Source organism: Mustela nivalis (assembly GCF_964662115.1).
Source record: "Mustela nivalis genome assembly, contig: HAP1_SCAFFOLD_2185, whole genome shotgun sequence".
Classification (NCBI taxonomy): domain Eukaryota; kingdom Metazoa; phylum Chordata; class Mammalia; order Carnivora; family Mustelidae; genus Mustela; species Mustela nivalis.
This window is the reverse complement of record NW_028134480.1, coordinates 6,781-74,476: the sequence shown is the minus strand read 5'-3', so window position 1 is coordinate 74,476 and position 67,696 is coordinate 6,781. Positions and strand designations below refer to the sequence as shown.

Here is a 67,696-nt window from a genome sequence, read left to right as displayed (position 1 = left end):
ACTAGATTCAATTCTCTTTGGTATAAAACCTTTCCTGGAGCTGCCAACTCTTAACAACATTTGACAGAATTCAGTTTAACCTTCTCTTTCTTTCCTTGCCATTCTTCTGGTGGGAGTTATTATTGAGAGGAATAAAATAGTGGCCAGAGCAAAAGGCTGGCAACATTTCAGGGTTGACATGCCAAGTGTTCTCTGACTATATTGCTTCTAGAAAAAGGAGAGAGAAATAACTCACTTGAAAGTTCTTTCTGTTCCTTTGCTGTAGATCCCAGCACATTACTGAGTAAAGCAGTAAAAGTAAATCAAATGGCTGTTTTTGTTTTCACTCATTTATTCTTTTATTCACTTATTCATTCTTTCATTCTTATGTGCATACACTCAATAAATATGTATTGAGTTTCTACAACTCTCCTGACAAAATTCTAAACATTGGGGATACACAAACAATTGACAACAGTTTTCTTTGTCATTGAGTGAATCTGGTGGAGTATATAGACATATAAACTGACAACAGAATATAAATGAGGTACTACGAAAATGTATCACAGGGGAATAGCCAGAATTTAAGACATCATTATGTGGCATTCCATTAAGTAACTACAGCAAAGCAATTATCAGTCAACACCATAACTAGAAATTCCCAAATTATGTGCTGTGGAGTATTCAGCAAAATGCTTGTATGTGTTATGAATAAATGAGTTTTCTGGCAATGCAAGTGTGGAAAATAGAAAATATATAAAACTTAGTGGATACCTTACTGCATAGCTTTACTATGCGGATGTGTATAATATGAGATTACTTTACACATGCGCATAGGATTCTCAAAGCTTTTGATTTTAGTATCTTTTTTTATTAATTTTTTATTTTTTTATATATCTTAAAAAGGAATACACTAGGAAGAGTTGTGTAGCTGTCTTGTTAAAAAAAAATTGTTTTCACTTAATTCGAAAAGTGTTTACTTTTCTATGTTTACAGCAACATTATTTGTAATATCCAAGGTATGGAAGCAGCCCAAGTGTTCATCAGCAGATGAATGGTTAAAGAAGAGATGCTTTCTATATATACAATGGAATACCAATCAGCCATAGGAAAGAATGGAAGCTTACCATTTGCAGTAACATGGTTGGATTCAGAGGGTATAATGCTACGTGAAGTCAGTCAGTCAGAGAAAGACAGATACCATATGATTTCACTCATATGTGGAATTTAAGAAACAAAACAAATGAACAACGGAAAAAAAATACAAACAAAAAATAGACCTAACTATAGAGAATAACTGGCGGTTGCCAGAGAAGAGTTGGGTGAGGGATGGGTGAAATAGATCGTGGGGATTAAAGTACCCATCTAGTGATGCACATTGAGTAATGTGTGGGCTCGTTGAATCATGATTTTGTGCTCCTGAAACTAATATGTCAGTGTATATTAATTACACTAGAATTAAAATATAAATAAAGGAGAATGAAGGACATTGTTTTCCATGAAATATTTAGGGGGATTCTCGTTGCATAGAAGGTACTTTGAGTGACGGTACTTTAAAAACTACTTTAGCTTTAATTTAAAGTTAAACCAAAAAAAAGTGCAGAATAGAATTTTGGGAATAAAAAGTATGGCTGTGCCTTGAAAAGAATACCAGTGAGTGACTTTCTTTATTTCATTTATTGGTTTGCCTAGGAAGGACTATTTTCACATAAACTCTGTTTTCCTTTGGGAGACATCATGGCATAGTTACTTAAAACATGAGCTTTGAAGTCAGATGCATCTGAATTCCAAATATTATTGATATTGTTCATAAATCGTGTAACATTTTCTCCTGTCTTTCATCTCTATTTATCTCAATTCTCTCTTCTCTCTCTCTCTCTCTTTCACATGTGTGTATGTGTGTGTGTACTAAGTTCTATACAGATTCATAACCATGTAGGTTTATATACGCACCACCTTTACAATACTAAACAGAGACAATACCACCAAGATCTCTCATATTGCCCTTTTGTGACCACATTCATATTTCTCCTGATCCCTCATGTTCCTGTCCCTAACCTATGGCAACCACCACTCAGCTCTTCTCCACTTCTAAAATATTATTTAAAAATATGATATAAATGGACACAAAAAGCATTTAACATTCTGAGATTGATTTTTCTCACTCAGTATAATTCCATGGAGACTCATTCAAGTTGTTGTTTGTATCAGTAGTTTGTTTCTTTATACTGCTGAATAGTATTCCATAGTACTTTTGCACCACAGTTTGCTTAACCATTCACCAATGAAAGTCATCTAGGCTGATTCAAGTTTCAGGGCTATTAAAAAAATAAAACTGCTATAAGAGGCGCCTGGGTGTCTCAGTGGGTTATAAGCCTCTGCCTTCAGCTCAGGTCATGGTCCCAGGGTCCTGGGATGGAGCCCTGAGTCGGACTCTCTGCTCAGCAGGGAGCCTGCTTCCCCCCTCTCTCTGCCTGCCTCTCTGCCTACTTGTGATTTCTTTCTCTGTCAAATAAATAAATAAAATCTTGAAACTGCTATGAACATGCACGTTTTATGAACATGTTTTTATTTACTTGGAACCAGTGTCGAAGAATGAACATGCTACATTGTATAACAATTTCATGTTTAGCTTTATAAGAAATTGCTTGTTTTACTGTACTATTTTACATTCCCATGAACAATGTATGAGCAATCCAGTTTCTCCACATCCTCACCAACATTTGCTGTTGTCACATACACACACAAATTAATGCATTTCAGATAGGTGTGTAATGTTATCCCATTATGGTTTTAATTTGAGTTTCTCTAATATTAATGACATTCAACATCTTTTCATGTGTTCACTAGCTATCTGTGATGGCTACCCAGGTGCCCTTCAGTTTTGTTTTTTTTTTTTAATTTAATGTTTTGGCTCTCAATACTGTTATTATAATATGTCTAGGCATGGATCTTTGTTACACATTAATTAAGTTTAGTGGGCATTTTGGATTTACTCATCAGTCTTTTTCATTAAATTTAGCAAAATCTTGATAACTTATTTAAATATGATGCTTCTCATTCTGTTCTCTCTTCTTCTCTTTTGGGGCTTTCATTACATAAGTGCCAATATACTTGATTTTGTTCTAGAGGTCTCTGCAGCTCTGTCATTTTTTTTTATTCAATCTTCATGTTTCTTCTTATTAATCTATTCTCATAAATTTAGTGAATTTTTCTCTGTTCATTTTTACTTTTATCACCATATGATTATATGATGTAATAAACATAATTTATAGTATTGTTTTATTTATTTTTAAAGATTATTTATTTATGTTTAAAGTATAGCTTTGTTGTTTAACAAAAGTCTTCATTTTCCCTATATTATGTGTTCGCAATCTTTACATAAACGAATGAATGTTAACTCTTGTTCAATGATGTATAGTCTGAATATAACATGTTTTACTCATTCTTACTGAGGGCATGTATATTGTTTCTAATGTTTGCCGAGCAGTGTTGGAGATAACATCTTGACATACATATTTCTAATCACATGTGACAATCCTAGTCAAAAAGATAATAATTTGCCATGTATTGCTAGATAGCTCCCCACATTTGGCTGCTAGTATACACTCCCACCAACAACATAGAAGAGGCCCTGTTCCCTATAGCCCTTCTAGAATTTGATTACATATCTGCCTACTTTTCTCCTAATAAAACACACATTTAAATGTATGAAGATTTATTCTATATTAATTATAACTAATTAAAATCAGAATGGAAAAGTATCATCAAAGAGCTTGAGATGCCCAGCAACCCACTGAGCCATCTTTACTGGGAACTGTTAGTTGTATACCAGATAGACTATTAGCTGTGTAACACACAAAAGAATAAATGGATGTCACAGACAATTACCTCCTGTAATTATGAATATAATTTTATCATAACAAGAGTCCTGTTTGCTCATCTACAAATAGATATGAAAATATCAAATAACATCTAAGATTATTAGGCTATGGCGATTCACAGACCTGTAACCCTGGGGATAAACATATATGTTTATAAAAAATAAAAAAATTAAAATAAATAAATAAATAAATAAAAAGATTATTGGGCTAAAAATTATGTATTTCTATGTCATAACTAGACTTACCTGTTATCTATACTTACTCTATTTATGTTTCCAATTACCAGACTATATTGGTAAAGGGGACTGTGTTGTTAAGCAGAGGAAAATGGCAGTTAATAATTTGTTTTAATTTTAAGGTTAAAATCATACTACAAAATTAATTTCACTGTTCCCATTTACGGTTACTAACCTAAGAAAGAAACAATTTCTTGAGAGAGAGGAAACAATATATGAAGATAAGAAAAAAATATAGGCAGAAGATCCAAGTAGGAAGAATGAAAGATTTATCTTCCTTACTGTTTCAATTCTACTAATGCTGTAAAGATTTCATATTTGCCTAGAGTTCTTAGAAAAATATATTTTCATAGTTATTCTCAAATCACAAATTAATAAAATTCAATAAAAATATTGAGATTGAATTGATAGGTAAAAATAATTTCTATAATGTTAGTCATCACTATCTTTTTTTTTTGTAAGATTTATTTATTTATTTATTTGACAGACAGATCCCAAGTAGGCAGAGGGAAGCAGAGAGAGAGAGGAGGAAGCAGGCTCCCTTCTGAGCAGAGAGTCCGATGTGGGGCTCGATCTCAGGACCCTGGGATCATGACCTGAACCGAAGGCAGAGGCTTTAACCCACTGAGCCACTCAGGCACCCCAGGCATCACTATCTTTAAATAGTGTTCCCTGTAATAAAGCTCCACAGTCTAATGTAGGTCAAAATTAAATTTTACACTAAACTAATGATCCAAAACATGGAAAGTAAACACTGAAATTTTGAAATTGTCATTTTTAGAAGTATCGCTAAACATTTTAAATGCCCATGTTTTACTCGAAGAGCTGTTGTTTTGTTGAGATCCCTGTCTTGGCCAGACAAGGCTCAGCAAATGCAGAGGAGGGATTTGCCACAGATCTATGGCTGTGCCTTCGTTTAGTTCTATATCAAAGAAAGTAGCACTGGGATTCTGAAAAATAAAACCACTCCCTAGGAAGTACCAGCTCCTGACATGACAACATGCTAAATGTAGATGGCCTCCATTTCTACAGAGTTCATTAATACAGCTGTGGGAAGTGGATGAAGTAGACTTCAGTCCATATTATGGCAATACAGTCACATAAACTTGAATAAGCTCAGAGCTCCAATGTGACTGTTTCCCAACAAAAAGGATGGAAATTTATGTTGAATAGCCACTGATTTCATGAACATGATTAATGTGAAATATGGAATTGATTTATGGGCACTGTTGTCACGGCCTACACTGCAAGTGCAATAGTATCTATTGAAAAATGAGACCAGAATAATGACTAGAGAGCACAGACAACATTGTATTTTCTGATATATCTTATAGGCTGGATTAATAATCCAGAGTTGCAAATGGTTTACTGAATTTCTTTTTCTTGCCAGAATAGAAAGGGTATAATTGTATCTGTTTTGCCTGAAATATCAAATACACCAGAAGTTAATATACTTTATTTTCATTAAATTGAATTCCAAGTAAAATGGGTTGTTTTTTTTTCCTCATTTACTGTAACTTTCATATTGCTTTGAAAAGAAAGCTTCCTCACAGAATTTGTAGCTATCTCTGAGAGGATAGTATTTATATTAAAGAGAGTAGTAATGTCACTCTGAAATTTTAAGTGTTATTGAGAAGATATGTATTTAAATAACACTGGGAGGGGGCACCTGGGTGGCTCAGTGGGTTAAAGCCTCTGCCTTCAGCTCAGGTAATAATCCCAGTGTCCTAGGATCTAGCCCCCACATCGGGCTCTCTGCTCAGTGGGGAGCCTGCTTCATCCTCTCTCTCTGCCTGCCTCTCTACCTACTTGTGATCTGTCAAATAAATAAATAAAATCTTAAAAAAATAAATAAAATAAAATAAAATAAATCTTTAAAAAAAATAACACTGGGAGGATCATTGCTAATATCTCACACTGACTGTCAGGAAGGAATTCTTCACAGGGTATGTGTGTGCGCATGTGTACACATGTGTGTGCGCACATGTGTCCACTGCGAAATCCTGAAACCTAGAAATGTATGACTTCTTAGACTTTAAAATGTTCATGGTAAATATGTACTCTTGCTTAAGTAAGTATGGAATTGAGATCAGAATCATTTCTTTAGAAAGATAGAAACTCATAGACTATGTAAACTTTTATTATATAAACTTTTTTATAGTACATGAAAGATTATTAATATTCCAACAGTTTACATGTTATCAAATGTTGGGTTGACCAGCTCTTGGTATTTGACATTATAGAAAATATACAGTGGTAAGCTTCTTAAGCTACTTATACTGTCCTGATATACAGTATAACTGAAATGGAACTTAACTAGATCAGTGATTTATAAATCTATTTGTTTTTAGCTGCTTCTTTTAAAATTACTGACAAGCTATCATATTTAATGGGACTGCCTTTCGATAAAATACTAATGAGCTCATTTAAGATTTTAAATCAATTTATTCATTTGTTAATTCCAGGAGTACTTATCCACTTAGCTCATGCCACCTTTTAAATTACTGACCATTTGATAAATTTGAATTGGTTTTCCTAAGTGAATTTTTCAAGGGAGAAAGCCAGATTTTAAAACGTGTAGTATTGATGACATATTTTATAATTTTATGTGAAACTATTTTTATGCCTTCTTAAACATTGAATAACAATAAATGTATAAAGAGTTGTGATGTATACATTTTCTTTTTTGTTTTTAGATCATGTTCATCACACTATTTAGTAGGATATTCCGGTTTTGCTAAAATCATGAACCTCTCTGTGAATGTTTCACTGATATGGTTCTTTTGATTTCCCCTACTTCTTAACAAGTAGAAGAAAGAATTTATTATTTTCTTTCTTCTCATCTATTCTTTTCTTTTTCAAAAAAAAGTATTTCAATATTAAAGAAAAAACTATGAAATTTTTTTAGGGGAAAAATCTCCTTTCTGATATTCATATTTAGTGTTGTAAGCAGATGCTCAATTGCCTATGGTTCCCTGTGAAACTATTCATATAGACTTGAAAGTTTAATTTATGTCTTTTTCGAGTATTTTTATTTCATAAATTGAATTTGAGCCCATGTAATTGACTTCACCTTTATTCATACACAGAAAATTAATTGAGTTATCTCTAGTAATATTTCTGCATCATACTCATGAATTTTAAAGATGTTTTAAGCAACTCAAATGCCTAATCCTCATATTATTGAGAAAATGGAACAAGATTGTTGGTTCAAATTATTTTTGTTGAAAGTTGATAGATTTTGTCATATTTACTTTACTAAAGAACCATAGCTATTAGAAAGATTGAATTTCTGAAGTAGATAACTCATGCTTGTTCTCTGTCTGTCAAATAAGTAAAAACAAAAAACAAAAATTAAAAAAATGTAAGAAAAAGAAAGGGAAAACTTCTTAATTTTATGTAAGCATAGTAGTTTTATAAAATGTTATAGAGACGAGCATTAGTATTGTTTATCATGCATCTGGGGAAAACAAGAAAATAAGCAATTCAGTTATCTTTATTTGACTGTATTTTACCTAATTTTAATCAGTATAGCAACATAGAAAAAAATGACACAAACTAATGAAAATCTTTGCTGTCTTTGAAATACACGAATTTTTATATTGTGTTTCTTTTTTTTTATTATTTTTTGAGATTTTATTTATTTGGGGCACCTGGGTGGCTCAGTGGGTTAAAACCTCTGCCTTCAGCTCAGGTCATCATTCTGGGGTCCTGGGATGGAGCCCCACATCAGGCTCTCTGCTCAGGGGTAATCCTGCCTCTCCCCTTCTCTCTGCCTGCCTCTCTGCCTACTTGTACTCTCTGTGTGTCAAATAAATAAAGAATTTATTTATTTATTTGAGAGAGGGAGAGCACAAGCAGAGGGAGTGGCAGAGAGAGAGGGAGAAGCAGGCTCCCTGTTGAGCAGGGAGCCCAATGCAGCACCATTATGACCTGAGTCAAAGGCAGACCTTTAACAAGCTCAGCTACCCAGGCACCCCTATATTGTATTTCATCTGATTTTTGCATATCAAGCTTCCAAAATTCTAGACTTTAGGTAAACATATTAGGAGGCAATAATTGGAAAGATACACACACGTATACTCACATGCTGCAGATCATAGTAAATGACATTTAATAGTATTTTAAATATAATAGGAAACCTGGAATTAATTTCTTTTTGGAGCCTTTCAAAATGTATTATACAAAATACTATGATATTAAATCACAAATATGAGGTAATTATCCCTACTCAAAGAATCACTTATGTTGTATACAAGGTCTTGCTACAAAGTTATGCTTTGCGCATGTCAGAGTAAAACTGAAAGCAAGTGATTCTTAGCTATATTTTTATATCACTCTGCTAAGCAAAATACCTAAAAAAGTCACAATGTTGTTTGACTGAAATGTGAAATATAGTGCTGCTAGCTCATATGCTATATTCTGAGCTTTTAATTTGTACAGAGTAGTGAAGAAGATTAGTGGGTAAAAAATGAAAAAAGTATATTTTTTAAAAATATTTTTATTTATTTGACAGAGATCACAAGTAGGCAGAGAGAGAGGAGGAAGCAGGCTCCCTGCTGAGCACAGCGGGGGTGGGGGGTGGGGGGGGCTCCATCCCAGGACCCTGAGATCAAACCTGAACCGAAGGCAGAGGCTTTAACCCACAGAGCCACCCAGGTGCCCCGAAAAGATTATTTTAAACGTGGTCAAAATAACACTTAAACTAAGCTATAAATTAAAATTACTAAAATCTATGTTAATGCAATTTAGTTCTATAGGTTAATACACAAAACTGAACTCCAAGTAATTGTATGGATTAGTGAACAAAAGAAAATATCTTAAATGCTTCCAGCTTTTTATTGAAGATTAATTTTCCAAAAAACCCCATGAATTTTTAAACTCTAAATTTTAAATTTATAAAATTTAGACAATTTGCACAACAAAGTTTATCTTTGTGTGAACAAACACAAAACACAAATCATACAATTATTTATTTACCATGTTTGAATTATTGCATATTTTGAATTAGCAGATCTCTGGACTAAAGAGGAATGTGTATATATTTGGTATTAATTCATTCGTATAATATATTGCCCTGTGGTGTCAGACTCTGAGATACAGTAGAGAATAAGGCAACCATGTGTGTACTCCCATATCTATATTTCCGACTCTGTGTGTGTGTGATGTGTGTGTACTTAGAGAAACAGAGATGGGAGGGAGGGAGGAAAAGAGAAAAGAAGGAAAGAAGGAAGGAATTCGTGAGGAAAGAAGCAAGGAAATAGAGAGATAAAGAAAAAAGGTTTACAGCTAGATGATGGCGAGAAAATGTGAATTTCCTTTTGACAGAGTTGGTTAGCAATTGATGGCAGTCAATCAAGGAATCCCACACACAAATACACTATCAAGGACAGAGATGTGCCAACAAGAAGACAGAGGAAGACACAGGCAGATGGAATGCTCAGATGGAAAGAGTTGTCCTCTGTGAGCTTGGGAAAATCTTTCCTTCTGTCTGGTCTTCAATTTCCTCATTTCTAATATGAATGATAAAGCCAGACCTTTGAAGACCCCTTCTAATATTTTCTATGGGGCCTTTAATGACTAGAATAGAGTCTTTGAGTTATGGATGGTTCTGGTTTGGGTAGGAAAAGTTAGTAACCCTAACTTTTGGATGTTTTTCATGATTCACACATGGATATGACAATAAGTCCATTTTGTTTGTCACTGCTCTGATGAATGTGACTGGCTTGCAGTGCCTGGTGAGGCATTGAATTTGAATACAACTTAAGAACTTTCAGTGCCCAGCAGGAAAAGGAGCAAGCCTAAGCATCTGGGGAAGAAATGAAGTGAGCCCAAGCGGACTGTGTAAAACCAGTTCTTTAATCTTAAAGATAAAAGAGTAAGGAGGAAAGCAACAGGGAAAAGCATGGGCTCAGAGGGTGAGCCTTCAGGAGATGCTAGACTTGAAGAAAAGAGAATACCAACCATATTGCATTCAGTGACCACAATTCCAAAATGCCCAGGCACTTTGCTTATGATAATCAAGGAACAGCAAATACTTTATTAAGCCATGGGGTCATAGAAAATCCTACAAAATTGAACTAAGAAGATTACGTTTTCTATCTGTGCCTTCATTAAACTGCTATCATTCCCTTGACATGACGTTTGCAAGAGTGTCTAAGGATATACCTGCCACATTCTTGAGTTCTTGGTGTTACTTTCTTTTCATCCCGCTGTTTCTTCTTCGTCAGTATGATCATTAACTGAGGAAGGCAAGATGTCCACTTTGTATTAAAAAGGAAGTGAACTTGGAAGAATTCAGAGTTGTAGTTCAACTAGTCAATCCAAAATAAATGAAATTTTTTGTCCATGTCTTAACGTATTTGTCTACATGGTAGCAGTTATTCATAGGAAATGTGTATGCATTCCCCAGTTGATTCTCTGAATGGCTTATGGCTATAATTATTTAAATTAAAGTATTTCTGTTCACTCATTAAAAATGGAAAATGTGAGCCTTCATTTATATTTTGGACACTTGAAAAGAAAAATAAATAAAATTTCACCATGATACATTCTAACTTCAAAGAAAATTATAGTTTTTCTTGTCTTAATTGAGAATATTCAGAGAAGTAAGATGTTTATGCACATGCTTTGAAATTATGACCTGAAGCAGTAACTATTAAGCTGTCTTGTCGAGTGCTGCTTGGCTTGCATTTTTAATAATATTTGTGGTACCTTGGACTTTATACAGACAACGACTATGAATTGCTTGCCTTATAATCTCCTTAGAAGATGCTGTTGCTCTGATTCCTTTAACTTCTCCAATTCCTTTCACTTGCTAGCACTGTACTATTGGAATTACGATGCAGAGATAGTTTTTATTTTATAAATGATCTAAGGTCAAGGATTTGAAGTCTGTTTGTGTTTTGTATTGGAAGACTTATAAAATAAAACAGAGATAATGTAGAATTTTTATTTTCCTTTTTTAGAGAAGACATTTTTTGATGCTGTTTCCATGTTATTAATTCAAAAATATATATTTAACTTAAGTTGATCAGTTGTATGATTTTCGGTTAGGTGAGGTATTATTTTGCATGAAATGTTAATAATGGCATTCAGTAACCATTTATAATAAAAAGATTGAGAGCTGGATCACTTCAGGAAGACGATGTGAATAGTTTAGTGACAGACCGCTGAGAGAAAGCTGTTTTGGAAACCTGAAGCTACGTAGAGTTTATGTACATTTTGAGAGAAGACAAAACTGAGATTAAATGAAAGAACTAAGGCTTCACATAACACCATGATGTGAAAGTGGTTAAGATAAAATCTTGATGTCTCTCTCTTGTGAATTTAAGGAACTCAGCAGTTTTCCCTCATTAGCACCTTTTACTTATGTCTGTCTGACGGTAGCTAGAATTTTGAGAGGGACCATCTGAGGTACACGATTTATGTGCATTCCTTGTGACTCCACATTTTTCACATCTGTGTCAGTTGAACAGAATCAAGAAATAATGCTCTACTTAATTTCATGTCTAAAAAGATGAAGTTCTATGAAGTTTATTATAGATAATAAACTCCAATAAACCGCATGCTGGATTTATTGGAAGTCAGTATGATTTCATTGATTCCTGTGTTTTAGGGTCATTTTAAAAGACTTAAAACTATGTATACTTTCGTACACATAGGTTCTTTATGAATCTTTAAATAACTTCTTAAATTATAATAATAATGTCTTTATGGAGAATAAAAATTTGTTTCTATACTTTCAGAAAGTGATTATGGTACATCAGAAGTCTTAAAACTGGAATACTTTATTGGAAAAGAGCTAAGCCTAGCTCTCTCTGACCAAATATTTTGGAAGTTATATAAACCATACTTAATTTTTTTCTGTACCTTGTTTATATTCAGAACTTGTAAGGTCACTCTGTGTGAAATAATGGGTTGGTAAAAATAATTAATGCATTCCCAAAAGCTCAGGACTCAAATGCCAAAGCTATTCATATATAATTTTAATCTCTATTTTATATCGTTCTCTAGGTATATGTTTTATAGATACACTTATGAATAAACATTTAGCAATCCAATTTGCAAAAGAATCCCAAACAGATTGGGTCAGTGAAATAAGCATCTACTATTGCTTTTAAACTAATGAATTTTCTTGCAAGTATTATTACATTGATGTGTTATTTATAACATGCCAGAATTAAGTAAATGTGAATTCACATTTTACATTTTTTCTCCCTTCTTTTTCATATTTACTGCTTTTTTCTGCTGTTGTCTTTTAAAAAATGGACTTCTTTTTTTCTATCACACTTTATCTACTCTGTTAGTATACATACTTAACTTTCTTCCAAATATAGCTAATTTCCTCTCACTGCTCCTTTGTGTTAACCGCACCCACATTCAATTTACTTCTACCTTTTCTCTGAAATACATGCATTTTTTTTTTAACATCAAATTCATTTGTGTTAACTTTTGAGTTAGTGGAGGCAAAGAATAATGTTCTATTAATTTACTTAATTTAAAAAGGTATTTAAAAAAATTCTCATTGTAGAGCTCCTTTTCCCAATACCATAGATTAAGGCTGCAGAAATTTTTATATATAAAATAGTTTTCTATGATAATTTTTGTTAGTTATTTTCTAAATACTATATAATTGTCTTTCTATTTATACAGTGGGAAGAGATTGGTGAAGTTGATGAAAATTATGCCCCTATCCACACATACCAAGTATGCAAAGTTATGGAACAGAATCAGAATAACTGGCTTTTGACCAGTTGGATTTCCAACGAAGGTGCTTCCAGAATCTTTATAGAACTCAAGTTTACACTGCGGGACTGCAACAGTCTTCCTGGAGGACTGGGAACCTGTAAGGAAACGTTTAACATGTATTACTTCGAATCGGATGATGAGAACGGGAGAAACATCAAGGAAAACCAGTACATCAAAATTGATACTATCGCAGCCGATGAAAGCTTTACAGAGCTTGATCTTGGTGACCGGGTTATGAAACTGAATACAGAGGTCAGAGATGTAGGACCTCTAACCAAAAAGGGATTTTATCTTGCGTTTCAAGATGTGGGTGCTTGCATTGCTCTGGTGTCTGTGCGTGTGTACTATAAAAAATGCCCTTCGGTGGTAAGACACTTGGCTGTGTTCCCCGACACAATCACTGGAGCTGATTCTTCGCAATTGCTTGAAGTGTCGGGCTCCTGTGTCAACCACTCTGTGACAGACGAACCACCCAAAATGCACTGCAGTGCCGAAGGGGAGTGGCTGGTGCCCATCGGGAAATGCATGTGCAAGGCAGGATATGAAGAGAAAAATGGCACCTGTCAAGGTAAGAATTTGCCTGCAGACGTGCAGGAGCTGTCCACTTCAGTTGGATCATGTGTGTCTATTTCCTCCAGTGATTATGGACAGGTGACCTTTTGCTTTGCTAATTTATGGAGATTATTTCTCCTCAAGTTTGATTTCTCTCCGAATTTTAAAATTTCTGGCAACGGTCAAAGATTTAATGTAATATTTTGATGGATATACATAATTAATGTTCAGAGAGTGTCTTACTTGCAGTGCAGTATTTTATATTCATTTAGCTTTCGGGAGTTTTATTTTTGAGAAACTCAAACCAAAGGAATTTTTTCTTTGTATGAAGAAAAAAAACTGTCTGCTGCTCTAGTGCTATTTTCTCTCCATAAAGAGAAAATAGTGTACCCTTACCTTGCTATATAAAATTCAAATGCAAATGTTAGATGAGACTTGTTTGGTATGCTTTTGACTGCCTTTAAAAAAATTCTTCAGAAATAAGTTCGACCATATGAACTCCGTATGAAAATGCTTGTCAGCTGACAGTACTTAGCTTACTGTGTTGTTTACCTATAATTGCTATTACATGTTTGCTTTTTAAAACTTACATGGCAATATTGAATGCATAATAAGTAGTACCCAAGAAAATAGCTTTGGAGATAGAGCCAATACAAAAAACAAAACAAAAACAAAAACAAAAACAAAAAAAAACCCATGTTATTTCAAAGCAATTTATACATTTATACTTGGGGATTTTTTTTTTCTGTTTTAATTTTTGTTTCAAATTGAAACTTGATCATTTGTATTTCCCTTTTCATTTGAAAATACCCTCATTTTGCCCACAGCATAGTAAGTTAAACTTAGATATTTAACAGTGGTTTTTTGGAATAGGTTAATGCTTTATGTCAAAATGAAGAACCACATATGAAGAAGAAAATATTTTTACTTAAAAAAAAATCATTCATCCTTATGAACCTGAGCTTGTTTTCACCATGCTGTGCACATGCTAAATAGGCAAGGAGAGTTACTGTTCACTGAAGAGAAAACTAAATGCGGAGAAGTCCGTAATACCACCTGGTAGCTTCAGGTGCATTTTTTTTTTTTTCTGAATCCGTTATATTATATGAATCAACTTGCTCATGTTCATTCAGGCCTACTATAGATTGATTATAGATTCAGGGAATCAAAACTAGGAAAATGATCAGTAAATAATATTGACTTTACTTAATTATTTCTCCCTAGACATATATTGCACCATCTTTAAAATTATTTTTCAGCATCAGCTTTTATTTTATATTCCTTCAATATCATCTACAATTAAATTTATGGTCATCTTTTCATTTAGTCTACAACTCTCTATATTTTTGTATATGTATATACACATATATAAAGTTCTATTAAGTCAAAATTATGTTTTGTCAATTATTTTAAACTTTTCAGGGAAGTGAATTATTTTTCATTTCGGACTGGATTTAAAGAAAAATTCTAACATTATCTTAACTTTTCTTCTTGAACAGTGCCTTTTAGTGTAAGGTGAAGATATATGTAATTGTAGAATTAGAAGCAGAAGATTAACTATAATCTGTTGAACACATTTCATTATTTCATCTAAAATATTTACAATATAAATCTTACTATTTCTAAAGTTTTGTTTACCAGCATTATAAAGCAAATGCTCTATTTGATTATTTATGTCATTTAAGAGATTGGTATGTGGTCACTTTAGGTCAAAACAAAGTGAAATTTGTCTTTATCCAAATGGACAGAGGGTATGAAAGATCTCTGCATTTATAGAACACAATTTTTTATTGTTGCGGGGATTAAAAGGTTCTGTGCATTCTTATCATGAGAGCATCTTGGGGAAGTAGTGTTCTGACAGAATGTGTCTTAGTCCAGATACTCAGTTGCTTACCTTTCTCTTCTCATACTTTTAATAACTGAGGAGTGGAAACCTAACTGAGAGGCAGTGGGGTGTTCCACACAATGCAGTCTATATAAATGGTATCTCCCTACCTCCAAATACAGAAACTTTGCTTTAAATATAATGAATGACTTTATATAATAATATGTTGATTTTTGAGTCATGTGAACATATGCCTTTACAGAAATGCAAATCTTGTTGTTACACACACCATCCTTCTCGGCCTCCACTTCACCCCCACCACAAACTTTAAATACTTCAGTGGTTTCCTTTAAGATAAATTTTTACAATAGCTTAAGATTTTGCTTGATTTTGCTCTAGACACATCTTAAGCTTTGCTTCCTCCTCTTCCTGTGCACTAGTCACGCTGGCTTTCTTTCTCTTTCTCAAAAGCTCACTTTTGTGATTCTGTTTCCTTGCCCTGAAACATTCTTCTACCAATTCATGCCTGATTAACTCATACTAATCCTTCAAATTTATCATCCAACAACTCTTCTTCAGGGAAGCTATCCCTGAGTCTTTAAGATCAGACCTTTCTATTATTTACCTGCAAGATATATAAGTAAATAATAATAGAGAGCCCTTTAGAGTTATGATTTTGCATCTTTTTGTTGATTTATTGTTTGATTAATGACTCTCTTCACCCCCAATCGATCACATGGTCCTTGATGACAGCGGTGGTGAATGTTATCTTAAGGAATGAGCGGGAAATCAAAAGGCAAGAAGTAGAAAAATGAATCAAAAGAGAGAGTAGAATGGGCAAAAGTGTAAAAGAATATTGTGCTTTAATTTCGCAGTAGTCCTTCCTTATCTGAGGGGGTTACGTTACAAGATCCCCAGGGATGCCTGAAATTGCACATACTACCAAACCCTATAAACACTATGCTTGTTCTTATGCAACGGTCTAATGTATAAATGAGGCACAGTAAGAGATCAAGAATAAATAATAAAATGTAACTACTCTACACTATAATAAAAGTTATGTGAATGAGGTCTCTCACTCTCTGTCAAAATGTCCTGTATTGTGCTTACCTTTCTTGGGATGATGGGAGACGATAGCATGCCTATAGGTTGAGGTGAAGTGAGGGTACTGACGTAGGCACGGTGACCTATCATTTGGCTACTGTTAACCGTCTGAGGATATGGCAGGAGGTTCTTCTGTTTCTCTTCTGGAGTTGACAGCAGGTAACTGAAACTGCCAGAAACTAAAGCGTAGATAAGGGGAAACTACTGTATTCATGTGTTTTTTAACTTTAAAATCATCTGTAGAAAGTCTCTTTGGTCACAGAATTGACAAACGTGCCTCTGAAACCAGTCACTTCTTAGTCCTAAGATTCTCAGGCTGAATTTTCAAGTTCTTTGTGTTAAATCATACATGGTTGGTGTATGATATATTAACTGTTACGGAGACCGTCTTCGTGATCTAGACTTCAGAACAGCACGTCCTGAAATGTTTTTATAATATACTCTTATTATATATTGACATTTAATGACCGTTTCTTTGATAATCAAAATATGTTGGGGTTTCATTAAAGGTAGGATTGTATAAAGAAGTTGAAATTTGAGTAAATCCATTGTAATGATTATCACATGTTCATATTTACTTTATTAGGATTTGGCCAGGTAGTTGCTGTCAGATCATGCTCAAGTGACCTGATACACGTTCATCATTGAGTTGACCCAAGGTCTTTTAGAGACTAAACATTCAGGATACAGAAAGCTGGGCTGCTCATTAACATATGGTTTCAACCCAGAAGACAATCAAGAAGTGATTCAGAAGTCCTTATCCATTTAGCAATTCATCATCTATCATCTTTGCTTCATGTCCCCTTATTTTACTTCCTTTAAGAGAAATTGACTATCCTGTAATAACCTGGTTTTAATGAGGTAGTGGAATACTCTGGTTTCTGTTACATTGACTTAAATTATAGAATGCATTTATTTTTCTATGGCTTATTTATATGCCCAAATTTTCAATAATAAACTGTTTTAAGTATACAAATTTATTTCTTTGAAATCTTTTTATTTTCAGAAACTAATAATGTATTAAATCCATTTCTACAAATATGTTTTCCTACTTGTTATTTATTATTATTTCTGATGAAATTCATGCTGTTTTTTTCCCTTAAGAGTCATATGATTTTTTTTTTCTTTTTGAGTACGAAATTATTAGCAAAAACACATTTTGGAAGTTTTTGCTTTTTATTGAAGTGAATGTGTTTGACAGAAGTAATTGAGTTCGCATGAATCAAATGTTGCCTGCTGAGTTCTCTTGTGATTATGTTGCTGACTTACTCAGATGCAAGGCAAGACCACTAATCTTCATCAGTTGCTAGTGGAATGAAGTAGTAATTTGAAATTACCCCTAGATAATTATAGTTTCACTTATATCAAATGGAGGAAAGAGATTTAGATTGTGGGTCACTGCCAAAACCAGTCAGAGTGAAGAAGGTATATAGTGCATGCTAAAATACAGGGTAAGCGAGGTTACATGCCAAGGGCTGTGGAAAAAAGCACTTATTAATTGTCCAACTGGGAGATGATTGCCTAGCAAGGAAAATGTAGTGAAAATACTGAGCTCAAGAAAAACCTTGATTCAGAAATAGTACAGATACTGCAGGGAGTAGTATGTCGATCATTCATACTTCTGGTGCATATTTATGATTGAGACAAAATTGACTGGAAATATAGTGTATTAGGTACTTGTGTAATTATGCATTGGAGAGCCTAGTTATTTTTAATTAGGCACATTACCAAAGAACATCAAAGGGGTTGAACTTTTGGTTCTATTTGGTATGCTCTTTTATGCAACAAAAGGAAACTAATTTTAATTTCAAATTTTAACAAAAGTTAGTAATTATGAAAGTACAGGGTGTCAGTGGTGCATGTGTGTGTGTCTCCTGCTTCGGAGAACCATCACCAAGACAATTAAGTGGTTAAATCACTTCATCCATTTGCAGGTATTATGCATGAAAGTCATAAAATAGATTTTTTTCTTTTAACTCCTCCTTAATGTTTTGGATTAGTTCTGTTGCAGTTTTAAAGCATACCTTGCATTCATTTTTGCTTTTGCTTTTTTTTTTTCCCCCTAAATCAAGGTTTCTTAACACTGGTACTTTTAATATATTTTGTTGGGCAATGGGGTGATCATGAAACCTGATTGATTTAACTTGGATATCGTGGGGAATATGCTACTTTTGAGAGGCATCATAATTTAGTGGTTTGAGCACAAATCTATATTCTGGCCAGAATGCCTGGATTCCAATCCTGCCTCTTGACATTTATCAACTCTACATCCCTGTGTTAATTATTGAATTATTGAATCTCCCAATACCTTTCTTTCTCCATCTCTAACTAAGTCATAGCAATGCCATGAGACGATATATGGAAATTGCTTACTGCCTAACGCACTGTATTTATTCAATGAACATTAGCTACTCCTTATATCGCTCTTTAAAATAAAATGTATTTACAGGAGTATGTGTCTATCTATTATAAAATACAGGGTGGTTTTGGGTTAAAAAATCCTCTTTTTTTCAGATAGATATCATCTTCTTGAGCTGTATCATTTATCAAAGGATAATCCTACATTTGTATTTATGGGGGTAATCAAAACTAAGCAAATATACTAGAACTGCCTTTATAAAGAAGACTTGCTCTCCCAGGAGGTATTATCACTCCTTCTTTAAGGTCTGATTATACTGGGCACTGTATCCACGTATATAATTCCTGTATCCCAGAAATGCAGACACATAGGTATACAAACATACATATAGATCTACACTAACAAATTATGAGAGCTGCTTATAGCAGTACGAGTGTGCCAGTTTAGATAGGACAGGAAGAAAATATTTCTCTGAAAAGGTGATGTTTAACATAGATATAGAAGGGGAAAAAAGCCATGTTAAGCGATTAAGGAACAGCTTTTAACACAGAGGAAGCTTTCAGTGCAGAGATCTATTATATTATATTAATCAATTTTGTGTATATCTCTTTACTTTCTAAAATTCTATTTTAAAACGTATTTGCATAGTAAAATTAGGGTAATAAAAGAGCTTCAATTCCTGAAATTACCTGCTAAGTCTATACATACACATATTACTCTATCTTAAGGATACAGAATTCCTAATAATATCTGTGTTCAAACACAGGCATATCAAACGTAAAACCATTATTTTGGAGTAGTATTGTGGGTGGCTTCTTGTAAGTTATTACACTCATTGAAAGATGAAAGGTTTTTCTTTTTTAAAAATTTAGTGTTTCTTTGGGGGTGCCTGTGTGGCTCAGTGGGTAAAGCTTCTGCCTTCAGCTCAGGTCATGATCTCAGGGTCATGGGATGGAGCCCCCGCACTGGGCTCTCTGCTCAGCGGGGAGCCTGCTTCCTCCTCTCTCTCTGCCTGCCTCTCTGCCTACATGTGATCTCTGTCTGTCAAATAAATAAATAAAATCTTAAAAAAAAAATTTAGTATTTCTTCGATCCAACAGTGACTGAATCTTCACATAGGTGACCACAGTCACACCTTTATGAAATGGAAGACTGAGATTCGAACTGAGGCCTGCATCATCTTTTTTTGTTTGTTTTTTAAGATTTTATTTATCTATTTGACAGACAAAGATCACAAGTAGGTAGAGAGGCAGGCGGAGAGAGAGGAGGAAGCAAGCTCTCCGCCAAGCAGAGCCCAATGTGGGGCTCGATCCCAGGACCCCGGGATCATGACCTGAGCTGAAGACAGAGGCTTTAACCCACTGAGCCACCCAGGCGCCCCGAGGCCTGAATCATCTTAAATCCTTAATTTACTACACACAAAAACAGGTGATTTTACAGTTCACTTTTAAGATTTTAGTTTACTTAAGGATTTTATGAAAGGGTTGGCGACTTCGTTTCTTACCAATTGCATTCATTTTTTTTTTTTTTTTTTTTTTTTTTTTACTTTTTACTCTTGAAAGTCTGAGAGCAGACACAGAGATGTTTGCTGAATTACATTCTGTGAGTTTTAAACATCAAATTTCTCTGTACACACAACTTTTCCTATGAAAGCCATACTGATTTGTGTTATCAGACTTCCTTCTTTTATGAGTGAGAAAATAGGAGTGCAAATCAAGATTCAAACTTTGTCCAGTGAAGCAAAATATTTATCCTCATCACTTGGGGTATTTGTCAAGGTATTTCACTATTTATGCCATTTTAGAATGATTACACATTGATTATATCTTTATCTCCTCCTCCAGATGTTCCTTAATATTGTTTTTGATGTAGATTATAGTTCTATAACTTTTGACAGTATTAAATCTAATGATAACATTTTCTTTTTTTTTTTTTAAACTTCTTCTAATTACATCATCTTAGGAATCCCATACTTACTGTTTTTTTCTACTGCTATAATAAATAGGCAATATTGGAAAATTAGGGGAAAAATCAAACCACAAAAAAGTAGAGAAAAAAGTATAAATGGTACCCATGTCCTAATCACTCCAGTTTATGAATTACCTATTCATTTTGGGGTTGCTTCTCTTTTTTCATTGACTTGGAGGAGTTCCTCACATGACTTAGCATTTCCTCTCAGGAAGTTTTATTGGGACCAAGTTTTATCTAAGTCTGCTATTCTCAACGACTGTAGTGCAATGCAATAATATAAATCATAGACTTGCGGGGCGCTGCAACAGTAGATTCTGATCCATTGTGGGGTACTGGCCCGGATGTCACCTTTTTTATTTTATTTTTTCTTCCTTTTTTTGTTTTTTGTTTTTGTTTTTGTTTTTTTAAACCCCCTGGGTCATGGTAATGTGCAGCCAGGATTGAGAAAGATTGTGATATTTAGCATTAAGATGGTTTGGGGTGGCTGATGTAGATTTACACACCAAAAGTTTACCCGGGGAAGGCCACAGATTTCTATTCTTGATAATTAATTTCTTCTCCCCATCAAGAGGTCGTGCACACAGAAGCCTCTTCAGCGGTCCTTGTGCACATGCGCAGTGTTTTACCCCTGTGATCTTTTGAGAGTGTCCAGCTAGCGCTTCAAGGTTTCAGGCTTCCTGAAGGGGTCCCCGCTTAACAAAAGGCTGTGGCTCTTTTTCTTGGACCCTGGAGCATTAAAATCCAAGTCTCTGGGTTTTGCACACCCCACCTCAGGCCACCTGGCCTGCAGAGCAGCAGGATCCGCTTGAGCTCAGCAAATCATGCTTTAGCTCCCTTTTGTTTGCATGCCTTGTGGTCTGCTTGTCCCAGACTTTGAAAAACATATAATACTTTTTTTTTTTTATCATTCCCCTACTTTAAAACAAAACATTCAAAAATTTACCCCAGTCTTTGTTCCGTTTAATTAGGCATTTCTAGGTATTTGTAGCTCGATCATTTTTCAGGTTTTCCTTTCCCTTTTCACAGTTTAGACTGCGGGTTAGAATTGAATATTTAACTTTAGATTCTTCATTCTAATACTGTACTTTGTACAGTATATAAACATGTTTAATTAGAATAATTGATTTGTAGTTTGTTGAAAGACCCGCGGATCCCCTTACCCAAGAATCCAACACTGCCACTGGATGCAATCAGCAAGAGGTTCTTTATTGTTACGCAGGCGCCTGCGGGTGGTCAGCAGCTCCTGCTAGCTGAGCACACCTGGCTGGGGTGGTGCAGGATTTTTATAGACAGGTGCAAACAAGTTTTGGGTGGGGCGCAACTGATTGGTGGACAGTTAGAACTTTTGAAAAAGGCATACGTGGAGTTTGCTGATTGGCTTTGGGGACCCGCTCCCGCGGAAGAGAGAGGCGGGAAGGGGGAACAAGAAGGGGGAAGGTAGGAATGCCATCATGGCATCTTCTATTATTTCTATAAGCGAAACAGTTACAGAAGGGCAAAAGAGCAATTAGTCACGCAATTAATAACCTAATCTACGCCTAAAAGCCAGCGGTTCACAGAAAAGCAAACAAGCGGTTAGTTATCCTATCTATCTTCCAGGGGAGGGGACTTTCCAGGGCAGGGGTCTTTCATTGTAATCACATACGACATCAATGATCCCAAATTAAAAGGATGATTTCTTTTTAGGACCGTATTTCTATTACAATAATATGTTAAATGTTTTGTGCCCTAGCTGTATAAATTTATTTAGTGCACCTTCTTATGAATCTGCCTTGAAAAATCTACTTCACCATTTTTAAGGGTTTTGCATAGAACACGAACTCTCTAGGTAACTAAGAGGAAGCTTACCCTGTAGCTATCAATCTATCTAATTGATGTATTCATGTATATCTAGTTTCTGCTCCTTACAGGGGAAAACACAAGGAGGCTGTTTACCCAAACTGTATAATGTATTGCCTTTCAGTTTCACTTATACATTAGTCTAGAAGGACATGGCAATTATTATAAAGCAGGAAGGCATGGAGCAACTAGCCCTGGCATAGTTTTTTCTACAAAGTGTATCATCCACTAATTGTAATGGTAAAAATCTGAATTCTAAGCTATCCATGATATCATGACTGGTTTTTATTACATGAAAAATTCTTTTGTATCCTTTATCATTTCTGGTTATGGATATGGGTCACATCTTGCCTTCTAGTATTTTATTCTCTTTGGTGTTTAAATGTTTTGTCTGCGTTTAAGGCTGGCCAGTAGGAATTGCTGTGGAAGAACAGAAGTGATCTGTTGATATGTTTTGATCTTTTCTGAGCTTGAAGATACCCTGCTCATTTGAGTGCTGTTAAGGTATAGTTTAAAAAAGAAAAGGAAAAAAAGGAAGGAAGAGCCACAGTTTGGGGGAAGCAACAATTAGAGCAAATGATAATTTGACTGATGGATAACTCCATCTCTTTGATGGAATTGTTAGCAGGAATCAGACTTGGAGAATGAATGCTTCCAAAGTTCCTGCTGTGTGATTGTGAAGGAGAATAACACACTACTCCATATGCATAAGGGCTTTGCCTCTGATGAATTCAAAGCACTTTGAAAGGATTCCATTAGGACATTTCCTAAATTATGGGTGGGACTATCAGATTTTTTTTTTCCATTTTATGGATCGGAAAGTGATGTGATGTGATCACACCAAGGGTTTCCAGTGTTCTCCTCGTGCCTCCCTTCCCCAAACTCTACTTCTAGTTTTACACCATACATTAAAAAGCAACGTTAATTTCTTTCTCCTATGAAGGTTTTCTGTTACTCACTTACTCCCGGTATCTTTCAATGCTAAAAGCTTCTTTTTTTAGAACCAGACTGACCTGTATTATTTATTTATTTAAAATTCGCTTTAGAAGGTTTTGTGTGTCATCGGTTGTTGCTCTCTTGGTTCAAGCATGATTTAATATGTCAACCCTGGTTTGCTTAACTGTGCTTGATTGTCTTCCATACTTTACATAGAACTAGGCGGTCTCCTTTCAAGCATGTTGCTGCCCAGATAAATGAAATGTCACAACAGTGAGTCCTCCTCGCTTTGTGACAGCAGCAGCTTTCTTTGACACAGCCAGCGGTTGCAAAGAGGGCCTGGTGGAGGAATTTAGAAAGTAATCATAGGGCCAACTTAACTCAGGTCAGTTCCTGTTCAGACCCACATAGACAGGAGTAATAATAGATAATGCCCTTAAACTTGGGGGGAACTTCACTCCTCAGGTGAAAATGAAGTTAAAACCAAAATAGGAAAATTTTCCCACAACAGACACAAGGAAAACATCTATTAGCAGTTTTTCAAAATAATACTCAGGGAGAGCACTTTGTTTTTAGAGGTTCATTTCTCTCCTGCTTTGTTGTCCGGCCAGAGATGTTACTATTCTCGGTATATATTTGAAACTAATCCACAGGAAAAAAAAAATTTTTTTCTTCACCATCTCCTACAATAAAAGTATGTTTATGATTTCAAAACCCAGATTAGATTTTAAAGATTGGAGGCTCATGAAGCTTAGTATCTGGCAAACAGAAAATCCTCAAGACATGCTGTTTAGCTTTAAAAGTAAAAAGCAATTTCAATGAGAGATAACCTTAGACAAAGGTTCTGGAGTTTGCTTTTGTTTTTGTCATTTGTTCTAACATGTATTGGTGTTGCTACCACTGCCCAGGGATGGTGACCTACCCTCCTAGGACATATGGACTATTGAGAAGTGAGGGTTCGGTCTGCAACGGGTCCACAACTCAGGTCAGGGCCTTAAAGACTGAGGAGATTTTTGAGTGTGTTTGTATGAGTAAGTGTGAAAATTTTTATCTCACTTTAAGGCAGAAATAAACCGGACCGACTGGGCATGTTGAAAGTAATTAAATAAATATTACAGGATGCGGAGTCCATGAATAACAAACTCTGTACAGGGACTGAAGAAAGAAGAAAGTTGCCTTTTAGGAAGCACACAGACAAATATCTGAGTTTTGGAAGAAATCTGATGAAGGTGAAAGTTTTAATCAAGGGCATCCTGTGTCTTCCACGAAAAGAGTGGTCTGAGTATCTCCATGATCAGATCTCAGGAGAACTTGTTATTATCATCTGAAGTTAGAAGAGAATGGAATTAAAGTTGAGGAGAAAAGGAACTTGTTCCTCGAAAATACAAAAGTGGGACAAAGGGAATACTTTGACTTTCAAGTGAGTGTCAAAGCTAGAACTAGAAATAATAGGGATCCCAAAAAATAAGATCTAAGATTCTGAACAGCAGAATTATTAGGATACCTTCAATGGAATGGGAAAGCATGAGGAAATGTTGGTATCATTGCAAAGACGTACTATATGCCAGTACGGTTCAATATCTTACTCACTTTCTTCTAAGCTGACAACATACTGTGAGCAATAGTTTCTAGAGCAACTGAAACTCAGGTTAATTTTCTTTTCTTTCCTTCCTTCCTTCCTTCCTTCCTTTTTTTTTTTTTTTTTTTTTAAGATTTTATTTATTTACGGGCGCCTGGGTGGCTCAGTGGGTTAAGCCGCTGCCTTCAGCTCAGGTCATGATCTCAGGGTCCTGGGATCGAGTCCCGCATCAGGCTCTCTGCTCAGCGGGGAGCCTGCTTCCCTCTCTCTCTCTCTCTGCCTGCCTCTCTGCCTACTTGTGGTCTCTCTCTGTCAAATAAATAAAAATTTTAAAAAAAAGATTTTATTTATTTATTTGAGAGAGAGAGAAAGATGGAGAGAGACAGTAGGAGCAGGAGAGGCAGAGTGAAAGGAATCAGACTCCCCACTTAGCAGGAAGCCAGATGCCAGGCTCCATCCCATGACTTGGGGATCATGATCTAAGCTAAAGGCAGGCACTTAACCTACTGAGCCACCCAGGTGCCCCGATTTTCTTAAGATCACTCAAACTAAAACTAGAAAGTGGCAAACTGACATTTTGACGCAGGTGTGCCTGTTTCAAAATCTGTACCTTTCCACTATATTGTGTGTTATCCATGACAAATAATTAAGTTCCACTTACTTGTGTCACCTTGATTCAGATCACCTATGTGCTTAGTCTGTTGTCTGTGTCAGCTGCCCTATATTGCACACAGAAACAGTGACGCCCCAGAGAGACCTAGGGGCCACCATCATCATCTGGAAGAAATTCTTGTTCCTTAATCAGACCTCAAAACTGAAGAAGTAGAAAGGCCATTTGAGGTGGATAGAACGGAGGAATCACATAGGGTCAGGAGAATGGAAGACACAGAAGGCAAGACCGAGTAAGCAAAGCATGAGTGCGAAGACCATGTTGGGATTCTGAGGGACGTGCCCTGAACAGTAGAAGCCCGTAATTGGGCTACACAAGTGCACAAGTACACAACTGGGAATTGAACCAGAAGGTACCATGTTTTCTATGCAGACGTTCATGTGGGAGGAGAAATACCAACTTTTGAAATAAACCCCATGTACATGTTGTGTTTGAAAGAAAGCGTGGATCAATGAGTTAAGATCTCACAATCCATTTCTGACTTTTTTGCTTTGTGCATTCTTGTGTACATAAACTTCTTTGCCTTGCTTGTCTTCTCCTATAAATAGTATAGAGGCTTTTAAAAATATGTTTTAGCGTTGGCGTACTGAAGTGTCATTTTACTCAAGTTTTGTTTTGTTGGTTTTGCTTTGTTTGGGTATGTGGTACGGAAGAAAAAAGGCTGGACTATGTAATGTGAGTGCGGAGACTTCTCAAGATTCAGGCTTGGAAACCCCCTTGAGAACACCGTCTGGGCCTCCTGGACCCGTTGGATCTTCAGATTCTCATCTCCACAGTAAAGAGACTAAATGATTCTTCATCTCCTGCCCATCCTGATCTCCTACTGTGAGCAGGGGTGATGTTTCTGCCTGGAAGAGACTTCCATTTTGAAGTGTTTTCACATCCGTCTTGATTCAGAGAAGTTGGAAAGGGACAGGATCCGAAACAAAACAAAAGAAATTTAAAGCAAAAGAAGGAGCGAACAGACCTCCATAAACAAAACCGTACAATTAAAATAATCTTCATTTTTCTTTTGACTGATCTAAATTAAACAATCAGCCTGATTATAATGGCAAACATCTTTACGCTCTAATGGATAAAACAGAACTGTTACAGGGGGAGAAAAAGGGAGGGGCGCACCTGCGTGGCTCAGTCATTAAGCGTCTGCCTTTGATTTCACTCAGGTCAGGATCCCAGGGTCCTGGGATCGAGCCCCGCATCAGTCTCCCTCCTCTGCGGGAAGCCTGTTTCTCCCTCCCCTCTCCCCCTGCTTGTATTCCCTCTCTTGCTGTCTCTCTGTCAAATACATTTTTAAAAATCTTTAAAAATAAGTTCATATCCATGTATTATTAGACCCAGCTACATGCCAAGTATATGGAAAACAATTCAGTTCTGACAGTAACCCTGCCAGATATATATAGTTTCTATTTTATATTTGAGGAAATTGAGGCTGATCTAGATTAAATATGACTTCTAAGAATCTCACGTTAGTAGTTAGCTTCAAATACAATTTTGTTTGGCTTCAGTGTATATTAACTTTGAGAAAAAAAAACATACTGGCTGTCCTAAGTCACCAGAAGTGGCCACATTTTATTTTTTAATTAAGACTGAGAGGAAACCCAATTATTAGAGTTATGTAGGGAACAAACGACAAATGTAGAGAAGATTGTAGCCCTGATGTGAAGAAAAATAGTAACTGAGACTTTTATTTTAAATAACAATTGTTATTTGATCTAAAATTATTTACATTCAAATAATTCCTATAATTATTCCTATAATAATTCCTATAATTATTAGGAAAATACATAAATAGAACTAATTCTACTTAGATATATACTTTTAGTAATACTTAAAGAATCATAACCAGAATGAAGATTGTATAATTATCACATAACTTGGATGTGATTTACTTTTGGTGGGAAAAATTATATTAAATCAGGTACAGTTATAGAAAACTGCTAATGTCTGACCACTTTGAAAGTACAAAGAAGTAGTTTCCTATGATCTAAAATAATATTAGTATATTAATAATATTCCCTCATTGTTTACATCATGAAAGTAATCTAGGAATTGAAGAAATATGACTGGAAACAAATCCCCTAGACTGGAACCACTCCATCTTTCTCTCTTACTCCTTCTCTCCCTTTTTCTCTTCTTTCCTCTTTTCTGTCTTTGTTTTTGGAAAGCACTAGTTTCATCTTCCAAAGATGATAACTTTCAGATTTGCCAGTATATCTCAAGTAAAATAAAAATGCTTGAGGTCTTTTCTTTTTTTTTTAGTTTTAGAATTACAAATATTTTTTCATGATAAGGTCTAAAAAGGAAGAGAAATGTGTCCCTGGCTGCTATAGAAAAATATATGTTCTTTTTCTCTATTTTGTCCAAACACTTTCTAATTCATAACATAGTTTTTAAGTGCTTTTTAGAACTTTTAGATTTATAACAACTAATACAACAAAATGGTCCATATTTTCTGAATGGAAAGGACAGACACAAACCAAATGTAACTGCTTTCCACTAAACCTCACATTTCTCTATTTTTTTTTTTTTCCAATGAAGTCTGACTTGCTTTGGTCTCAGAGACGAAAAGATTTGTCTTTTTATTTATATTCTGTCGTTTTAGCGTCTTTACTGCTAAGGGAATATATCCTATTTAAACGCAGGTAAGTACTGAGTATTTTAGCTCTTACGGTTAATTAAAACACACCTGACACATATTTTTACTCATGAAGGTGGTATTTGACCTTGAAAAACTCTGAAGGCCAACTCCCAGATAAGATTCAAAACCAGGTTGTTGTTGTTGTTATTTTTTTTTTTTTCTCTCTTTTCTTTTCTCCAGTTCTTAATTATTCTTGTCTAGAGTCACTTTGGTCTTTTACTGTTTTGATTACTTCTACTTATATCCTCTCTTAATTTGTTTCTTCCCTTCCTTTATTATAAATTTCTGTTATATGTTAATCCCTTCAATTAAATGTCTACTTTTTGAGAAACACTTAATTCCCAAGAAAAAATTATTTTTGAGATTGTTATTTCTTTTAAGACTCTTTCTTTCAAAAGGGGACACTTGGTTCTGTTTATTTAGAACCAACAGACATAGAAGGATGCTGTTAGGATTATATAAAGACCTAGTTTGATTCATAAATACTCGTTAAATGCTTTAATTATACTATTTAAGCTATTGTTTGTGTATTTTTAAGTTTAAAAATAATATTTCAAATCCTTATTTCTAAAAGAGTCTTGAATTTGTACAATGAATTCATTTGTACAATGAATTCATTTTGTTCTATCATTAGAGATAAGGATTCAAAGGTATTGATGATAATATTAATATTAATAATAATTATTATGACAACATGCCTAATATTTCTGTATCTAGTTCTCTGTACCACACTCTTCTAAGCACTGCATATTTATTATATAATTTGGCCTTCACAGAAACACACACAAAATGCTATGAATCAAGTATAGCTTTTAAGTTTTACAGAGACTTTGTGTAACAGGAGCACAGTCAGTAGTTGTGAAGTCACATAAAAGCCTAGGCTATTTGTTTGAGAATCTTTTCTTACCTACAGTATCTACTGACAATGGAGAGACCAGCACACACTTTTATAAGCATTTCTTTTGTCCTCTCTACAAGATTTTCCTCAATTTTCCCATAAAGAGATAGCCAGTGAAAAAAGAAAAAAGACACTGAATGTGTAATTATATGAGTGATAAATAATTATGTCAGTAGACTTCATAACAATATTCTCATAGGATGTTCTTTTGATTAAAAATCTCTAGAATACTTGGCTCTTGATACTTTTTTCGTATAAAGAGAGTAATTCAAATTTAGGGATTTATATATTTACACATATATAAACTCTGTAAAAATAAACACAATTGCCTACAAACTAAGATAGCAGTATTTTTATTCGGAAGTGTATAATTAAAAGTAGTAGATAGAAACCCTTTCCTACTAGACACTGTTTCTGCTCACACTCAGCTCCTCCTGTTTCCTCTGCTACTTTTAAACATGCAACAGAGAAAAGGCTCATGTGTGTAGGTGTACTTTGTCACATTTGAGCATTTTTTGGAGCAGACATGGGAGCTATGTCATGTTATGCAAAAATCTAAAAATATCTTTATCATCAAGCTTTTACAGGAGACTTTTTTAGAAATAAGGATTTGAAATATTATTTTTAAACTTAAAAATACACAAACAATAGCTTAAATAGTATAATTAAAGCATTAAAGGTTGGCATTTTTAATTGAAGATAATTTACCTCTTCTTAGGCATCACTATGTCCCTCCAATAGTGATTTCGTCACAAAAGGGAAACGCATTATATTTTGAATAAATTGATAGGTGTTTATGCTGGAAGAAAATAGTCCCTTCAGCTTCTAGATAGACCTTGTCCATTTAATTCATTTTATTATTTTAAGAGAAAGAGGAAAATTCTTAGTTCCGTGAGTAGAAAGATTGGATATAAACTATAGGGATTTACTGTGTACAGTTGGAGTGATCATATATTGATTTTCCCCAAATTAATATGTATTGTTAATATGTTATATAATTTATTTATAATTACTATATATTTATGCATATTTAACATATTTTACTTATACGTGGCATATATTATATACATTGCAAATACGTGATATTTCTATTTCATTTTTCATTATTTTCATAATTTCATCATTTTATGTTAAAAACAAGAAGTATATTTTTCTCATTTAACAAATAAAATTTTACAGTCTGAAGGGTGATAACCACGAGCCATAGGGAAAAGTGCTGGACCACATTCAAATTAGCCTTATTGTTCTATAATATCTTACTGGAGTACAAGGTTAATTAGTACCATAGGCAATATGCATTATTCATCACTGCAATCAGGCTTTTATTCTGCTGGGTTTTTATCGACTGCAAATTGTTGTTCTTCTCATAACAAAACCTTGATAAACTATTGTCATATTTAATTTTACTGAAATATATTGGTGATACATACATTAGTTCTTATACTATAAATATTCTGAAGATGCCATGCTATCCTGTCTAGAAAAGAAGACAGTAAGATTAAAAACTAATGTCTTCTACTGTAAGAGGACATAAACTTTCAAGACAATGAACATAAATTATTGTTCCCTATAGTAGATTTTTTTAACTTTTAGTTCATTTTCTCTGTATTCTATAGAAAAAGCTTTAATAATATTATGGTGGCACTAATTTCTCATTAGATATTTATTTTAACATACATTTCCTTATATATTTATAAAATTATTAATTTTCTCTCTCAATAGAATATAAACTACCTGATACCAAAGCATGTGGAACAAATATCAACCTATACCTTAAACATATTTTTAAGTGAATTCAATAACCATGTGTGTACAATTGCAAGTAAGAATATATGTCTGTTGACCAAGTGTTACATGACTTCTATTATAAAATTAAGACCAGGGAATGAACATCCTTGTCTCAATTCTTGTTTCTGTATGTCCCCTTCTCTGACATAAAGGAGACAAAAATAGAAGAAAGGAAGAAAAGAAATAACCACAGAGGACAACATAGAAATGATTATCTATTATGTAATCCAAAGTTGTAGAATCAAAACATGGTCATATAGCATGAGTCCCAATTCTCATTTTTCTTAGTTCTACACCACTGCAACCTGAATTTTCAGTAGATATAGGTAAATTAATAAATTTCTCCTTTTCTTGTATTTCTTAGACGTCAGATCATTAAGATAAACCACAAATAGCACAGATGCAAGTCATTTCCAAGAGATGTTGAAATGCAGTTTTAACTTTTTCTCTTTTATCAGGGACTATACAAGTTACTTTCATAGATAGCTTTGTAACATTCACTTATCTAGAGATCAGTTATCAAAAAATTTGGGACTGCAACAAGACACTTCAGTTTATTGCTTTTTTTGATAATTTGTCCATAAATAAATTCTTTTTTCTCCTAGGTATGATTAGGGGAAAGTTTTGAGATTCTTTTCTTTTGTTTCGCAATCACAAGTCACTTCTGATATTTAAGCAACAGTGATTTAGTCTTTGACTTCCAAAGAAGAGAATATTATTTATCTAATGTATAGCTTTCCACCTAATTTAGTTAAATCTAAAATTTAAAATGTAAAGTTGTACAAGGTATAGTTAAAAATACCTATGCCCCTGGTGTAGCCTGAGAATAGAAATGTAATCTGAAAAATAAGCCTTAAATTGTTCGCCTTGTGGAAACTTCTACACTGAGTTAACATGTTACCACAACTGAACCAGGAAGAAATAGAAAGCCTGAATAGACTCATAACCAGTAAGGAGATTGAAACAGTCATTAAAAATCTCCAAACAAACAAAAGCCCAGGGCCAGACAGCTTCCCGGGGGAATTCTACCAAACATTTAAAGAAGAACTAATTCCTCTTCTCCTGAAACTGTTCCAAAAAATAGAAATGGAAGGAAAGCTTCCAAACTCATTTTATGAGGCCAGCATCACCTTCATCCCAAAACCAGACAAGGGTCCCATCAAAAAAGAGAGCTATAGACCAATATCCTTGATGAACACAGAGGCGAAAATTCTCACCAAAATACTAGCCAATAGGATTCAACAGTACATTAAAAGGATTATTCACCACGACCAAGTGGGATTTATTCCAAGGCTGCAAGGTTGGTTCAACATCCGCAAATCAATCAATGTGATACAACACATCAATAAAAGAAAGAACAAGAACCATATGATACTCTCAATAGATGCTGAAAAAGCATTTGACAAAGTACAGCATCCCTTCCTGATCAAAACTCTTCAAAGTGTAGGGATAGAGGGCACATACCTCAATATTATCAAAGCCATTTATGAAAAACCCACCACAAATATCATTCTCAATGGAGAAAAACTGAAAGCTTTTCCGCTAAGGTCAGGAACACAGCAGGGATGTCCATTATCACCACTGCTATTCAACATAGTACTAGAGGTCCTAGCCTCAGCAATCAGACAACAAAAGGAAATTAAAGGCATCCAAATAGGCAAAGAAGAAGTCAAACTATCACTCTTCACAGATGAGGAAAACCCAAAAGACCCCACTCCAAATCTGCTAGAACTTGTACAGGAATTCAGTAAAGTGTCAGGATATAAAATCAATGCACAGAAATCAGTTGCATTTCTCTACACCAACAACAAGACAGAAGAAAGAGAAATTAAGGAGTCAATCCCATTTACAATTGCACCCCAAAACATAAGATACCTAGGAATAAACCTAACCAAAGAGGCACAGAATCTATACTCAGAAAGAAATTGAGGAAGACACAAAGAAATGGAAAAATGTTCCATGCTCCTGGATTGGAAGAATAAATATTGTGAAAATGTCTATGCTTCCTAAAGCAATCTACACATTTAATGCAATTCATTCTTAACTCCAAATCTGATACTGGATTTTAGCATACTGCAGTTAAGACAAACATGAATTTAAAATATCCCTATGGCTGACATATTTTAAAACTCATTCCCTTTACTCGACATGATCTATACCAATCCATGGAAAGAAAGATACCAGTTTAAGTTTCAAAGAGCCCAGATTGATACAGATATTTAATGATGTTTCAAAAACTCTGGTTTTTGACCAGAGTTCAAAACTGCTGGTCAGATCATGTCACTTGCTATTTTCTGTGGTCGAGTCATGTTACTTGCTAAAGCCTCCATGGAGTCCTTGAAAGACAGGTTGGTTTGGTGGAGTGCTTTTCAGAATGGGTTTCCTAGACATAGTCCTCTAGGCCTTAAAGATAATTTATTAGCATGTTTATGCTTTGAATTTTAATTTCCATAAATATCTTAGACATGTGCCTTAGTGCTTTTGGTCTGCAGTAAGAAAATACCAAAGACTGGGTGGCTTATAAACAAAAAATATTTATTTCTCACAGTTCTGGAAGCTGGGGATTCCAGGATGACCACGCTGGCCGATAGAGTGTCTGATGAAACCCCTTTTCTGGGTACAGATTGCGGATTTCTCTCTGTGTTCTCACGTGATGGAAAGGACTCCCTCTGGAGTCTCTTTTATAAAGCATCAGTCCTGTTCATGACTCAACCCTCGTGATTTTAAGACCTTTCAAAGACATTACTTACGAATTTCATCATCTTTGGAGGTTAAGATTTCAACATGCACATTGGAGGGCAAGGGTGCAAGCATTCATACCATAACAAAAAGTAACGTAAGTGTTTTCTAAATCTGGGAACTGGCAGAATATGCATTTTTTTAGATCTACTCTTGCACTATTTCAAAGTGACTCCTTATTCAGATTCAATTTATTTAAATATTAATGATTTAGAGTAAAGGTAAAAATTGGAATCAGAATGACACATGACCAACTAAATTTCAAATGAAAATAGTGTTCATTGTATGAAAAAAAATGTTTTACAGCCTTTAAAAATTCTAAATAATTGAATCATCACTTTGAGTTAAACTGAAAAGTTCCCCATGTAATGGCAGGCAGCATTATATGAACACAGCATTTCAGTTTCAGCTAAATAGCATGATGTTTCACATTGACTAGTATTGTTGATTTGAATTTTACTGGTTCTGTAGTTTTGTTTGTATTAACTTTATAAAATTACTTGGCTTTATAGTTTGTAGCAACTGTTAACTAGTAAGTTTCTTTTTAGCTTTCTATTTATATAAACAGTCTCTGACTTAATAGTGATTCAACCAGCTATGATGTTTTTGAATTTACAGTGGTGTGTAAGCAATTCACATTTAGTAGAAATCATACTCTTAATTTTGAATTTTGATCTTTTCTGGAGGTAGTGTTATATGATATGATACTGCCTCATGATACTGGGCAGGCACAGTTCACCATAGCTCCACTCAGCCACACCAACTTGAGGGAGAAGAACCAATACATTTATAACCATTTTGTACCCATGTAACCTGTTTTTCATCTTCAGTACAATATGCAATAAAAAACATGAGACATTCAATACTTTATCATAAAACAGACTTTGGATAGATGATTTTGCCCAGCTGTAGGCAAGTCTAAGTGTTCTGAGTACACGTAGGCTAGGCTAAGCTATGATATTCAGTAGGTTAAGTGTGTTAAATGCATTTTCAGCTTATATGGGTTTATTGGGATGTAAACTTATTGTAAGTTGAAGAATATTTGCAAATATTAAGAAAGATAATAGAATTTTTTTCAAAAAATAAGTACAGAGAGAATTTTCTTCTTTTAAAAATTAAACATTACTCAAGTTTTAGAATTCTCTCTTTTTGAAAATGAAATTAGGTTATTATCAGGCTAAGTACTTTTTGCACATTTATCATTAATTATATACGCTTTAGAATGTTTCCTAAAAGATTAATAGAGAGAATTCAGTTTTTAAATTATAGAAACAATCTTATAATTTTGTTGCACAATCAATATTGCATTTGTCTAAGTTACTTGTTCTTTAAATGAGAGTCACTAAAGAATTACTGTTAACACTTCGGTGTGTGTCTGCATTGGTAAGCTAACTCAAGGCGAACTAATTCCTATTGTTGGTTTGAAATTATTCTGCTCAGAAAAAGCAAAATCTTATCCTTTCAGTTTTAGTTGATATATAGTTGGTTAGAAATCAACTCTTAAAAAGCTGGCAATGATCAGGTTTGAAAAACCTGACCTTGAAAAAATGGAAATGATCACACGGAATGGAACGTTTCAGTACAGTTATGCATGACCCAATAGAGCTAAAGGATCTTTCTGAAATATGGGGAAAACAAATACAAAGACAAACATGAATTGTCTATCCTGAAATGGCAGGCCCATGTACACGTCACACTGGCGACATAGTAAGATGAAGCAGTAGAAATTCCACATTATCACGGCAGACTGCTTAGTTAATTAATTTGTAGTGGTGGTAGAAATAGGAAAAGGTTTACCCATAAGAATTTTTAAATCATCTTGAAAAATTTTTTAAAGTCCAAAGAAAGTACCACGGGGTGCCTGGGTGGCTTAGATCAGTTATATGCCTCCATCTTCAGCTTGGGTCATGATCTCCAGGTCCCCGGATCCGGGCACACATTGGGCTCCCTGCTGGGCAGAGAGTCTTCTCCCTTTCCCTCTGCCCCTCCCTACCTCTCCTGCTTGCTCTCTCTTCCAAATAAGTTTAAAAAAAAAATCTTAAAAAAAAAAAAATTAAAAATAAAAAATTTAAAAAAAATCTTAAAAAAAGTGCCATATCTGTTGGTAATAAAATTATGCTTCATATAATTTCTACCTTAGATTGACATTTCAAAACAGCCATTGTTTTTTTCAAATTAAAGTGCATTTTTTTTAATTTTTAATTTTTAATTTTTTAATTTTTTTTATTTATTATTTTTTTTAATTTCAAAATTACTTTTATTGTAAAATAAAACACAGATACAGAAAACCAATGTATGACTTAATGCATTTTATGAGATGTCACCTCTGTTACCACCACTCAGGTGAAAAATTGCCAGTCACCCAGCAACCCCTGCATGGGCCCACCTCAGTCACACCTGCCTCCCCGAATGAGTGACCATCAGGTGATTTCATAACAATCACGTCTATGTTTCTTTATAGATTTATCACCCAAAGAGCATCCCTGGACATTATGATCTAGACTCATACTTCATGCTTTTCACAATTCAAAATGTCTTGTCTCTTTTAATTTGCAAGTTCTCCCTCTACCTTTTCCTTCCTTTATAGTTTATATGTAAAGGTCTCAGGTCTGCTGTTTGCATATGTGTGGTGCTATTTAGCTTGCTTCTCTGTCCTCAGAATTTCATGCGAATTGGTTCAGAGGATTTATCAGCCTCAATCATGTTTTAAAGGCTGTCATATTGAGAATGGACAGTAGGGAAGCATTCTATTTGAAAATTAGTTAACCATCAGAATAATACCAATGACTTACTGGACATTCACCATATGCCAGGCTTTATGCTAAGCACTTTTTTAAAAAAATTTTTATTTTTTTATTTTTTTTTAATTTTTTTTATTAATTTTTTATTTTTTATAAACATATATTTTTATCCCCAGGGGTACAGGTCTGTGAATCACCAGGTTTACACACTTCACAGCACTCACCAAAGCACATACCCTCCCCAATGTCCATAATCCCACCCCCTTCTCCCAAACCCCCTCCCCCCAGCAACCCTCAGTTTGTTTTGTGAGATTAAGAGTCACTTATGGTTTGTCTCCCTCCCAATCCCATCTTGTTTCATTGATTCTTCTCCTACCCACTTAAGCCCCCATGTTGTATCACCACTTCCTCATATCAGGGAGATCATATGATAGTTGTCTTTCTCTGCTTGACTTATTTCGCTAAGCATGATATGCTCTAGTTCCATCCATGTTGTCGCAAATGGCAAGATTTCATTTCTTTTGATGGCTGCATAGTATTCCATTGTGTATATATACCACATCTTCTTGATCCATTCATCTGTTGATGGACATCTAGGTTCTTTCCATAGTTTGGCTATTGTGGACATTGCTGCTATAAACATTCGGGTGCACGTGCCCCTTTGGATCACTACGTTTGTATCTTTAGGGTAAATACCCAGTAGTGCAATTGCTGGGTCATAGGGCAGTTCTATTTTCAACATTTTGAGGAACCTCCATGCTGTTTTCCAGAGTGGCTGCACCAGCTTGCATTTCCACCAACAGTGTAGGAGGGTTCCCCTTTCTCCGCATCCTCGCCAGCATTAATTTTTTATTTTTTTTATTATTATTTTTTTTATAAACATATATTTTTATCCCCAGGGGTACAGGTCTGTAAATGAAACAAGATGGGATTGGGAGGGAGACAAACCATAAAGTGCATTTTTTAATTTAAGATCTAACTGAAGATCCAGTGGCACCTGGGTAGCTCAGTCGGTTAAGCGTCTGCCTTTAATTGATGTCAATGATTTCAGGTTCCTGGGATGGAGCTCTGCGTTGGGCTTTCTGCTCAACAGGGTGCCTAATTCTCCTCCTCCTCTGCCCGTCCCACACACTTGTGCTCTCTCTTTCACTTACTCAGTTAAGCCTCTGACACTGGCTGAGGCCATGATCTCAGGATCGTGGGATTGAGTCTGGCATTGCTCAGCCTGGAGCCTGCTTCTCTCTCTCCCTCTGCCATTCCCCTGTTTGTGCTCTCTCTCTCTCTCTCTCTCTCTGTCTGGATCAAATAAATAAAACCTTTAATTGAAGACCCAGTTGGTATAATATTTGATTATTTCTAAAAATATACTTACCATTTTTAATTAGAAGATTTTAGCATTTTATACCAATATGGCATTCTCTACATAAGAAAGCTAGAATTATAGGCTCTGGAAATATGCTAGAATAAGTAAAAGGCAACATTCAGGGTAACTTTGTGTAGTTCTTCTCTCATATCTTTTTTTAGTTTGTTGCCAAATGATCGCCTAAGTCTTTGTTTTTGTTTTTTAAGATTTGATTTACTTATTTGACAGAAAGGGAGAGAGCACAAGCAGGAGGAGTGGCAGGCAGAGGGAGAGGGAGAAGCAGACTCTCCACTGACCAAGGAGTCTGATGTGGGGGCTCATTTCCAAACCCTGGGATCATGACCTGAGCCAAAGGCTTAACCTTTGTGCTCCACCCTAAGTCCTGATACTGAATACCACCCATGTATTTGTTGGTAAAACTCCAAGACCTGTTTCCTAATGTGTCTTTTCAGTCCCCCTTCTTTAAGACAATAAAATCAAATAGCATACATGCTTTTAATTGCAAACAGTACAATATTTACCCATATAAAACTGTAAATACATTCCTTACATGGAGGAAGTCTCCACAAGTTTGCACTGCATTAATTACTGTCAGCATTCTGCCCTGAAGACGTATAAATGGCTCAGATCACGCAGACATACGCAGGTGGGGCAGTAATCTTACCTGTATATCTGTGTCCCTCTGCTTGCTGGGACTGCCCAGGTCCACCATACCCTGGTTCCTTGAGGATGAATTTCAGTTGTCAGAGCTTCCTCCTCTAATGATGGCAGGAGAGAGGCTGAGCCTTGAGTCCCTGGCTTACCCGTGTCTCCGCAGCCTGTTCTTCCTCCACCCGTGGTATCTGTTACTGACCCTTGCATGCAAGAGAGGGAGGAGACAAAATCAGGAGGGAAAACTACAGCCATCATTTTTCTGAATGTAGACGTTTGGAAGTAGAAGACCGCATGTTATGTGCAGGATGTATGTTTTAACAAAAAACAGCAGGGGTTAGCGTGAGTTATATCACGGAGAGTGTTATTGTATGAGAAATTTAGTAGGTTATCCTACAAGACTTCAATTATACATTTGGGAAGGGTGTGGAGATTAGATAGAAATAAGACTTAGATAAAAATTAGATATAGATACAAGTATATTGATAGAGATATTCCAAGAAATAACCCATTTCATGCATTAAAAATTTTTATAAACACCTTATATTTACTTATTCCACAAATATTAATTAAGGGCAATTGGGTGCTAAATATTCTACAACTAGGGACACAAACTGAACAAAGAACAAAAGTTTTCTAAGTTCTTAGAGACTGTTTCTAGCCTGATTGGTGACATCTGTCCTGAAATGTGACTGGATTTTGTAAAGACACTTTGGTTTTCTGGCTCAGTACGTACTTCCCATTTGACCTTTTTCCCTTAAACTTATGTCCAGAAATTGTGGCTGGATTTCTACTGATCTTTTAGATTCTAGGTAGTTAGTTGCATTTCTTCACATATGAAGCAAAGTTTTTGATGAAAAGGAAGCCTTGGTTGAAAATAATCTAGTCTATTTCAAATTAAAATATGAATAGTAGTGTATGTACAGAATTTGCTTGAACTTTAAAGCAGAGGAATAATAAATGAATTGCGCTCAGATTATAATTATGTAAATTAACTGAGCACGGAAAGGCTTTTCCCACATTCGTCTCTAAACACCACATCAGTTGCTTATGACCCTCAAAAGATGCGTAGTAACTTACTTCATATGCTACTGTCATGCACACATGATATGGCAAATGTTTTTATTTCTCATAAAAATGATGTGATTGCCACTGATTTACAAAAGCCTTAGAAAGGAAATGCCTAATTATCACATGAATGAACATAGCTAAAAGTATTAATCAAAGAAGATACCTCACAAATACTGAAGTCCAGGGGCGCCTGGGTGGCTCAGTGGATTGAGCCGCTGCCTTCGGCTCAGGTCATGATCTCGGTGTACTGGGATCGAGCCCCGCATCGGGCTCTTTGCTCAGCGGGAGCCTGCTTCTCTCTCTCTCTCTGCCTGACTCTCTGCCTACTTGTGATTTCTCTCTCTGTCAAATAAATAAATAAAAATCTTTAAAAAAAAAAAAAAAAAAAAACAAATACTGAAGTCCAATAGATATGGTCTTTTAAAAACAGGGATTCTCATACCAGTTTTGGAAAACAATATATGTGCAGTTAATATAAAACTTGCTCTTAAGTAAATAAATTACAATCATGGTGATAATAAATTAAACTTAAATCTGTGTTTGGAAAATAAAGTACTAATAATTATAAGAATAAACCTTCCCTTCAGATATGCTCTTTAACAAATGCTTCTTTCTTTGTTTGGAAATAAAAGGTACATGCAAACATTCTATTAACAAGGGTGTTGGAATGGTTTATATGTGTTCAAGAAAAATAGACTTTCTTTTCTTATTTCTGTGGTGTATAAAATTCATCTCTTTCTGTGTGGAGAGAGAATGTCATTCAAACTGATGGACACGGAGTGAGGTAGCAAGGGACTGAGCATTTGCATTGAGTATGAGGTCAAGTCCAGAACTCCCAGTGGTGTTACTCTGAATGTTCGCCTGTCCTAACTTCACGAACTTTTCATATGTGTCTAGGGTGAGAAATCTCCCAGGTGAATAGAGTTATAAAATAAGTGACAATCCACAGTAGGAAATCAGGAAAATATGCCAAAGTCTCTGGTAACAGGAAGTTTTAGTCCCTCATTTTTTTTTTTGTTTGTTTGTTTTACACTCAAATTTGTGTGTAATTTAGGGGTGGCACTGAACCTATTGGGTGAATCAAAGTTGAGACAGATGACTATAAAATGAGGCTTAAGTGAATGATAATTACACATTCATATGCTACATACCTGTGCTTGCCTTATTATTTCTTATACTTTGCCATTTTCTCCACCTGGGTGGAGAGTTCTGCCCTGGAGATATTTTTGATTACCAAAAAGCGAACAACAAAATTGTAAAACATCATGTCCTTGATTAATTTTATATAATTATTTCTAATAGAATTCTCATTACATTTGGATAATGGTGGTGAAGTTGCTAATAGATTTATTAATAGGGGTTTGAAAAAAATATTGAAATCTAAATCTAAATCTCTCTTCCCCTCACAGGGACCTGAGTAAGTATTTTAATATAGACAGTTTCACTAAGCAGTAGAGTTTTCAGATAAGCTAAGATCTCCGTTTTAAGTTAAGGAAGTAGTAGATGAAGAGACTAGTTGATTTCTATGTCGTGAAATTGCTGAGGTGTGGGGTTTGGGCAGCCAGAAGAGAAGGTACCTGATACTCTATTCAACCTGGGAGAAGTCTGAAGATTTGAAGATTTCTGACTATTCTAAGGTGTTGGGCAGTAGAGATGCTGTAAAATAGGGCTGGCTAAATTTCACTGGGAAAGATTAATTTTGTCGTGATTCATTTTGGGATTCTTTGTGATCTACTCCATTGTTCTAGTTTGTATGTGCTTTATGTTGATTATCCCCTCCTAAAATTGCTCAATTCTTTATGTTGTTTTCCTAGATTCACCCCTTTTGAGGGCTTGCAACAGTGTTTTTCTAATTTAGAGCTTATTGCTCTGTGGGATAGTGTTTTATCCAAATTACACCCCTAGACCAGCCTCTTTACTTTCTCTTTAGAATGGAAACACTGTCCAGTCAGACCAGGGATTTCACGTTAACATATCTCTAACTCTGATCTTGACCTGAAGGTGAGATGCCAGAGAACCTGTCAGAAGTTTCAGGAGATTTATAGGAAAAGACAGCTGATGATGGAATTGCACAGGAAAACTCAGTATCTCCGTAGTATTACCTGTGCATTCTGCTGTGATATTCAGTATTCTCTGGGAAAATGATCAGCAATGGCTACATATATTAGCTTTTACATATATTAGCAATTTACGTCTATTAAACACTTAGACTACACTGTCTTCCTTATGATTAACATTCTAGTAAGTTCCATTTAAATAAATATTTAACTATATTTCTAATTATTTTCTTTTTTATATAATTTCATGTTTTATTGAACAGAGCTTTGGTTCACTATTTCTAAGATGGAAAGCTAAAATAATACTTTCAGAGTATGGAATAGTAAAGGGCATGAATTGTCATATTCATACATTTAGTGAGTAGTAAAATAAGGAGAAGAAAATACGTAAAACTTTCAGTCTGGGATTGGAGGAAAAACCTGGTAAGGACTGAAGGGAGGTCCTGTGTTTTTTACCAAAACATCCTCTTGACTTAAGATTATACAAATAAGAATGTTGGTTTACAAATAAATAAATGAATAAGCAAACAAACAAACAAATACCAAATTGCACAAAACCATGTTAGGCAGGTGGAAAGGCCAGGATAGAAGGAGGGGGGTTGTGGAGACAGTCACCCTGGAGCAGGGATGGCTTCGCTGGAGATTGGGAGCTCAGGTTCAGGTCCTGGAGGTAAGAGCTGGTTGGGAAGTCTAGAGGCAGAGGTAAGTGCATTTACCAAAAGCCCTTGATTTCTAGTCAAGTTACTAGGATACTGATGCTTTCCTTAAATAAGGTTTAATTATTTCCTTAAGGTACAGCCCTAAGAGTATGAATGTGTCTGGGTATTTTAAAAGCTTTTGAAATATATTCAAATCTACCTTAAAGAATTGCTGTGATAATTACTATAATAGAAGTAATAACTGAGAGTGAAGGACACACTCCATTTTACTTTTTTTTCTGTTTCTACTTCCCTACACACCCATGCTTGTCATATTCCATATACACAAACTGAGAGAAACTCTTTGTCACAGAACTAGATTTATAACCACAATTGCCATATAAACTTTTCAGCTAGCGTATGGCTCATTGTATTATTAAAGGGGACAGGAATTGAGAAGCATGTCTTGTGTACTAAATGCTTAAATTCTTTTCCTTTATTTAATATGTTACTGGGATGATTCATTCTTCATTGCTTTTAGTTGTGGTAAGGGCTTAAGATTAAAGATAGATATTTGATTCTGTTTCTAGGTCATATCTTCATCTCTTGAATGGTTGCATTGGAGGTTAAATCATATATTAAGGTTACAAAATAACAAAAATAAGTATGGTGACATGATCATAAATAATAAAATTCTTCTAACAATGAATATATACTTAAAAACTTATTGCAGAGTGATTTGGGGAGAAAACATTCTAAAGATTAAAAGCAATCCTTTGATCAAAACCACAACGAGATACCACTTCACATCTGTCAAAAGAGCTAAAATTAGCAACACAAGAAAAAAAACAGGTGTTGGTGAGGATGCAGAGAAAGGGGGAACCTTCTTGCGCTGTTGGTGGAAATGTAAACTGGTGCAGCCACTCTGGAGAATAGTATGGAGGTTCCTCAAAAAGTGAAAGATAGAACTGTTCTACAACCCAGCAATTGCACTACTAGGTATTTATCCAAAGGATGCAAAATACAGATTCAAAGGGATGCATGTACCCTGATGTTTATAGCAACATTATCAACAATCACCAAATGGTGGGGAAAGCCCAGATGTTGATAAGCTGATGAATAGATAAAGAAGGTGTGGTATATACACACACAGAGACACAGAACACACACACACACGCACACACACACAGTGGAATATTACGCAGCCATCAAAAAAAGAAATCTTGCCATTTGCATCAGTGTGGATGAAGCTAAAGTATACTTTTCTAAATGAAACGAATTGGTCAGAGAAAGACAAATACCATATGATCTCACTTATATGTGCAATTTAGAAAGAAGCAGATGAAAACAAATTGGGGGAGGGGGACGGAGAGAGGAAAACCATAAGAGACAACAAACTGAGGGTTGATGGAGAGAGGTAGGTGGGGGGTGGGCTAGATGGGTGATGGGTATTAAAAAAGGCACTTGCTGTGATGAGAACTGGGTGGTGTATGTAAGTGATGAATCCCTGAATTCTACCCCAGAAACCAATATTGCACTGTATGTTGACTAAAATTCAAAAACTAAGCATTTGAAAAAAATGTATTCATTTGAAAAATAAATAAATAAAAGCAATCCTTTGTGCTTTTGATTTGAGCCTAGAAGCAACATCAGGGCTTAAGGATGAGATTTAAAAAGGAGCATGAGAAATTAATCACTAGTCAATTAAAAAAAACACAAAATATTATTCAAGGTATAGAACTAAAGTTCACAGTTATCCTTATTGCATATTAAATTATTTTCTGCTTCTTAAGAACTTATGTATTTGCATCAGAGTTCTATAAAGAGATCATATTTAACACATGAGAAAATTATTTATACTTTTATAGCTGTGTTACAATATGGAATTCGCTAAAGTCTTCATTAGGATCACAAATTATTTCTAAACTTATGTTCAGATTTAGGACGAGAACAGGAATAGAGAAATAAGAATACTCTAACCTTTTCATATCAACATGTGCTTCAATTGCAGTGTTTTTATTAATTAAAAAATTAATGGAGGAAGTTGATGTAAAAAATATAATTTATATTGATTATTTTGGGGAGTTATATTTCTTTCGTGGACTATATAACATGATTTTGAAGGTTTATTCTAATTTGTTGATTTTACAATACAGAAATAATATTTAGAAGTGTAATTTATTATGTGATGATAAGACCCAGAACTCTGTCTACATTGAAAAACAAAACAAAACAAAAGTTTAAAAAACCCCACCCATTCAAAGACTAATCCCTATGACCAAAATACATATTTGTATTAAAAAATAAAACACACATAAGACCTCAAAAATAAACTCACTTTAAAAAGTAGATTCTTGTGCGTGCTGGAGTCAAAAACAAGGAAATAAATATTGGGAAACCTGAATACAAATGGTAACTAATGTTGTTTGAGAAACAAACCTTTTTCCTTAATTCTTTGAAATTATTTTTTTTAACCCTGCTTAAGCCTTGGTGCTTAACAAGAAAATCTTCAAGAATTGATCCATTGACTGCTTCATTTACCTTCTCAAGCGGTTTCATGAGCAATATCCAACACAATGATATAATAGTCTTATAAATTTTATGATACTCCATTAAATCTATTTTAAACCTATTGATTTAGAGCATTTAGGGTATACAGTTTTTTATAATGTGTTTTTTACTTGTAAGTGAGCCATATTTTGCATTTTACTTGTCAAGTGGGTAATATTATTGCAAGTGGGCCACACTGTTCATTTTAATCATTAAGGATTAAATTTTAAGATCCTTTAAAATAGTCTTCTTACTTCCGTTTCCCCTTTCCACTACTTCAGTGAATCCTTCTATATTTCTCTGTCCTTTCCTTGTCACTTTCTCATGAGGAAATATTTCTAGAAAGGAATGTTCTATTTACTAAGTTTAGAGGAAGAGTGAGGGAGGAAAGAAAGAAAGAAGGTGGATTTTGAAAGGGAAGAGGAGGAGGAGGAAAAAAAAAAAAAGTGAATATTAGGGTCTTGTTTCTCTTAAGTTACTTCGTGCTCAGTCTTTCCAGAAACAATGACATTCTATCACTGCTTGCTTCTTTCATCTCCATCGCCTTCTAAATGTATATCATAATGCAAATTTATTATTAAAATATGATAAATTAACTGAATATTAAGACTTTTCTCTTTATTGGCTTTAAATAAAGAAATTATGATGTGGGTACAGATTGAATGGAAAAATCATGTTAATGGTTTAAAATATGCACAGACAATGAAGTGCTGCCTCGGAATACTGTGGTTTTTTTTAGATACAGAATATTACAGAATACTCATAATTAGTTATGTCTTTCATCTAAAAAGGCAGTAGGATGTCTACTCTTTTGCTGATCTTCATTCTTAAGCAATGACTTTTTTATCCCTAGAGTGGTCAGACTTAGATGGGTGAGAAAGAGCATTATGGAAAGGAAAGATGACTAAAGTATTAGTCTATTTCAAGGCTCAGGAAAGGCAGATCAGAAGAACATTCTTAGGGATATGTGTAGGGTGGGGGAGTGGAAAGAGGTGGTCCAAATAGCTCAAGGCCATTACCCTGGGGACCTCCAACCAAAAAAGGAAAAATTAAGATTCTATGACTAGATTCAGAAAGCTGGATGCTACCTCTTGACTTGCAGTGACTCCTTGATTTCATTAGTGCTAACGTGGAGGTTGACTAAAATAGTCTGATATTTCTGATTTTAAGGTGTCTAGGTCTTAATACTTTATGAATTTACGGAAGGCTCACACCCTGATGTAATTTGAAATTAAGGATATGCGTAGAGGTTCAGTCATCACTATCTTTTAGCGAACGGAGCATATCTTGGGGTGGGAAAGAACTCTGAACTCATGAAGCATTTAAACTACCCAGTTGCCTGTGTATCTATAGACCTTCCCCCATACTGACACCTTCACAAACGCACACACACAGATCCATTTAGCAAATATTGTGTTACTACCTCAGAAATTTTTCTTTCTTTTTGTTTTTACCATTTTATTTATTTATTTGGCAGAGACAGACAGCAAGAGAGGGAACACAAGCAAAGGGAGGGGGAGAGGGAGAAGGAGGCTTCCTGCTGAGCAAAGGGCCTGATGTGGGGCGATCCCAGGACCCCGGGACCATGACCTGAGCCAACTTCTAAAGGGAACAACTTCTATAGCAAGAAGATTTTCAAATTTTGCCAAATGTCTGACTAAACTCTAAGGTTTTTGAGGGTGTTTTTTCTCCACGATTGGAAGAAGAAGGTGTGCAAAACAAGGGTTAGGAATCAATTGTATTAGGTACGATATACTTAATTAAATTCTAGATATTTAATTTTGAGGTGAAATAGCAAAATCTTTACCCAATACTAAGTACAAAAACATTATCTTTTATTTGTATATTCCTATAATAAGTGAATGATTTATGGTCCTATTTAATTTTTTTCTTTCATGTCTGAACTATGTTCCATTTTTGTGCATGTTTTGAATAAAAGAGAATAATGTATATCTTTAATCAGCAAAACCATTCTGTATTGATTTGCTTTTAATTTACCTGATTCCAATTAAAGTTGTTCAAGAAATATTCATATCCTCTAAAAAATTGAATTTGAAACTTCAAACACAACATTGCTTTAATAACTTGGGAGTGAGGAGGAATATCTCCAAGTTTTATCCTATTGACACACTGATTTTTCTCTTTTACTATCCTTAAATGCACACTGAACTTTGCAAGTTAACTTTTTCCGTGTTATTTTTAAGTCACTTTTTAAAAAAGAACCCTTGGGGGTGCTAGGGTACCTCAGTCCTTGAGTGTCTCAGTCGTTGAGTGTCTGCCTTTGTCTCAGGTCTGGATCTCAGGGTCTGGGACTTTGTCTCAGGTCTGGATCTCAGGGTCTGGGATAGAGCCCTGCATCGGGCTCCCTGTCCAGCGGAAAGCCTGCTTCTCCCTCTCCCTCTCCCTCTGCTTGTATTCCCTCTGTTGCTGTGTTTTTCTCTGTCAAATAAATAAATAAAATCTTAAAAAGATAAAGAACCCTTGGAAAATAGTTGGATTAATTCATATAAAATGAAAATGGACATTTAAATTCATGATAAAAACCAATTAATTTTACATTTACAAAATATTATTTATTGCATTTATCTTCATAAATATTTTATTTGGGGTTAAGAACTTTTAAAATACTTACTTCAATATAATGAACCTAACCTAAATACTTTTTATTTATTTCCCTTAATATTGTTGTAATATTATGATAATTCCACTGGTTATTCATCTATTTTCAAAGTATATGTTTGTGATATACTTTTGTAACAATTACATGTTTGCATACATAAGCAAATTATTCTCTGTAATAGAATCAGTGAGTTGGATATTGCTTTTCAAATGTTTTAGCATTTTATCCTTTTATTATGCTTAGAAAAATTGAGTAACCTGAGGGGAGGTGCCTGAGTGGCTCAGTCAGTTAAGCATCTGCTTTGGCTCAGTTTATGACCCCAAGGTCCTGGGATTTAGCCCCACCTACACCTTCCTGCTCAGCAGGGAGCCTGCTGCTCCCTCTGCCTCTGCCACTCCCTGCTGTTTGTGTTCTCTCTCTGTGTCAAGTAAACAAATAAAATCTTAAAAAAAAAAAAAAAGGAAAATTAAGCAAACAAATTTTATAAATGTACATCATAGTAAAGGAAAATAGTCATTTAGTGTAAGAATATATGCTGATTTTTCATGATTAAAATTGATTAAACTGAAGGGGTGCCCGGGTGGCTCAGTTAGTTACGTGTCTGACTTCGGCTCAGGTCATAATCTCTGGGTTCTGGGATCAAGCCCCATGTTGGGCTCCCTGCTCATTGGGGAGTCTGCTTGTCCCTCTCGCTCTGCCCTTCCTTCCCAAAACCCCTTTCCCCCCACAACACCCATGCCCATGCTCATGCTCTCTGTCTCTCAAATAAGTAAATAAAATCTTAAAAAAAAAAAATAGATTGAACTGAAGAGCACTAGAGGAACACTTTTTATGATCTTAAAGGTAATACAATATTGACAAAATTGAAAAATTCATTGAAAGTAGATTCATTTTCTTTTGTTATTTATAAGAAACTAATTCCTTTTAAAAAAATGAACAACTTTTTTTTTTAGGATATTATTCCCATTATCATGATATTTTTTGCTTTTCAAGACAAGTACTTTCCTGAAAGAATTTCTCCTCTGTAAATTGAATGATAATCATTTCACCACTTCCGTTGGTGTTTTCCTTAAGGTGAATTAAAACACAATATTGAAGAATGAAGAATAAAGATTGGATATTAAATAAAAATTAACCATTAATAAAAATACATAATTTCCTGTTGTATGTTTGTTATAGTTGATATTTAAAATAACTTGTGGTACAAATATAATAAAGGACTATTCAATATTTTATGACACATCCAGAGCAAATGTAATCCTTGCTATCATAAGACAATATTTTCCATGATTGAAGATTATTAAATAAATACAACAATATTTTGGTAGATATAATTGTGTTAAGTGTCCAAAAGTTCTATATATTTAATTATTATGCTTATTATTCAAGTAAAATAAGTCTATTTCTATGCTTCTCCCCCAGCAACTGCTATTAGAATGCTTTACTTCCCCCAAAAGATATGTACGTCTGGCAAAATTAGAAAATTATTTGAAAAGGACCCTTGCTACTTGACATGAACAGGTAGATTTTTCTCTAGAGCAGATAAAAAGATATGGAGTCAGGTCCCCAATTTTTCCCATGACAAAAGAGGTACATAAAGTGTTTGTTTTTGACAAAAAATAGTAGCATCATTTCAATATTGATATTCATGAATGTAAGTAGACTTTCATTGTTCCTACACCAAGACTTTGAAAATGAAAACTGGTCCATAATTCATTATACCTACCAAAAAAAAAAAAAAAAAAAAAAAAACAGTGGAAAAGAAGGATTATTTTATCAGTTGGTTGAATGTAAAACAGAAGGGTTGGAACAAACGATGAATGTGAATCTGAAAGTACAGGACAATGTCGGTGAAAGTAACATAAATCATGAAAAAGTTTCCTGTCCACCCCAACATAGAAACTTGCACTGATCCATATTTGGAGTAACGCTATTGGTGAATGGAACATTCTCAAATTCTCTGGTTAACAGGCACAGTCATCATCTATATTTGATGTTCCTTGTCAAATACACTTTTAGATACACGCAGGCAGATATTATCTACTGCCTTTCTATATGAATCATTTAATTTAATTTTTTTAAATTTTTTTAAAAGGATTTATTTATTTATTTGTCAGAGAAAGAGCACAAGCAGGCCGAGTGGCAGGTAGAGGCAGAGGAGAAGCAGGCTCCCTGCGGAGCAAGGTGCCTGATGTAGGACCGCATCCTAGGACTCTGGGATCATGACCTGAGCTGAAGGCAGACGCTTAATGACTGAGCCACCCAGGAGTCCCTATGTGAATCTTTTTAAAAAATGCATTTTTATTTCATTTAGTCTTTTCAATCCTAGAACGTCAAACAGTGACAGAGGTTGGCTGTTCACCAGTTTGAACTTGAGCATTTACTTTTTGTCAGAGATCTCTTAGGCTATCTTTTTTCCTTAATATGTACTGAGAGCCTAAACTCTGGTGTTATTGATATTAGCTTATATGTGGCAATATGTCAGCTATTTAAAATGTGTTTTTCTTCCAGTTATAAAGTAAATAAACAGGGGGATTCAATGTACAGCACAGGGAATAGTTTTTTTTTTTTTTTTAATTTTTTTAAGGGGTGGAATATAGTTAATGACATTGTAATAATTTTCTATGGTGACAGATGGTAGCAAGATTTATCATGGCAATCACTTTCTAATGTATATCAATGTTGAGTCACTGTGTTGCACACCTGAAACTAATATTATATTCTATGTCAACTATACATCAATAAGAAAATATGTTTTTGTTAAGGCAGGGAATGGGGGGGGCGCCTGGGTGGCTCAGTGGGTTAAAGCCTCTGCCTTCAGCTCGGGTCATGATCCCAGGGTTCTGGGATCGAGCCCCGCATCGGGCTCTCTGCTCAGCAGGGAGCCTGCTTCCCTTCCTCTCTCTCTGCCTGCTTCTCTGCCTACTTGTGATCTCTGTCCATTGAATAAATAAATAAAACCTTAAAAAAAAATTTAAAAAAAAAAAGGCAGGGAATGGGGGTTTGACATATTATGGCCATTTCAAGACCAAGTATTAAAAATTAGAAAAGAGCACCAGTGTTCTCTTATAACTGTTGACTGATGGAAGTAGGGTTACTAAGAAGTTCATTTCTGGTGGTAAATACTTTGCAGAGTTCATCCATTTAGGTCTCATATAATGAAATACTTGAGAACCAAAACTTTCAAGAAACAACAAAATTTTCTATTGTAATGATCTAAAAAAGGAAAATTATCATTTTATTCCTTTTGCTTTCATAGCATATTAGACAAAAATATTTTTCAGGTGTCTGATAATTGCTAGTATGATGCATGCACAAAAAGAAATGTGAAGTAAGAGTGTGTAGTCAGTGCGATTCTTTCATACCAAGTGTGTGAGACCTAGAAGAGCATGACCATGCCTAAATATACATTCCTGAAATTCCCATTTAAAAACATAAACCTACATTATTAAAAGATAGAGGGATTGCTGAAAAAGCAAATGTTTAAAAGTCTGTTTTCCAGGGCAACCTTTGTATATTTTAAGTGATCTCTAGCATGTTACAGTTTTGGTAGGAAAACCAATTTATAAGAATTAGTGTGCTGTCAGTTGCATTTTACTCTTGTTAAAGATATGAATGGTGCCATACAGACACGGCCTGCCACCAACAGGACTAGGGTTGCTAACCCGCAGATGTTTCTAGCCAGCTCCAAGCTCTGGGGCCCATCCACACAGCACCAGCACTGTGAATTAAATTGGAGTAGCACCGTGCTGCCTCTCTGGATTCCCATCAAAGAACAAAAACAAAAACAGAACATAAAAAAGCACACAAAAACAAAAAACAATAACAACAACAACAACAAAACCAGAATGACAGGAAAAAAGAAGGTGATGGGTGGCATTGAAGACAGGGCATGAAATTGATTTAGCAAAGGGTTCAACATTGACACTGCAGCCTTAATTCCTGAAAAAGTTTGTTATGAAAGATGTTCCAGAAGATTCTTAGTTTATTGGGGTGGATTTTTAGAGAACACTGTGTTACTTTGTGCACTGCAGCTGAATATGAAGCGTTAAGTGACATCCTGCATAATATCTATATACATCTGCCAGAGGGAATTGTGTGTTTAATACACACTACAATTTAATCCATTTAGACTGTTATTATATTGTGACATGTACATTGAACATCTTTGTTGCATGAGTGGAATTGCTAAACAGAACGAGGAGACCCCATTGTCTTCCAGTTACAGAGTCAGGTGAAAATAGGGGCAGAAAGCTCTTAATTACCATATTTCTATGTTGTAAAAATAGGGCCCCCACAGAGGTCTCTTTGTAATACAAAGAATAGTGAAATTTTGAAAGACAAGTTTGAAAGGATATTTTCAGGGAAGTGGAGAATTCAAAATTAAAACCCAAGAATTGGCTAAATTAAATATTGCAGCATTTCTGACACATCAAATTTGAAAAAAAAGATATCAGGGTGAAAAAATGAGATAGAAATAGTCTTCTAGTTATGTTTCTAAGGTATGGTGGAAAATAACATTTTTATAAATTATTTAAGGTTATTAGCTCACAGACAACTTTTTAAAAATTATTTTTATTAACATATAATTTATTATTTGCCCCAGGGGTACAGGTCTGTGAATCATCAGGCTTACGCACTTCACAGCACTCACCATATCACATCCCTCCCCAATGTCCATAACCCACCACCCTCTCCCAACCCCCCTCCCACCACCCCCACAACCCTAGTGTGTTTTGTGAGATTAAGAGACTCTTATGGTTTGTCTCCCTCCTGATCCCATCTTGTTTCATTTTTTTCCTTCCCTCCTCCCCAAACCTCCCACTCTGCCTCTCAATTTCCTCATATCAGGGAGATCATATGATAATTGTCACAGACTACTTTTAATTTAAATTAATATTTTACTCCCATTCTGTTAAATTTTTATTTCTAACATAAATCAGTCTTTTTAGAATATTTTTGGTTCTATTTTCACTGTCAAACATATATTTAAATGTGTATTACCTAGAGTTTAGAATTCTTTTAACTAAAGATTATTCTGTACTTTAACATGTATGGAACTAGAGTGTAATGCTAAGTGAAATAAGTCAGTCAGAGAAAGAAAAATACTGTATGATTTCACTCATATGTAGTATTTAAGAAACAAAACAAGTGAGCAAAGTGAAAAAAAATTGAGACAAACCAAGAAATAGATTTTTTTTTCTTTAAAGATTTTGTCTATTTATTTCACAGACAGAGATCACAAGTAGGCAGAGAGGCAGGCAGAGAGAGAGGGGGTAAGCAGGCTCCCCGCTGAGCAGAGAGCCCGATGTAGGGCCTAATCCCAGGACCCTGGAACCATGACCCGAGCCGAAGGCAGAGGCCTTAACCCGCTGAGCCACCCAGGCGCCCCAAAATAGATTTTTTTTTTTAAAGATTTTATTTTAGAGAGAGAGAGAGAGAGTGAGGTGGGAGGAACAGAGGGAGAGAATAAGCAGACTCCACCTTCAGTGCGAGCCAGGCACGGGGCTTTATCTCAGGACCCTGAGATCATGACCTCAGGGGACATAAGGGTTTGAACCCAACTGACTGAGCCACCCAGGTGCCCCTATAAACAGATTCTTATCCATAGAGAATAAACTAATGGTTACCAGGATGGGAGTGGCTGGGGGCTTAAGTAAACTAGGTGATAGGAATTAAGGAGTACATTTGCCATCATGAGCAGCAGGTGCCGTATGGAATTGGTGAATCACTATATTGTATGCTTGAAACTAATTTAGAACTAAAAGTTAAGTATACTGGAATTAAAATAGCATAAGAGAATTATAATTGCTTCAAATAAGAAAATATTTAAAAGAAATAAAACAAATGAACAAAGGGGAAAAAAAAGGGAGAGACAGACAAACCAAGAAACAGACTCTTAACTATAGAGGACAAACTGATGATTACCAGGGGGGAGAGGGGTAGGAGGATGGGTGTAATAGAGAATTAAAGAGTGTTCTTATCATGGCGAGCACGGAGTAATACTTGGCATTGTTGAATCACTCTGCTGTACATCTGGAACTAATATAACACTGTGTGTTAACTCTACTGGCATTAAAAACAGAAAACTTAATAAAAGTATTTAAAATTTTAAAATTAAAAAAAATAAGAGTTATTGCTTTCTGCTATTCTGTTTCTTTCGCTTTGTGCATGTTTAAGTTTTCTACGTTTGATGAAAGCAAAATATTATGTGAAGTATTAGTTGTGAAAATAACATAACTAATAGATTCCTACATTTTCTGAAATAAAGATTGATCGAAAAGATTTGGGGTAGAAGAAGGTAAATTGGAGACTGAGCAAAGTGAAATTATTAAGACCATATTAGAAATCACTTACTAGGGGTGCCTGGGTGGCTCAGCGGGTTAAGCCTCTGACTTCGGCTCAGGTCATGATCTCAGGGTCCTGGGATGGAACCCTGCATTGGGCTCTCTGCTCAGCAGGGAGCCTGTTTCCTCCATTCTCTCTGCCTGCCTCTCTGCCTGCTTGTGATCTGTTAGATAAATAAAAAAAGAAAAAAATCTTTAAAAAAAGAAATCACTTATTAAAATTTTCTGGAACACATAATCATAAGTGCTAAGTCTCTTTGTTATGTAAGAGTACAAGTTTAGAAATTAAATACCTTGTGAAGGCTTAAAAAGAGAGTTTTTAAAGAAAAATTAGGTTGAATATACTAGGCCCCAAATTTAAAGTGCTCTTTTCCCAAGATTGCTTAATGATAAAAGATTTAGCTAAAATTCTATCAACTCTGATCCATTTAGCAAATGGGTCACCACTGACATTGGGAACTTATTTCCTGAAAAAGTTTATTATGTAAGAGTGTTTTAGAAAAGTCTTAGTTCCTTGGAATGAATTTTTAGGGAACCCTGTGAGGTGTCACTTAGTATATTGCAACTGGATGTGAAGAATATTAAGTGTCTTTCTCTAAAATACCTTATATACCTTGCCAGGACCCTATCTAATAGTTTAATTAGTTATATAATATTTGATTATCTATTCTGTGTAATTGATAAGGAAACAGAATAGAAAACCACAAGATTTATTTCAAGGTGCAATTGTGTGAAATAACATCATAGAGTAACAGTGAATACATTTTAAAATAGGGGAAATAACAATAATAGGAAATATAGACAGTTGATAGGTGATGCCATTCCTTGCACTCTTCATTGTTTCTGTAAGTGTGAATGTATATCAATATATCTACATATATATCTACATATAGATATATATAGATATATATCTACATATAGATATATATAGAGATTATATATAGATATTATATATATAGAAAATATATAGAGAGATTATATGTATATATATATATTGCTTAATTTGGTTCTACTTTATTTTTTCTAGTTAAGGAAATATTAATCTACTTCATATGGTCCCTAGCATCTGAAAATGTTTAAGACAACTCAAAAGAATACCAGGTACTCTACTGGCTGAGTTTTGAATAACTTGTAAATGAAGCTAGAAAGAGTATAAAGTTTCTAGAAATAGGACTGGGGTGATTAGGGCTGAACTAAGCCATCATTCACACGTGCTTCTAAAAGGATATGATAAAAAATAAACACACAGCTAAGTTTATAGAAAGCAAAATGTATAGAACCAGTTTATAGATTCAAACAAAGTTCAAAATCACATGGAAATGAAGGAGAAAAGGAAGGAGTAATGTTGGTAATCTCTTATGTAATATTTAAATTTCTGGTCAGGGACAGCAACAATTATCTACAAGTGAATAGTAAATATAATTTAGAAAAGTGAGTTGAAGTGGTTCTAACATTTTAGACAAAAGTAAGAACCTTTGTGCAAGCTAAGAAAGATCTTAGCTTGAAGAACTTCTTTGGAGAGTTTGCTTTTGTGGCTCTTTTGTATCTATACTGTATTTCTCAAAGCGCCACCAATTATCATGTGAGAAATGTGTTTCTCATTTCTCAGTTGCACCTTCAACTGAATACAGCAGAGCTCTTGCTTCTTCCGATTATTTGAGATTTTGAGTCCAATTTAAAAGTCATTGGCCATCATTCCTTGAAAGAACCAGACTTGCTAAGCATTGAAATTATTCTATAGCAACAATTAGAGAGCATTCCTCAACAGTAACCCAAGTAAATGTGGAGGTCCATAATGTTAACTGGATATTTTTTGTGGAAGGAAATATTTTAACTTGATATTTTAACTGGATATTTTATTTTAACTGGATATTTTTTGTGGAAGGAAATATTTTAACTTGGGGTTTCACCATCCTAAATGAGTTATTTAGGATGGTGAAACCCCAAGTTAAAATATGTATGCAGAGGTAAAATCTGGACTGAAAGATGTTTTCCTTTTTTGTTTAAAGATTTATTAAGCATAGCTGAGGTAAATGGAGAATAACAGATGATAAATTAATTTAACAGTACCTGGTAGTTTACAAGGGATCTGGGACAAAACATAGCTTGAGAGGAAAATTTCTAGTAATTGTGGAATATGTTATAGTACTTGTTTTGATTTATTAATGTCGGATTTTTTCTAAACAGATGGATAAATTCTGAAAAATGCTTTTGAACACATTTAGTTCCTAAAACTTTGTATCTAAAATTCTCTCATTACCCATTTAAGATTTTTCAATAGGACAGAAATGAGGGAAATGGCTTTATTTCCCTCCAATGAAAAACTAAGCATTTTTCATGTGCTAATTTTAAAATATCCTTATCAAAACCATGCTCATCTCAAGTCATTAGTCTTCACACTGATTAAGAAGTGGGTATGTGGGGCACCTGGGTGGCTCAGTGGGTTAAAGCCTCTGCTTTCGGCTCACGTCATGATCCCAGGGTCCTGGGATCAAGCCCCACGTCGGGTTCTCTGCTCAGCAGGGAGCGTGCCTCTTCCTCCTCTCTCTCTGCCAGCCTCTCTGCCTACTTGTGATCTCTCTCTGTCAAATAAATAAATAAAATCTTTAAAAAAAAAAAAAAGAAGAAGAAGTGGGCATGTGGTATCTCAGGTATTAGAGATTTTATGCTGATTATTCCTTATCTTCTCCTAAGAAGATAAGATGTTATCTTGAGAAATTTGCTGATAAATCTCCAAATTTAGTAGCTTTTTACTGTAGTTCTAGTTCCTAAAAGCTAATCATAATGTAATTTCTTATTAACTGCATTTCCAGAAAAATAACTATATTCCTCCCTGTCAGGCTAAGAAGGTCTTTGTGTGCTGTGATGGAAGAATGCTGAACTATTGTACGCCTCTAAGTCGTTCTGAATCTTCTCTTTGCTACTTCTTTGATGGAGGAACTGAAGGCCACTCTTATTCATTCTTGTACATATTTTCAGTTGAGAGTAATCAGTTAGGTTTCCATCAGCCATGCACACCTTAGCAACACCCAAGAAATAAAACTCAGCAAGTTTTGGACAAGGGACAGTTCTGCCAGACGGACCACTGAAGTAAGGATCAGCCAAGTGTGCATATGAGCCATGTATAATTTTTAAAAATGGAGATAAGAGGAGGAAAAAAAGAGTAAAGTAAGAGGAGGAAAAAAAGAGTAAAGGAAATGAATTTGTATTATATCTTCTTGAAAGTGTGCATTACTATGACCATAATACTTTAACTAAAATAAAAGTCATATGGGACGCCTGGGTGGCTCAGTTGGTTAAGCAGCTGCTTTCGGCTCAGGTCATGATCCCAGCGTCCTGGGATCGAGTCCCACATCGGGCTCCTTGCTCTGCAGGGAGCCTGCTTCTCCCTCTGACTCTTCCTTCCACTCTGTCTGCCTGTGCTCGCTCTCACTCACTCTCTCTCTGACAAATAAATAAATAAAATCTTTAAAAAAAAAAATAAAAAATAAAATAAAATAAAATAAAAGTCATATGTGCAGTATTTTAATTAATCAGTGTCTTTAATGTCTTGAAGACTTGTGAAATTTATCTAAAAATAATTTCTTAAATGTTGGAAAGAATTTAATATGATAAGTTTGCCTTTGACAGTTGTAATACAGCGGGGGGGGAAATTACTACCTTCAGTAGGTCAGGAATGTTTTGGTATGCATATTCTCCATGACCCCCTTGCATAATGAACCATATGTCTCACCCATGCATGTAAATGCAGTTGCAAAATTTCCTTATGAGTTCTTTTATATGAATTGCCTATAAAAATAACCCCAAGTTAAAAATAACCCTTAAAGTTTTTTTTTTCTTATGTTAATATAAAATCTAGTTTCAAGAAAACCTAATTGCATTTTCCCTTAAACTCGAGGCAATTCCAGTAGTCCCTAAAGGTCTACAAACATTCATAAATATTCAAGGTTATGTTGGAGAACCCTAAAGGTCTTCAAATTGTGTAAGAAATACAATTGAGAAGCATGGTCCTACAAGGTAAAATATAAACTTGGGTCTCTTAGTGCCAATGACATTATAAACACAAATGCAGAAGTGGCTCTCTTCAGTACTAGTAGGAAATCTATAACTGGCTTATATTAATTGCCTGAACATATCAATGAAATAAAACCACAAAAAATATCCAGTTAACATTATGGACCTCCACATTTACTTGGATTACTGTTGAGGAATGCTCTCTAATTGTTGCTATAGAATAATTTCAATGCTTAGCAAGTCTGGTTATTTCAAGGAATGATGGCCAATGACTTTTAAATTGGACTCAAAATCTCAAATAATCGGAAGAAGCAAGAGCTCTGCTGTATTCAGTTGAAGGTGCAAACTTTCTGATAAACACAGTTAACTAGATTACAGATATTGATTAGGTTAACTCTGAACGTTGTCAAAGTGAATGGTCACCATAAATGTCTTACAGTATTACACTCCACTGGGAGTCCCTAGGAATACTACTGTTTTGAGAGCAGCACAGCAATTATTTTTAAGCACTTATGTGTATCTTCAACTTGCTGGTGTATCAATCTTGCTTAAAAATTATTTCCTAGAATTTTTTTTTCCCCCAACCTTTTGTGGTTCATTCTACCTTATGGTTTCCAAGAAATATCCCACAGATCAATACATGTATTTGGCTTTTAACATAATGGAGGTGCGTGGACTTGGTGATGAGTTGAGGCATTGAAAAAGTTTAAATCAATACTATATGTCTTAATTTCAATGGCCTAATGCTCCTTTTGCTCTCGCTTTCTGCTTTTACCCTCCATGTATTTATATACTTGTGAAAAATTAGGAATTGACCATGAGATCATTGAACCACATAAACAGCCTCAATTCAGAAACATCCACGCCGGCTAGGGGATACCATGCCTCAGCGCACTGTACTCAGTCTAACGCCTGCCTCCCCTTGTTTATGAATGATACATCTGAACAGAGGGACAACAGACACTACCTTGGATACCCTGTTTACTGATGTCTGGGGAGAGCATCTCGACTTGCTCTTGCTGCTGGCAGATTGCCTAACAAAGTATCTGGCATTCCAGAATGCTGCTGTCATCGGTGTAGGCATCTGAGAGCTCTTCCCCCTTTTCTGTCAAGAATATATTTAAAAACCCATTTGTTTTGAGGAACAAGGAAATTGAGTTGCTATCTTTTAAAATATGTGTACTTTTTGTCTCTTAACAGTGTCACTGTAGGTACTGAGAAAATGCTTCGTCCATAATTTCAAGCCCTAAAATATTCCTTTGTTGAAATTTTAGTTTGAATTCCTATTCTTAACTGATAACAATAAATGACTGTACCTACTAATAAAGTTGATTTGAAGTTGCAGTTGTTTTGAATATGAGAGTTTTATTCTAATCAAGAACTTATGAATTAATGATTTGAAGGACTACACGTGGATGGGCACAAGATCCCTGAGCGATTATTTGAACAGTCAGCATGGAGTCTTTTAACCATAATCAAAGCACAGCATTTCACTTAGAAGCAGTTCTTTATTCAAAACACTGAAGGCATATTGTCTATATTCTGTATTAGTTCATTTATCCTCAGAATGCCTGTGAATCACTTACCAGACAAGGAATAATAGTCTAGGATACTTAAATGAGCACAAATATTTAGAATTAAGCTAGGGATTGTATTACCTTCATAATTTCTCTACTCTTTTTCACAGAATAGGTTTCCAGTGACTCCAACTAAACACATTTAAAACAGAGCTTTGCATTTGGAGGGGGTCACAGAAAACTGACAGTGAACTGAAATAAGAAGAAATACGAGAGAGAAAGAGAGATACAATCACCTTCCCGTATCTTTTCCAAAATGGACTGGACAAATAGAATATAAAGAAAAGGAGGTTAATCATAAGACTGATAAACACTTGCGTGTGCTATTTCCCTACTCATGTAATGGTGTAAAGATGTTATGAATTTGAAAATAAAATTATTTGAAAATACCTTCAGAACAATACAGGGAAGGAAGAAAATCTTTATTCCTATGGGGGTGAAAATGAAGTTGTGATACTGAACAATGGCTAAGTATTCTTTTGTATAGGAAACCTAGCTTTCAGGAAATTACATTGCTAAACCACACACAGAAAACAGCCTATAGAAATGCAAAACAGGTATCTGGATTAAATGTGTCAATTTTCCTTCAGAGATTCCTTATTTGAAAAGATTTATGTGACGATGGCAATAGCCAAATGATCAGTCTACATTCTCTGAGGGCTTTTGGGGTACCTGATAGAAACAATCAATTTGATTCAAAGGAGTGGGCCGTAAGTTCCAGGGTTCAATAAATTATAATATTTCGCACTTCCCTAGCATGTCAGAGCCATAGAAATCGACCTTTCTCACTGGACTGCCCACGTTTTTTTTTTTGTGTGTGTGTGAATAAGAGGTTATATTTGAACATTATCATGTCAGATGTTTATGGAATTAGATAATATGCTAATGTGCCAGCACTAAAACTGTCGCGATTTTTACTTTGGTGAATATATGTATAAAATTTTAAAACTAATATACTCTTGTAAAATGTGTGCCTTTTCAGTAATCGAGACATTTCATCCTGTCGGAAATCAACCATGTAAAGGAAAACTGCCGGCAACTGCAAAGTCAGTTCAGAATTGTTTTGCAGCTATATGGTATGAATAAATTCAGTCTAGAAGTCACTGAAATTGCTGGCAGCATTTCTTCTTTTTTTTTCCCTGTAAGGCATTCTAAGACCCTCAGCACATCCACATACCCATAGGGTTTTCACAGAAGCCCGCATGCCCTTGCAAAGGCTCATGACGCTGGGGAAACCCACCCAGGGCGCTCTGCTGGCTAATATTTATTAAAAATGAAGAGCCTGTGAAATCACTGTGAATACACAGGTTTGCGGAGAGACCACAGAAAAACCTCAAGGTTTCTGTTGGGAGAAGGGATTGTGCGAACACTTCCAGGAACGGAGAATTTCCTGCCCAAGAGGAGCTGGCTGCTTTACAAAGTACACTGTGGACGGGGAACTTCTCTGCTCTCTGCTGGTGTGACAGCTGTGGGAATTGACAATTTAAGTGCTTTCATTCAAAGCCTTGCAGATTTACTTTGAAGTGATCTCTAAAATTATGAAAATGGTCTCTGTGTTTCTGTGTGCTTTCAATATCTTTATGAATATCTGTAATAATGCACCAGATTCTAAGTTAAAAACCATTGTTCATAAGTAAATAAAGGAATCAAAGAAGGCGACTGAAGAAAGATAAATGAGAAATGGGTAAAATTTACAATGAAAAACTTTACCTTAGAAAACCTTTCTTTTAATAAAAGAAAAAAAATTGTGTCAGGTAATTATTACCTGTTTTAGAAACAATCCTTATCTTTTATTTTTAAGAATTCTCTAATGAAATTTGCTTTGGGCAAACTTTGACATCTTGAATAATATGTTAGGTCTCCAGGCAGAAAACCTGAGTTAAGTTCCAGTAATAGATATTCTATAATTATTTTCCTTTCTTGCAAAAAGGACATAAGAATTGATTCCTAAAATGACTGAATGCGTTTGTTATAAATTTGTCCTACTGTGTTTAAGATATGAGGTGTTCAGTAAATACTATACACATATATGCCTGCACACACACATATCAAAAATGAAGAGAAATAAAATGATTAACTGGGAGACATGATATGAATGAAATATTGTATTGATGCTATATTTGATTTTGCCTAAGCAATACCAGTGTGCATTTTGGGTTCCATTTTTATCAATGAATTGTAGGAAACTTATATATACATCAAGTGTAACTTGATGCAGGTGTGATTTTTTATATCAATAAATGTATATATTACTACACTTACACACACCTGGTAGAGAAAGATGGAAAATAAGTTTTCTGAGGAGTACAGCTTAAGAAGAATGTTCACTTGGAAATTATAGAATCATTTCAATAATCAATCAATGATGTGGCAATATTGCTACTTTTTTTTTTTTCCCTCACAATACCTCAAAGTTTTCAGCTATTTCCCTGTTTACCCATTTCTGAAATTCCACATGGTTGCTAGAATGTCACTGCATCCATGCTTTCTGGCTCTGCCTTCTACCTCCTCACCAAAACTTCTTGTTTCATACAGGTATCTGTCTGGTCTCCTGGATTAATGACTTAGTGAGATGATGTCCATGAATTTGGTTTCAGGATTTTATTATTTTTCTGTTCTCTACTGTTGTGGTTCAGTGCCTAGATTAAAGGCTGGCACAATATACGCAGTCCAAAAGCATTTGCCTAATAAATGGTGATAATGATAATTATAAATTTAATACTTATGAAATACAGATCAGAGTTCATAAAAACATTTAGCTAACTTTAATTTTTTAATGATAATAGTTGTAGATCATTTGTGCTTCATACTGATTCCCAACATATCTGCCCCAAACATCCATAAATAAATTTATGAGGTTAATGTGTGTAGCAACAAGGTGAGAAAAAACATCGATACCCCATGATGCATGAGAAATGTTCTGCCGCAATCTCTATTACCACATCCTTCCTCAAGTCTGTTTTCATTTTTACCCCAACCGTGAAACCTAGAATATCCATGTAAATTTTAGTGAATTTATACATGGGTCCTATTCTCCTATTTCCAAGTTTTATCACATACTTCATCAAACAAGAAACTGAGAAATGAGAAAATGAGACCTACAGTTGCCCAAATAAAGAACACAAACAGGATTTATATCAGTTAATGAATTTTTGATAGAGAAAGTGAAGGAAAACTCACTTCATATGGAATTGGAACAGAACATGGAATGGTTTCCATACTACAGAATGCTCTATTACTAACCTTAGTAGATGTGATGGCTTTTAATAAATACTAATTCAGTTCTTAGCCAGAGCAAGAAAGCAAAAATGGATCCTGTTCTTTTCCTGGGCTATATCATATTATAGGCCACTCATCCATAGCTAAAATAAAGCTAAGTCCTGAAGCTAACAGTCTATTAACTAAATTTTATCTATACTGTGAAAATAGCATTAGGGATAAAACTAGTATTGATTAATATTTTTATATTAATCTTTAAATTCCTTAGAATCCTCTGAATTCTTTGAATTTTTTCCTGTTGAAACGTGGATCACCATGTACATGACACCGTTGGATAAAGTGTTTTTACCAAACGCAAATACATTGTTAGTGGTAGAAACATAGCTTAATCCTTCTAATTCAATATTTCTCTCTGGCCCACACTTGTTAAATGCTTATTTTTGTGGAGAGGAGAAATTATATCGGTCATGCTGAGGTTATTTCTAATCCTGCTGAGTACTCCTCAGAGTGATCTCAGCGTGTGACTGGACCCCCACTAGTGAGAGAGTGAATTGTCCCTGGCTTAGCCCTGCCACTCATGGAACATTTTATTGACATCATAATAGTTCTTGCAAGATCTCTCGAGGCTGTTCCATTTAATCGGACTGGTTGTGAAATAACACATACCTACACTTGCCATCTAATTGGCTTTATGCTTTTTCAAACCTGATATGTCAGTAGAAAGACGTGTTTTCTGTATGAGGAACGGCTGCTGAGGGTACAGGTCTTACTGACGTTATAAAAATCAATAGAATTTGGTGAAGTCTGTGTACATTCATCAGCATCAGAGCATTTTACTGAATTGCATTATTTAAAAAAGTTTAGTTGGAACGGAGTTAAAAAGTTTTGGGTTTGAAAAATAAAATCTTGAAAATATGGAAAGCTTTATATATTTTCCATAGCTTTTTTCCCCTTATCATTGATAACAACTTATATAAAATAAAAAGTTTCTAAGCAAATAGAGATTGAAAAATGCCAAATCAAAAATATTGCCTCCTGGATGTTACCCTAGTGTTTCCTATTTGATAGTCTGAATACAGTGTATATCTCTTTGTAGCATTAGTAGGCTACGTGGTTTGGAAATTAAAAATCCACACTAAATAATCAATTACGGTCAGTTGTCAGAATATTGGAATGATCTCCTAAGAATTTGATGAAGTAGCCTAACTTTGAATAGTATGTCAGAGTAGTGAAATACATGAAATTAAAAATAAAGCCATCTCATTTGCTCTGAAAAAAAAGTAGGTGGTAACACTTTTACATATTCGTTGATGATGATATGCTCACCTTTCAGTTATATAACCAAGCTTTAATACAATTGCTGACATACGGTGCATTCCCACTAAATATTGGATATATGAATATAATCAGACAATTTATATATCTATCTTTAGAATGAGAGAACTCTTACACACAGTAAAAGAAAATTCAACATGGAAATATATTTAATGGCTAATAAATCCATACCTAAAGGAATATTTCATTAATAAAATGTAGATGAAGTACTTGAAAAAACTAGACTGTAGTTTTAGGGGAAATGACACCTATAATATACTTTTATTATAATTATCTACATATTTGTTTTTATTTTACCACTTTATTTCTTGCCTAACTCTCAGATTTGGTCAAAAACTCATTTTTATATCCTATAGCATGTTAACTTTTAAGACAAATTAATATGCACATACTTGAAAATGATCATTTGATAAATAAAATAAAACTGAATGTTACTGATCTCATCAATAGTATCATCAAAATTACAGCTAAATAATAACTAAATGAAAAAGTGTCATGAAATTAATGAAAATAATAAAATGGAAATAATATAGATGCTATATTAATATTAATTTTAGTTTTAATACATATATGAGATTTTAAGTGAGACTGTATATCTTTGAGATTTGCGGAAATGTAAATCTCAGAGATTTTTCTTTCCTTACTTGCCTGGCATCTTCAAAGGGTATATGATGTAAGAAGGACAAGGATAAAAGAAGAGTAGTTTTTGAAATGAACATTGAAATTCCTAGGTACATAATAACTTTTCTCATGTACCAAAGACAACATCTTTTGCTAAGAGATACCTTACTGAAAGTATAATGAAACTCCCTGAAGATATTTTTTTTCGCTTGCTTTGCATAGCTTCTGAGAAATATATCTAATATATAAAATAAAATCAAAATTCACTAGAGTTTTCTATTAGGATGGTGCATATTGCCATATTACTCAAAGATTTTCCATTTTGGAGAAAAAGAAGTTATTTAAATTTTGAGGCAGCTGAGAATCTCTTCATATATAATTGATTTCAAAACATTTGACTCCCACATTTGAATACCTGATATGTGCACTGCAGTATTTATATAGCTGGAGAGATTAAGGGAGATGGCCCAATTTCACAAATATTTATTTAGCACTTTATGCAAGCTACTGTGATCCATATTTCTTCCTCATATAACATTTTAGGAATGGATTTCAGCTTATTATTTTACGAGGTATTTGGCTAGACTCCCAAACTGATTGGAAACACATCAGAAACTAAATACATCTAAAGAGAAATTGAAGACAGCTAAAAGTTCTCTTTGATGTAAGTAGAACCTCAATGATATAAAATATGAAATCACAAATTCTGGAAATGCAACTATTGAGATAAAGAAGTTTAGAAAAACAACAAGGCAGTAGTGTGGAAATCAACATAAACTAACAATCATTTTAAGCCAGTTGTCCTTTAATTATACTCTTCATATTCCAAGTTTGTGTATTTAAGTCAAATGTCCTTCCAATGTTGAACAATTCTCTAAAGGAAAGAAAATGGCTTGGCTGTCCCATTGATCCATTTGCTTACTCTAATTCTCATGATAATATACCTAGTTGACTTTCTTCTTTCGATCAGCTTAATGTAAATTTGTGTAGGACATAGATTTCAAAATGCCAACTCATCCCTAAACTCATTGTTGAGGTTTTCAAACCTACTGTACTCATAGGACAAAATCTAGAATACATAATATTAATTCGAAGGCATTTGTTAATTATTATTTCACCCTTTCTCCAACCACACTTTTTCACCCATCTGCAATGGATAGATGTCCCCAAAGCAGGTAATAACTGGAATGGGTAAAACGCAGCAGCTCTTCATTTTATTCTTAAATAATAAAGCGATTGGCCTTAAGTTTCATAGAAACTTAATTTTCTAATTTCATAGAAAATGTATCTATTTTGGATTCATATTGGTTCTTTCTTAAAATAGGATTCTTTCCCATTAATTGTGGAGGATATTTAATCAGGTAGAAATAATGTTGGCTCATGCTTTACCTTCTAACAGACGTAGAGATATAATTTGAAAGGAAAACAAAAATGCAGAGGAAAACCCTTGACCATGATTGGTACATTTAAATAATGTTGTGACCTGACACTAAGAGACACTTTTACAAGTATTTTTGTCTCACAGTGTGAATTAATCACTAATTGCCTTTGTGTGATGAGTTGAAATTGGTCCTTTCTTCCTTATCACTGCCTAAGACATCTCACCTCCCACTTCTTAAAGAGGTCGGGGCCTGGGCCTCTCCTTGAATCCTAAATGAGATTTGTCAGTCAAGCGTAGCAAAATCTAATCTCATCCAAAGAAAAAGAAGAAAACGGACCAGAAAATGATCTGATTTTCCGATTTCATGGCCAAGGTTACCCTGGGAAGTGATGAAAGTGGCATTTAAAGCCCGTAACTAAGGTGGTATGCCAAACTTCGCAGTAATAAAGGATAAACCGTGTGGAAAGATATCGCTTTAACAATTTTACAGTTGCTAAGTGTGAAAATTGTAATGTGGTCAAGCCCCAGGAATCCATGGCAGTCGGTTCAAAGAACTGGAACAATGCTCAACTAGAAAACATTCTCTGCTCCTGTAACTTAAATACTGATGAAGTCAGCATCTGCTGTTCTGACATCAGGCCACAGGGCCCAACAGCTTCATTAGTGAGGTTGGTGTCGTTTTCTCTCCCTGCTCTGTGAACACACTCTCACTGAGGAGACAGGTAGAAATGTACTGAGACCTGAAGCGTGGCTCAGCCTATTTAAGGTGAATATCATTCACTGCAAATTCCACCGGTTTGCAGGAGGAGAAGAAAATTGCCAAAACGTAGGTGCCATGTACAGACTTGATAGTTTACAACATTTTTAACATATAATTAATTAACCTCGACCTTCTGATGGTCAGAATAATTGTACTAAGTGCATGGGAATAGCTAAGTTTTTAGGACTCTGAAATTAAAGAATCAACATTACTTGTTATAAGTATATAAACATGACTAATAGTATAACCAATATGAGTAAAAATGAGTCTTTCTTTCAAAAAAAAAAACAAACTTAGAAAATTTTGTACCACCAACTCTTTCTCAAACTGAATGCCATTGCTCTTTTATTTTGATTGGTTTTATATTTCTAAATCAAATTATTGTTGAATAATTATTAACTTAAATTTTGCCATACATTTACATTTTTGCTATGTTATCATCATTCCTGTATCTGAGGTCTTCCATCGATAATCATATTCTTGTTGCCAGAATAGTACCTTTTAGAATTCCTTAAGTGTGGGTTTACTGGTAATAAATATTATCAATTTGTTTATCTGAAAACCACCTTGAATATTGAGAATGTTTTTGCGGATTATAGAATTCTAGATTGCTGGAATTATCTTCCAAGACTTAATGATATCATTCCATTACCTTCTCATTTCCATGATTTCTATTGAAAAGATAACTGTTGGTGTACTTTTTCTCATTTGATTGTAATCTGACATTTTTCTCTGATATTCAGATTTATTTTTGTCTTGATTTTACTGGATACAAACATATATATATATTTATATACTATTTATATAGATATATCAATATTTTTGTCTTGATTTTACTGGATACAAACATATATATATATTTATATACTATTTATATAGATATATCAATATTTTTGTCTTGATTTTACTGGATATATATATATATATATATATAAAGATATCTCTTAATAAAATATATATCAATATATATCTTGACTTTACCGGAGATAGATATATATATAGC

General features: G+C 34.7%; 1 protein-coding gene across 1 annotated transcript; it reads left to right on the top strand.

The window, feature by feature from the left end:
- Positions 1–12,754: 12,754 nt before the first annotated feature.
- On the top strand, positions 12,755–56,940 carry LOC309858324 (ephrin type-A receptor 5; the record flags this gene model as incomplete). The annotated part of the gene is made up of 2 exons (XM_082751006.1): positions 12,755–13,418; positions 56,627–56,940. Coding segments are annotated over 2 exons (669 nt in total), but the record flags the coding sequence as incomplete, so codon positions are not given.
- Between the last annotated feature and the right edge of the window lie 10,756 nt (positions 56,941–67,696).